Genomic DNA, 72,089 nt, shown 5'->3' with positions numbered 1-72,089 from the left:
TGCTACCGCCAACATTTACTGCCGCCTCTGACTATCACAAGACCAGAGTTGTGAGAGGCGTGATTAGTAAGGAGGATACTGCCGGTCAGGAAGCGGGAGATTTCTTTTTGGGTTTCCTGCCGTTTTGGGGACCTATGGTTAATAGTAGGAACCTGAGACAGCTGACTCGTGTGGTTGAATCCACTGTTAATGTTACGGCTGGTGCCCTTGGTAATTTGACAGCTGAGCTCCAAGCGGATCGCCTCATGACTTTGCAGAACCGCATGGTTCTAGACGTCATACTTGCAGACCGCGGTGGGGTATGTAAGAATATCCAATCCAGTTGTTGCATTTTCATACCAGACAACGCTCCAACAGTTTATCAAGCCATCTCCAAACTGCATAAAATATCTGAGTCCATACACGTGGATAAAGGAGATTGGTCACTGGTGGGGTGGTTCTGGGAACTGATATCTGCCTGGGGTTGGAAAGTTCTGATGGTCATTGGAATGGTCTTAGCCATCCTTTTCCTGTTCTGTCTGTGCATACAGTGTGCTCCTGCGATATGTGGCCTCTGTGCTACATTATGTGTAAGGAAACCTGTATCGAGGGACGAGCTAAGTAATAGGATGATGCTACAGCAACATCTCCATGACTTCGTGAATATTGACCTAGACTCGGATTGAAGTGAGTATAGTTATTGCCTATGTAAGGGCAAAAGGAGGGTCTGTCGTACTTTAGAATTTGGGACCGCGTAGGAGACAGGGCCCTACCCCTGTCTATCCCAGTATTAGTGAACCGCGAATGGTTAATGCGGTATGTACAAGTGCTTTGTGTAACGTTTTAGCTATGAAGGCACTGTGTATACGTTATTATACATCACTACGTGGGTTCCATTTTGTATCGGTGGCCATCTTATGGTTGCCCTCACATAGGATATATAGCATGAAGCGAATACGGGCCTTTTAGAGCACATGTGCCTTTCTTTGACTTTTCTGTGACCTGGGCAGCTTGGCTCCGCTGCCCCAGGTCAAACTGGTCTCACGAGTTCCCCGTCCTCTGGCCACCTGTGATTAGCATCAGGGCTTGACACACCATAAAGTCTTTTCATCCTACACGAGCCTCCAGCTAATCTCTTTCGCACCTGATTGTTCCTGCTTTATGGCTTGTTTCCCAAACAGGAGATGCTCATGTTTATTGGGGCCTATCGATATCTGATGTGGGATCTGAGCCTTGCTGTGTAAATAATTGCGGGCTGGCTTAACTGGAATGTGGGATGGTCATCATGACTCTGCCTTTTCGTTTGAAATGTATACATGTAATCGCCATATCGTAAACTAAGGAATGTATGCCTGAGGCAGGATATTCTGTATTTAAGAAGAAGCCCGTTTCTGTGATTTTCAGCAGTCTCCTGAGAACATACACGCTGTTGTACTTCTAGGACGCCTGTAATTGGTCTGCAGCCAATAAACTGATCTTTGACTTCATCCAGAAGACTCTGTGTTTCTGTAGGTCTGAAACAGGAAGAACCCCGAAGTCATAGGGTGTGTTCCCCTGCACCGCTGGGCTTAAAATACCCAGTACTTCAGCAGGTTAGTGCTGTGAATCTTTAGACACATGTGTTTCTGGATATTATCCGTCTTCAGTAGAGATAAAAATCGAAAAATCCTTCTGGGGTTGCTGGAAAGGCCGCCATAGTCTCTCAGCTCTCAGTACCTCTCTCTGGCGCACAGGTGCATCGCCAAGAGCTCGTCAGCTCAGTGGCTCAAGGGAGCCTTTTCAAACAAATGGGGGATGGGAGCACACTACCTCACCTCCCAGCACAGTTCGCCCCTTAGCATTGTGGTAAATGCAGTTCACAGTGATTTCTTACTTGAATTTTAGCTGTAGTGGTTCACCAAAGTTGGTGCAGGTTAGTGCTGTGAATCTCTAGACACATGTGTCTCTGGATATTATCCGTCTTCAGTAGAGATAAAAAACGAAAATTCCTTCTGGGGTTGCTGGAAAGGCTGCCATAGTCTCTCAGGTCTCAGTACCTCTCTCTGGCGCACAGGTGCATCGCCAAGAGTTCGTCAGCTCAGTGGCTCAAGGGAGCCTTTTCAAACAAATGGGGGATAGGAGCACACTGCCTCACCTCCCAGCACAGTTCGCCCCTTAGCATTGTGGTAAATGCAGTTCACAGTGCTTTCTTACTTGAATTTTAGCTGTAGTGGTTCACCAAAGTTGGTGCAGGTTAGTGCTGTGAATCTCTAGACACATGTGTTTCTGGATATTATCCGTCTTCAGTAGAGATAAAAAACGAAAATTCCTTCTGGGGTTGCTGGAAAGGCTGCCATAGTCTCTCAGGTCTCAGTGCCTCTCTCTGGCGCACAGGTGCATCGCCAAGAGCTCGTCAGCTCAGTGGCTCAAGGGAGCCTTTTTAAACAATTGGGGGATGGGAGCACACTGCCTCACCTCCCAGCACAGTTCGCCACTTAGCATTGTGGTAAATGCAGTTCACAGTGATTTCTTACTTAAATTTTAGCTGTAGTGGTTCACCAAAGTTGGTGCAGGTTAGTGCTGTGAATCTCTAGAATCATGTGTTTCTGGATATTATCCGTCTTCAGTAGAGATAAAAAACGAAAATTCCTTCTGGAGTTGCTGGAAAGGCTGCCATAGTCTCTCAGGATCTCAGTACCTCTCTCTGGCACACAGGTGCATCGCCAAGAGCTCGTCAGCTCAGTGGCTCAAGGGAGCCTTTTCAAACTAATGGGGGATGGGAGCACACTGCCTCACCTCCCAGCACAGTTCGCCCCTTAGCATTGTGGTAAATGCAGTTCACAGTGATTTCTTACTTGAATTTTAGCTGTAGTGGTTCACCAAAGTTGGTGCAGGTTAGTGCTGTGAATCTCTCGACACATGTGTTTCTGGATATTATCCGTCTTCAGTAGAGATAAAAAACGAAAACTCATTCTGGGGTTGCTGGAAAGGCTGCCATAGTCTCTCAGGTCTCAGTACCTCTCTCTGGCGCACAGGTGCATCGCCAAGAGCTCGTCAGCTCAGTGGCTCAAGAGAGCCTTTTCAAACAAATGGGGGATGGGAGCACACTGCCTCACCTCCCAGCACAGTTTGCCCCTTAGCATTGTGGTAAATGCAGTTCACAGTGATTTCTTACTTGAATTTTAGCTGTAGTGGTTCACCAAAGTTGGTGCAGGTTAGTGCTGTGAATCTCTAGACACATGTGTTTCTGGATATTATCCGTCTTCAGTAGAGATAAAAAACGAAAATTCCTTCTGGGGTTGCTGGAAAGGCTGCCATAGTCTCTCAGGTCTCAGTACCTCTCTCTGGCGCACAGGTGCATCGCCAAGAGCTCGTCGGCTCAGTGGCTCAAGGGAGCCTTTTCAAACAAATGGGGGATGGGAGCACACTGCCTCACCTCCCAGCACAGTTCGCCCCTTAGCATTGTGGTAAATGCAGTTCACAGTGATTTCTTACTTGAATTTTAGCTGTAGAGGTTCACCAAAGTTGGTGCAGGTTAGTGCTGTGAATCTCTAAACACATGTGTTTCTGGATATTATCCGTCTTCAGTAGAGATAAAAAACGAAAATTCCTTCTGGGGTTGCTGGAAAGGCTGCCATAGTCTCTCAGGTCTCAGTACCTCTCTCTGACGCACATGTGCATCGCCAAGAGCTCGTCAGCTCAGTGGCTCAAGGGAGCCTTTTCAAACAAATGGGGGATGGGAGCACACTGCCTCACCTCCCAGCACAGTTCACCCCTTAGCATTGTGGTATTGTGGCAGTGCGCTCCCATCCCCCATTTGTTTGAAAAGGCTCCCTTGAGCCACTGAGCTGACGAGCTCTTGGCGATGCACCTGTGCGCCAGAGAGAGGTACTGAGACCTGAGAGACTATGGCAGCCTTTCCAGCAACCCCAGAAGGAATTTTCGTTTTTTATCTCTACTGAAGACGGATAATATCCAGAAACACATGTGTCTAGAGATTCACAGCACTAACCTGCACCAACTTTGGTGAACCACTACAGCTAAAATTCAAGTAAGAAATCACTGTGAACTGCATTTACCACAATGCTAAGGGGCGAACTGTGCTGGGAGGTGAGGCAGTGTGCTCCCATCCCCCATTTGTTTGAAAAGGCTCCCTTGAGCCACTGAGCTGATGAGCTCTTGGCGATGCACCTGTGCGCCAGAGAGAGGTACTGAGACCTGAGAGACTATGGCAGCCTTTCCAGAAACCCCAGAAGGAATTTTCGTTTTTTATCTCTACTGAAGACGGATAATATCCAGAAACACATGTGTCTAGAGATTCACAGCACTAACCTGCACCAACTTTGGTGAACCACTACAGTTAAAATTCAAGTAAGACATCACTGTGAACTGCATTTACCACAATGCTAAGGGGCGAACTATGCTGGGAGGTGAGGCAGTGTGCTCCCATCCCCCATTTGTTTGAAAAGGCTCCCTTGAGCCACTGAGCTGACGAGCTCTTGGCAATGCAACTGTGCGCCAGAGAGAGGTACTGAGACCTGAGAGACTATGGCAGCCTTTCCAGCAACCCCAGAAGGAATTTTCGTTTTTTATCTCTACTGAAGATAGATAATATCCAGAAACACATGTGTCTAGAGTTTCACAGCACTAACCTGCACCAACTTTGGTGAACCACTACAGCTAAAATTCAAGTCAGAAATCACTGTGAACTGCATTTACCACAATGCTAAGGGACGAACTTTGCTGGGAGGTGAGGCAGTGTGCTCCCATCCCCCATTTGTTTGAAAAGGCTCCCTTGAGCCACTGAGCTGACGAGCTCTTGGCGATGCACCTGTGCGCCAGAGAGAGGTACTGAGAGACTATGGCAGCCTTTCCAGCAACCCCAGAAGGAATTTTCGTTTTTTATCTCTACTGAAGACGGATAATATCCAGAAACACATGTGTCTTGAGATTCACAGCACTAACCTGCACCAACTTTGGTGAACCACTACAGCTAAAATTCAAGTAAGAAATCACTGTGAACTGCATTTACCACAATGCTAAGGGGCGAACTGTGCTGGGAGGTGAGGCAGTGTGCTCCCATCCCCCATTTGTTTGAAAAGGCTCCCTTGAGCCACTGAGCTGACGAGCTCTTGGCGATGCACCTGTGCGCCAGAGAGAGGTACTGAGACCTGAGAGACTATGGCAGCCTTTCCAGCAACCCCAGAAGGAATTTTCGTTTTTTATCTCTACTGAAGACGGATAATATCCAGAAACACATGTGTCTAGAGATTCACAGCACTAACCTGTACCAACTTTGGTGAACCACTACAGCTAAAATTCAAGTAAGAAATCACTGTGAACTGCATTTACCACAATGCTAAGGGGCGAACTGTGCTGGGAGGTGAGGCAGTGTGCTCCCATCCCCCATTTGTTTGAAAAGGCTCCCTTGAGCCACTGAGCTGACGAGCTCTTGGCGATGCACCTGTGCGCCAGAGAGAGGTACTGAGACCTGAGAGACTATGGCAGCCTTTCCAGAAACCCCAGAAGGAATTTTTGTTTTTTATCTCTACTGAAGACGGATAATATCCAGAAATACATGTGTCTAGAGATTCACAGCACTAACCTGCACCAACTTTGGTGAACCACTACAGCTAAAATTCAAGTAAGAAATCACTGTGAACTGCATTTACCACAATGCTAAGGGGTGAACTGTGCTGGGAGGTGAGGCAGTGTGCTCCCATCCCCCATTTGTTTGAAAAGGCTCCCTTGAGCCACTGAGCTGACGAGCTCTTGGTGATGCACCTGTGCGCCAGAGAGAGGTACTGAGACTTGAGAGACTATGGCAGCCTTTCCAGCAACCCCAGAAGGAATTTTCGTTTTTTATCTCTCCTGAAGACGGATAATATCCAGAAACACATGTGTCTTGAGATTCACAGCACTAACCTGCACCAACTTTGGTGAACCACTACAGCTAAAATTCAAGTAAGAAATCACTGTGAACTGCATTTACCACAATGCTAAGGGGCGAACTGTGCTGGGAGGTGAGGCAGTGTGCTCCCATCCCCCATTTGTTTGAAAAGGCTCCCTTGAGCCACTGAGCTGATGAGCTCCTGGCGATGCACCTGTGCGCCAGAGAGAGGTACTGAGACCTGAGAGACTATGGAAGCTTTTTCAGCAACCCCAGAAGGAATTTTCGTTTTTTATCTCTACCGAAGACGGATAATATCCAGAAACACATGTGTCTAGAGATTCACAGCACTAACCTGCACCAACTTTGGTGAACCACTACAGCTAAAATTCAAGTAAGAAATCACTGTGAACTGCATTTACCACAATGCTAATGGGCGAACTGTGCTGGGAGGTGAGGCAGTGTGCTCCCATCCCCCATTTGTTTGAAAAGGCTCCCTTGAGCCACTGAGCTGATGAGCTCCTGGCGATGCACCTGTGCGCCATTCCAAATTGAATGTTGCAGATTTCCTATGGAAAATAGGTCCTAACTATAACTACCTAATGGCGACTGCTAGTAGGTAATACATACATGTATAAACATATATATAATCTGCATATCTATATAAATACAAATATAAATGCATGCATACATATACATATATGCATACAAATGCATGTTATGTACATGAAATTTTGAAAAACACGAATACAAGCAAAGCTAAAAAGCCACCTAATTACAAACAGAATTGCTTTAACTTAAACGAGGGCGAGACCTATTGCATTTTCAATGCTTGTTTAATTGGTTCCATCAAGAAGGCATTCAGATGTATCACACATTTGCCATACATTCTGAATGGTAGCACTCTAGTTCCTCATTAGATCACTGTAGTAAAGCTACTGCTCACCAGGGAAGTCTGCTGCTAGTATTCAAAGTGCATGTTTCAGTCTACATGTCAGAATTTTTTCATGAAATAGAAGAGGATTTGAGAAGTCAAAATGTGCCCTAATTTTTCTTTCTGCAGCATTAATCATAATTTCTATGGCAAAATAAACCCCCTCATTTTGTTCCTTTGCAAATTAAATGTTTTAAGTGTTACCACTTTATTCCGATCATGATGGCTTCAGGTGTGCCATACTTTTGTCATAAGTAAGACTGTTAGTGCTCTAGTTGTTATTTAGAACACTCTGGGACATTTTGTCACTGGGCTATACTTGGGCTACATCTGGGTGATATGTGTGCTTCATTTGGGCTCTTTTGTCTATGGTGGCCATCTTGGGAGACTTATTTGTTACGCAGTTTCCTAATTTCCTCATTTACTACAGTCTCCTCAGTAGGAAATACTTTCAGTTTTTTACTTTGATTCCATCAAGAAGGCATTCAGATGTGTCCCACATTTGCCATAAATTCGGAATGTTAGCACTCTAGTTGCTTATTAGATCACTGTAGTAAAGCTACTGCTCACGGGGAAAGTCTGCTGCTGGTATTGAAAGTGCATGTTTCATTCTGCATGTCAGAATTTTTTAATGAAATAGAAGAGTATTTGAGCAGTCACTCAAAATGTGCCCTATTTTTTCTTTTTTCAGCACTAATCATACTTTCTATGGCAAAATGAACCCCCTCATTTTGTTCCTTTTTAAATTAAATGTTTTAAGAGTTACCACTTTATTCCAATCAAGATGGCTTCAGATGTGCCATAAGTTTGTCATAAGAAGGACTGTTAGCGCTCTAGTTGTTCTTTAGAACACTCTGGGAAGCTGCAGTAGAACACAAAGGAATCAACTGACAGTCTCTGCCCTTGTTGGATGCACATGTTTTACTGAGAATGTCAGACTTCATTCTCACATGACTGAGAATGATAATGTGAATCTACAGAAAATATGCTCTCAGGTTAGCTTATAGATCACCTTCCAAACCTCTGTGGGAAAAGCATGAGAAAATATTTTTCTCTCAAACATGATTCATGATATCCCAGCAGAAGGCTTTTTCACATGGTAAAATCACCTTAGAACACACCAGAATTCCTAAAATGAGTATGATACCATCAACAAATGATTTATATTGTAACTAAAGTCTTAAAACCTTCTATTAACTGCAATGTTTTTTAATGAGTTGCTATCATGTATATTGGTCCCAAGATGGCTGCCAACACTTCTTGGATGAAGTGCTGACAGCCAATCAGATCTCACGATGAGATGTGTGGTTAGGCTCCGCCCAGATATATATGTGATTTTGATTTTGATTTTCTCAGGATTTACTGAGCAGATTGACACCATTTAAGCAAAAGGCATGAGTCGGAACTGAGGACTACCTCTTTGCCAAATTTGGTGTAATTCCGTTCCGCAGTTCGGGCTGTAGCTGCGGCTAAAGGTCCTATGAGAAATTGCATGGGGAAAACAAGTTTTGGAACCCCCCTTTATTCTCGGCCCCCGCTACATGAATCATCCCGAGACTTTCAGGATAGGAGCGGACCGGAGCTGGCCAAAAGTTTTGAAAATTTCGTGAAGATTTGTCAATCGGCGCCAAAGTTATTGGGAATAGATTGTTGCAGATTTCCTATGGAAAATAGGTCCTAACTATAACTACCTACTGGCGACCTCCAGTAGGTAATATACGCCACCTCCAGTCTTCTCTCAAACAAACAGACAACGACACCACATGTAAGGCTACTCCCCCGATTTTAATTTAGCTGTAATGCTTTTTGGCAAATCCTGCTGCCTTGATCAATTTGTAATCTCAAAATAATGTAGGATAGATGTGCATTGTGGGGGATCAGGTGATGAGGTCTGTGATTTCTTCTTTGATATTTTTCCTGGGGCTGGTAGGTCAAACTATCAAATGGACTGAGACTGTCCAGTATGCTAAGAGTGAGAAGTGGCAGATAAGTAGCTTGAATGACTTGGTTGCTGTTTGGTTGGTGAGAGAACAGGAACAGGAAGACTTGTGAAGGTTAAGTAATCCATTCATGCCTTGCACATGCAATCTAGGTGTTCAATGCTGTTGCCTCTAAAGATGCAGTTCCTGCGATTTGCAAACAGCTCCAAACACAAAAGATACAAACCTGGCTATCAACATGAACCAAGACATACACCTCACCATGCAAAGTCACTTGGATTCACCCTAGACACAAACCTCACCTTTCGAGAACACATCTTGAGGAAAACACCACACTCAAAAAATCTTTTATTCCAGATGCTGATTTCAGAACAATGCTTTCATTGTATCACTATTGGATCGAGGAAATACTTTACTCAGCTGCTTACTCGACACCATCCTGGCACCTCTCCAGATTATCTACAAGCCACTGCATGTTGCATCAAGTGCTTAAAGAAATTCGACCAAATAACCTCAACACTGATGGAACTTTATTAGTAACCCAAATAGAATCACATTATCTTAAAAATAACTGAGTCATCTGGTTGTATGTGATTCCGTAGAAAAACAATTTAATAGAATAACATTCCTAAGAAACAATTTCCCCCAAATTATTTAATGGAAATTTTCAGGATGAATGCCAGTTACTATTTCATTGAAGGCAATTCATAAAATGCCTTTTTTACGAAATTGGCTTCTGCATACCTATTTTTTAAGGTGTAAATGAAATGGATGTGGGTCTTAATTTCTGAAAAAAATGTGTCACTTCTTATGTCAGAGGACATTTGTTTGGATGCATATATTTCTTATTGTCAAAAAATTGCTTTAGACGCTTTTACTATGCTGAACCCTCACCACCCCTAAGCACAATCCATCGCTGCCATCTAAAAATGATCCCCACAAATAAACTACATTCATCCCTGACCCCTAAAATCCAAAGATCCTTAATCTCTAAAAGCCCTTTCATACTCTAAACTCCATGGATCCCTGAACCCTAAAAACCCCTCACCATATCTCTGGCCCCTAACCTCCACCCATCCATGAACCCTTAAAACCCTTTCTACTCCTAAAGTCTACCCTTCTCTTAACCTAAAGTCCCTGCACTACCCCTAAATTCCTCCCATTCCTGAACCCTAAAAAACCCTTGTGCTGCCTAAACCCTTCCAATCCCTCATCCCTTAAAATCCTGCACCACCTCTAAACTCCACTCATCCCTGAACCCAAAAAAAGCTACACCACCCCTGAAAACTGCCTATTCATGGCTCCTAAAACCTCCCACCATCCCTAAACTCCACCATTCCTGTACCCTAAAAACCCTTTCTACATATCAACTCTACCTATCCCTGAACCTTTAAAACCTGCACCACCCTAAACTCCACCCCTTCCCAAACACTATTAACCATTTACCACCTTAAACCTCTACCCATGACTGAACCTTAAAAACACTCATTGGCCCTAAACTCCACTCATCCATGAACCTGAAAAAACTCAACACCCAAACACCCCATCCATCCCTGATCCCTAAAATTCCCTCACCAACCTAAACTCAAGTCATCATCGACCCCCAAAACCCTCACCATCCCTAAACTCCACCCATCCTGAACCCTAAAAACTCCTCATTGCCCCTAAACATTACACCCAAAAACAACTCTGTACCTCTAATCCTCACCCAAGTGTGCGATTTTGGATGTTATCTTAAAATAATCTCTCCTTGAAATGGTTCCTTGATTTTAAATTTATATGTTTTTCCTTAAAATTGTCTTTTGCTGAAATTAGTTTTCCAAGATTTGGTTTCCTCTAATGTGTTCTCTCAGTTTTTGTTTTTCCATTAATTCACATACATCCGAGTCAACTATAAGGCAATAAAAGTCAGTGGCATACTTGAAAAGGACATAGGAAGGAAAAAAAAATCTACTTTCTCTTTCTTCACTCTTTCTTCACTCCTGGGATATGGAAGAGTATCCTCACCAACATCAGAACTGCTTCCCACTCTTGCAATTCAGAAAGAAGCTTAAGATTCATCTCTTCAAGGAACACATTGTAACTCCACAGTATAAACCCTCCTGTTTACTGACTTTTTATAAATGATCAGGAGTTGTATCTGAGCGTCAGCCATTGTGCTGTACTCTTGCTTCCTTAGGCAGTTAGGTTTTATTAACACATGTAACTTTACACACATATACAAAACACCCAATGTTTTGGTAATTACTTCTCACATAACAAAACATTTCATGTAATAATAGCTTCACTGATGATATAAAAGATGCTGCATGGAAATTATTCCACTTTTCAAATTCAGTCTATCTAATATATTTGCAGATTATTACCATTTTTGAGTGTGAGCAGGGGCTATGTATGACTCATGAGAGACTAAACCCCTTCGCCACAAACCCCAATGAATGATTTACAAATCCACCACACTTTAGCCTGACACTCTTACTATTGCATCTGCCCTACCCTGGCCCACCGGTCGTGAAGTTAGCAGTGAGTCTGTTTGCAAAAACACTCATTTTCAGCTTTAGATAGGTGTACGAAGAGGGGAAGTCTGTATTGTTTTATTCAGTAATTGAAAAGAACATGAACTGTTTAGCTTCAGAAACAGAAAGAGTGTTCATCGTTTCTTTTATTGAAAGGCAAGTGTTCTGTTTTATTCAGTAATGAAAAGGAAGATGCATGGCACTCTTTAGTAATGGAGGGGGACTCAAGGTGATTTACTTCAGAAATTGAATCTATGTGTCCTGCTTATTCAGCAATGGAAAATAATGTGAAATATTTGTGTCCAATAACAGAAACGAATGAGAACGGCCTTGGCCTTTAATAGAAAGCAATGTGCCCTGCTGTTTTGAGCAAAGTAAAGGAATGTGCAGTGTTGTACTCCAGAAATGGAAATGCGCTGCGCTGTTTCTTGAGTAATGTAATTGATGTGCAACGAGGTGGGGTGGCTGCTTGTCTATACCCGATAGAATGCAGTATATTACACCAATTAGTTAAACAGTTTTGGAAGGTGAGAGAGGGCCCTTACGAATACTAGTCCTTTGATATCAGACACACAATTTTAATATCTTGGACTTGATCCTTTGTCTTCCGCTCTGCAGATCTCACCCACGGGTGTGCACTGCTCCACGTCACAAGCTATACAAGTACTCGCAAGACATCATATGTGCCTTCAGGGGATTTCGGTTTTCTGATTAATTTTCCAATCTCTCCTGAAGATTTAACCGTTTTGTTTGGATCGCACCTTTTTAGCATTGTCTGTTAGAGGCTGGAATTCCTTATTATATTTCAGTTGTCAACGAAACCTTGCCCGGAACTGCCTTGACTGTCCCTTGGAGAATTAACTATCGCAATCAACAGCCTGTGTTAAACGGCAGACTTGAAAACAAGTCAAAAATAATTTTCCAAGTTAAAGTTATTTTTTAGATTTTTAGGAAAATATGCCTACTTTTTATCGAGAAGCTAGGTACTATGACATAAATTTAATATTTCGAATTACAAGTGGATTGATCTTCAATGCTGATAATAGAAAACACACTAAATCATGTACCCGTTTATTTACTCTTCGTCATGGAACCCTGCAATGCTTACTAAGGATTGTGTCTAAATAAATGTGTTTATCATAATTCAGGCCATGAATGATTTTGCTTTGTTCCTTCGGACTCTGTACCCTTTTACTAACTAAGTAAAGATCCCAAGCATGTGAAAATCAACGCACATTTTAAAATTAATAATTAATTTGCATCTTAGCTTTAAGTTCTGATTGAAATTAAACATGTTTTCTTTCCTGGTATGCCAGTAGATTTCAGGAAGAACAAAGGGGCATATTTACAAGGGCCATATCTCCGCTTTTTTGGCTTTTAAAGCCAAAAAAGCAGAGATAAAAATATCGCCCATTTACAAGAGGGTGATAACATGCATTAGCGCATGTTAGCACCCTTTTACCCGACACCTCCCTTTGCATCTCTAATGAGATGCAAAGTGGGCGTCACTGGGCAGTGCAACCTTGTAAATATCGCTGATGTACACATCGCGATATATACAAGGCTGCCCACGCATTTTAGCAGACGTTAGTTTTTGGAGAAAACAGCTGATTTCTCCAAAAACTAACGTCTGCTAAAATGCAGACTTAGCTATACTTACCATTGGGGGTGGATTATGCTGATACAACCACAGGGTCGTATCAGCAAGGTTATCGCCGTTTTCCATGGAACATCGCTGGAAAACCAGCTATGTTCCATGGAAAACATCGCTATCGCTGGGAAATTATCGCCATTGCACTATGCGTTGTTAATACAATGCTAGCATGGCGATAATTTCCTGCGATAGCCAGCGATAACATTTTTCTCGCTAAGAGCGGCCAGCGATAATTATCGCTGCCACTTGTTAATATGCCTCAAAGGTGCTTCAGTGTTCCTGAAAACGAGCTCAAATTTAAACATGAGAACTATCAACTCAAGAATTGTTATTACAGAGTCTTTCACACTGCAAAGAGTAACCATTACAAACAGCCGGTATAAGATAAAAAACACATCTCTATATAATAGGGTACAATTTCAAATAAATGAACATTTGACTTGATAGTCAGACAATAGTATATTCTGGAATGTTTGAATACAATACTACTAGTTGAGAAATTGTTCACTCGACTACTAAAGCTCCCTGTAACAAGACTGCAAACTATTTGATTTAGTCACAGTCGACTCTTTCCTTGGGGGAAATGTTAGCTGACCAATTATCACATAAGATTTACTTGATCTATTTCTGGAATATGGGTTTTTAATATTGTACTGCATATCAGCAGAAGCAATATTCCATGGGCAAATAAACATACCACGTGAAAAGAATATACCAGCATTAGATAATAAAAAACACAACTTATGTCTTTGGAAGCCACCCTCCGATACAACCACAATCCAGTTACATTTCCTCCGGAGACTATGGGCCTGATTTATATGTTGGCGGAAATGGAACTCCATCGAAAAGGCGACAGAGTTTCAACAGAGTTTCCTCTCTGTCAACATTGAGGGCCATCCACCAGATTTAGAGTCGGGCAGACCATAAGTTTGATAACGATAGAGATTACTCTGTCTCCGCATTGGTCAGACTCCTTCTGTAGTTCGACAGAGTAAGTGACATCAGTGGTTTTACTATATGTCCACTCACCTAATTTAGACAGGTAGACTTGCAGCAAACATTTATGCCTGCCACCTCCAGAAAATACCCGGCAGGAAGGGGCATTGAAAAGTGTTCAATGCCCCTCTAGCAAGGGCAGGACACTCCCATAGAGAGGGGGAGCATTGCTCTTTTATTTTCCCCAAAAATTCAGATTATTCTTCTTTTAAATTAAAAAAAAGGTTGTAAGTTTGATGTATAGCTCCATCATCTTGACAGAGCCGTCCGTCAAACTTACAATGAATTTACAGGAATCGCTGTGCCAGCGATTCCTGCAAATGAAAGAGATGTCCACAGGGTCAGTGGACATCTCCAAGTTGGTGGGCGGAGTATCCTGCATGGCAGAAGGAAAGTATTTGCCATGGCAATGGTAATTACTCAGTCCCTCAAAATATAAATCAGGTGTTAAGTTATTAGAAGTAAAACAAATATTGATACACATTCTAGGTCACTCTAGAAAACAGAGGGGCATATTTACAAAAAAGTAACGGAGCGCGGGGTTAGACTTCTTGGCTTAACGCCGTGCTCTAACACTTCTGAAACACAGGGCTGCACCATATTTACATTTCCCCCTGCGCTGGCGGTAAATTTAGCTGCCTAGCGCCAATTGTACCATAGTGCAAGGGTACCTGCATTGTGGGAAATTATTGTTTATATGCTGGAAGGTGTCCCTTTCTGCACTTAAACAATCTTAAATGGTGATTTGTAACTTCTATGTTGGCTGCTTTGTGCAGCACACATAGAAGTTGCAACTCATAATTTTTAAAATTATTGTTTATGTGCACAAAGTAACACCTTCCTGCACATAAACAATCATGCATGGTGTTTTGCTGTTCTTATGTGTGCTGCACAATGCAGCACACATAAAAAACAGCAAAAAACGAGGAGATATAAAGCATTTCTGCTTGTTGCGCCCTGTTAAGACTAGGTTTTCCCTGCTCTTATTTTTGCACTGCTTCACTCTTATAAATATAAGGCAGCATCAAAATCAATGGGTGCTGCGACGGAACGCCCACCGCAACACCCATTGCCCACTCCTTTCACGCTAAGTATAGCGTGAAAGGGTGCCTTATTTACAAGTCGGCATTAAGCCACGTTAAGTGGCTTAATGCTGTCTTGTAAATAAGGCAAAGCCCGTATCGCCACTACAATGTCAAAAAAGTGACGTTCTGGTGGTGATAGGGGCTTGTAAATATGCCCCAGAGTTCGGTTATCTAGATCCATTGGCAATAAGTCAGTCGATTTGCCAGGCTGAGACAGGAAATCTGTTGCTTTGCAATCACCCCCATCCCACTAAGCAATATTTGAGTGAGATTTTTTCAGGTAACAGTCAATCACACAAGACATTGCAGGGATAGATGGTGGAACCCCAAACCCTCTTTCATGAAGGAATAACATACATAGGAACACTAGAAAAATGTATTTTGAAATCAAAACTTTATTTTATTGCACACTACATGAATTGTAATTTGAATTGTAAGTACAATAAAGACAAAATATTGCAGCAGATAAAGCGTCCCTGGGGTCCAACTAGCCCACCAGGTATCTCCAGTAAGCACTACAGAGCTGCATTGCAGAGAGGTGTTAAAAGGGGCGTGGCCTCAGAACACCTCTCTGCAATGCATCTCTGTGGCATTTACTGGAAGTACCTGGTGGGCTATTTGGCCCCCAGGGACGCTCAGTACTTAAGGGGACTTAATCCCCCAATTTACAATGTGCCATGGAGTGCGTTTGCACACTTGCTATGTCAGGCCCCGCCCTCTCCCTGCAACGCTGTGCAAATGCGCCCCCTGGCGTGTTTTAAAGTGGGGGATTAATTCCCCTTGAGTCCTGAGGGTTCCTGGGAGCCAACTAGCCCACCAGGTACCTCCTGTAAGCACCACAGAGCTGAGTTGCAAAGATGTGTAAAAAGGGGCATGGCCTCTGAACACCTCTCTGCAATGCAGCTCTGTGGAGCATACTGGAGGTACCTGGTGGGCTAGTTGGCCCCCAGGGACCCTCAGTATTCAAGGGGACTTAATTCCCCAACTTACACCATGCCAGGGGGCGCGTTTGCTGAATGCTGCAGTGAAGGGGGCGGGGCCTCTGCTGCGATGCCGGATAAAAAAAAAAAAATAGTTTTACAAGGGGGGCTGTGTGGCTCCCCTTCTTTTACATTAAGTGGGGCCCTGGGGACCCCATCCCCCAAGGCCTGCTCTTTTATTTAATTTTTTTAACATTATTTTTAAAGGAGGGGCTGCGTGGCCCTCCTCCTTAGGCCTCTAGTGGCCCCAGGGACCACATCCCCGGGGCTGTGCCTCTTTCTTTTTTTTTTTTTTTCAATATTGAAGGCGGGCTGCGTGGCACCCCTCCTGGGCCACTTTTGGCCCCGGGGACCCAATCACCCGGGGCCGGCCCTTTCCGTTTGGGACCGTGGGGGGAGCCCCAATGGCATACTATCCCATGCCCTCTCTCTACTGGTGTAACAGTCTGCTAAAATAGCTACTAAATTGAAGTAATATATGTCTTGGTAGAAATACAAGAGCACATATACAAACACATCTACTAGATCAGACCCATGTGGGCTTACTTTCCACTTACTTAAGTCCCCAATAAGTTATTGTATATGAAATATTGCGCTTATTCACACCTGAAGCTCTTAATACCCCTCTATAACTGATATATATAGTCACTGAATGAAACAAAGGTTAAAGTAACGTTATAGGTAAGTGCGATTAAAAGATCTGTTTTGTTTTTAAAAAAGTAATAAATTCACTGAAAAAAGCAAAGGTTAAAGTGACATTATAGTTAGGTGAATATTTGAGTGACATTAATGTTTTGAACTAAAAAACACTGAATTTCAACAATTATAGTTGGCAGAGCTAACATTAACCTGCACCCTCCATGCACTGCTTATGAACTTACATTTACATTACTCATGACATGTTCTATGACATCATTTATGACATCACTGACATCTCAAATGACATCATTGATGACATCACTGATGACATCATTGAAGCTTCTTTTGTACACATTGCTCTATAAACGGGTTTTGCATTAGAGCTATGAAAGTGTCAGGTACAGATAGGTTAGACACTAACCTCAGAAGCCGGATAGAGCAGGAGCGATGCAGGTAGCTCGGTCACCCTCTCGCACTTGATGGAAGTACCCGAGAGCCGCCAAATAGTGCTCAACAGGCAACACGACCACAGGGGAAAGGGAACAGATAGGGAATAAGAGAACCAGAAGGAAGTAGCTGCGTAACCCTCAGAAAGGCTGGTCTAGAGTTGAAGCCTCACTCTAGTTGTGTGTCCCTCTTGTACCCTGGAAGAGAAGAACACAGCGCCTTGTAGTCCCGCTGGCTTATGCCAGCACATGGATAGATGTGGAGCGGTGCCTGACAAACTGTAACACTTACATAGCTACTGGCGAGGGCCTGCCGCAGTGCAGCCCTAAGAGAAGTAATCGTATTTCCCCTTGCAGGCACTTGGCGTCGTGGTTGTCCTCACGGTGAATCACCTCGACAAAGTTCAGGGGAGAACCAATCACCTCCTTTGAAGTTCGATAGCGTCGCTCTCCGAGCCTTTCAACCGGCTCCAAGCGCGCTGGTGCACAGGATGCAATTACGCTCTCCGAGCCTTTCAGCCGGCTCCAAGCGTTCAGCGGAAACAATAGTGTTGGCCCAGCAGGGGTCCTCCCGTGACTGCTCCAGGAAGCCCCTGCAGCCATGAAAACCAAATGCCCAGCAAAGGTGTTGTGTGCTTCTTAGAGGCCACACCGCGTATATCGGTGTGCCTCTGGCGGGAGCCCCTGTCCCACGGTATTCAAAGGTTAAAAAGAAACAAACAAAAAAATGCCCATAGAAGTTGTGGCTTACTTCAGGCGGGGTCCTTACCGGGAATTGCTCTGGCGTGGCTCCGTTTCCCAGCGCTGAGACCCAGGGGGCAGGGCGTCGCTCGTCCGGCATCGATGTTGTGAGGAAACTCCGAGGACTTTATAGAGCGTCTCCTGTACGCTCCCAACGGAACCTCAGCAGGAACAAGGTGTAGAATGCGCAGTGCGTCTAGCGCGGTTCGTGGGGGAACTTAGCGTAAGATGCGTCCGTCTCGAAGTCCGAGCTGATCAGGATTGACAAGCACCTGAGGACAGGAAGGCGGGGCCTTTATAGTCCGAGTTACAATTGAATACCGGGTTTCTCCCAGGGAGTTGTGGGAGACGTAGTCCTGACCGGTGTAACTGCCGTTTGTGCAGTTGCGTGGCATGGCCTGCGGGTGGCTATCTTCGGCAGCGAAACATGACAGAAAGTAAGCACAAAATAAGTCAAAATAATATGAAGCATCAGTACCGCTAACATACATACAACCCCCATGAAGGGAAGTGGGCGTTCAGCCTGCCTCCCCGTGCCCTAATAGGCACTGGGGACTCAACCCCTAGGGCCAAATGCAATATAGATACAATATACATTGTGTATAATGTACAGTTTTACATCAAAGGGGGGCACATGCCCCCTTCCTGAGTGCTAATAGGCCATGGTGGTGCCATACCTGGGGCTAAACATAATGAAAATGAGTAGAGGCGATGCGCAATCCCCCTACCAGAGGCTTATTAGGCCCCCGGGACCCCATCGCCCGGGGCAGTCCATTTTTAAATAGGGGAAGGGCCATGGTGCCCCCGTTCTGGAGCTTTATTAGGCCCCTTGGACCCCAGCCCAAGTGGCTCCATGGCATTATAAAGGAGAGGGGGCCACATAGTCCCCCTCCCCACCAGGTGGTCCCTTTCCACAAGCCTAGGGACCCTATCTCCCATGGCTCTAACATATTTAAAAAGGGAGTGGGGCCATATGGTTCCACTCATCGAGCCTATTGTGGCCCTATTGACCCTTTCCCCCAGGGCATCCATTAATAATAGGTGGATGCCCCGGTGACCATCCAGGGCACCCATCGAACACCACTTTGGGGGCCACAGGGGAAAACTAGTGCCCTGGAGATCCCAGCTGGCTCCCAACATGGTGTGGGAGCTGTCATTGCTCCCACCTGGAGGGAGCAGCTATTTATGCTGCTCCCTCCAGGTGGGAGTAATATAGGCTCTCTTTCCTTGCCCTCATCAGTGCAGGCAGGGATACAAACAAAAGTCTGCTCCCATCTAGCAGGAGATTTAAAAATGCTCCCACCAGACGGGAGGAAACACATGTTTCCCTGCATGCAATAGTAAGGGCAGAGAAACTACTGAGTTCTGGGGTGGGCTCCCAGGGACACAGTATGTGAGCTGGCTTCAGGGAATGAGGTCCCTGAGTCTATTAAAGGCACAGGGAGGAGAGGTCATGCGGCCCCCTCCCTTTTCATTTAAGTGATGGCCCTGAGAGATGGTTCCCCATGGCCTTTTTAAGGCTCCGGGAGGAGGGCTGTGCAGCTTCTTCCCCTTTTTTTATATTTTGACCCCAGAGCCTCCATAGGCTCAGGAAGGGGAGTCAAGCTGCCCCTTCTCTTTAAAAAAAATCTGCCCTGGGAATGGGGTCCCCAGACTCAAGGATGGGGGGCATGCACCTCCCTCCCCTTAAATATACCCGGCCCTGGAGTATCTGGTTTCTGGGGCCATAAATGGGCTGAGGAGGGGGGCCCTCCTGATGCCCCATCCCCATATAAACACAAAAAATGGCAGCTGCCATTGTGGTGATTTTTTGCCAATTTTGTCTACATTTCGGCCCCAGAAGGGAGTTACACTGGGTTCAGCAACATTTTTCTCATGTTGCTGGCAACCAATCAGAGCACTCACTCCCATTGGAGTCTGACTCCCATGGAAGCAAGATGGTGCGAGGGGAAAAAAGCTCCTTGGGCCAATCAGAATGCTCTATTTTAAAATTGAGCCTCCTCCAAGACTCCCACTGGAGTCCCTCAGACCCAACCCTCCATACACAAATATCTTTAAACCTTAATTCCTCAAAAACTCGTAAACATATTTACACCAAAAAGCACAATCTGTGAACCTAGATCTAGGTTCCTGCCAAATTTGGTGTAATTCCAATGAGCAATTTTTGCAGAAGCACTGCTTAAAGAATTCTTTTGAAAATACATGGGGAAATTAGCTTTTTGACCCCCCCCCCTTTTTTTTCTCCTCCCCCCACTTGATGGATCACCCTGAAAAGTTCTAGGAAGGCGCTGAGGGGAATTTGCTTTTTTTGGAAAGTTCATGATGATCGGCTATGGAAACGCAACCCTAACTATAATTACCCAGTGGCAACTGCCTATTGCTAATATATATTACTCACCAGTAGGTAGTTATAGTTAGGACCTAGTTTCTATAGTTAAAAAGCATTTTTTGTTTTGCTCATAACTTTGTCATCCTTTGACGAATCTTCACAATCGCTTCAAAACTAGTTTGCTAGTAACTTCATCTGCTGTCCGGGTGATTCGCCAAGTGGGGGCCAAGAAAAAGGGGGTTTCCCAAAATATGTTTTCCCCATGTAACTTCCCATATGGATTTTAGACACAACTACAGCCCGAAACCCTGATCGGAATTATACCAGGTATGGCAGAAAGCCAGATCTTGCTCCAGAAAGGATTCTTTTTGTAATTTGGTGTAAATCTGGTAAGCAGTTTTAGAGTTATTCAGAAAAAACATTTAAGTCTATCTGGAGAGCAGATAGATCTCAAAATGAGATTTGATTAGCTGCCACCCAACTCAACCATGAAGTGGTGGCAGCCATCTTAGGAAATTGGAATTGGAACTCGGGACTCAGTCTGAGTCCTAAAAAAAGCACCAAAAATCATTGTGGGCAAGGTAGAGATTCCCTGACTCCCTAGGCCTGGTGGTGGGGTCCCACAGGAACCCCGCCTGTGGCCAAAAGTACCAATTTGTTTTATTTTGCCATAAATTCACTGTGGATCAGTGGCAAGGTTAAAAAAACAAGAGTAGTCTCTGGTACTTGTTTTTTTAAGCCCCCCCCAGGTGGCCCAGGTCCCTGGGAGAACTTAAATATATAATTTGAGGGAGGGGGGCATCCGTTGCTACCCTTTCTAGCAGATTTGTAGAAGGGGGAGGGGGCATGTTCCAATTTTGGCCCTGGGGAACCATTCCCCTGGGGCTCTGCATTATTATAAAAAGGGAGAGAGGGTCACGTGACCCCCTCCTAGGCCAATTTTGACCCCGGGGACCCCATTCCTGGAGCCTAGGTAAATGTCCAAAGGGTAAAGGGTGAGTTGTAGCCCCCCTCCTTGGGTTGATTACAGCACCTAGGACTCCATCCCCCAGGGCCCAGCCGTGAGTGCAAAAATGAGGGGGCCACTCAGCCTCCCTTCCAGGGCCATTAATTGCCCTCGGGACCCCATCCCCCAGGGCCGGCTCATGCTATGCCCCGGGGAGCTCCCCTGTGACATAGCGGTTTCCCTGCCTACACTGGCATGGGCAGGTAAACCTGTGTTTGCTCCCACTTGATGGAGGCCATTTAAATTTCCCACAAAGTGGGAGCAGACACCAAGCCCAGTCCCATTGGGCAGAAGCAAGAAAAATGCTCCCACCCAATGGGAGCTGGCAGTTCATCAGTTTCTCTGCCTGCAGTGGGAAAAAGATGTGTATACAGTCCGAACGCATAAGGCCGTGCACATCGTGGGGTTGACTGCATGTGTGCTGTTGGCCACAGGGAAACTTTCCAAAAATGGTCATCTACCTCTGCTCCTTTGGGGTGATCGATCAAGTGGAAAAGAGGGGGGTCCTAAAGCCAAATTTACCCATGCATTTTACATAGACTTTTTTTAAAAGAGTTACAGCCAAAATTGTTAAACCGAAGTACACCAAATTGGAGAGGAAGCTAGATTTTAGTCCACAAAGCATGTTTTTTGTGATTTTAGTCATACGTGCAGTACATTAGAAGAAATAAGGGTACAGAATATTTGTAAATCTGGATAGTTGGTTTGAGCAACTCTCACAAGATCCCACAAGCTGAACTTAAAAAAATAGAGCATTCTACTTGGCTGAGGGACTTTTTTTTCCCTTGGGCCATCTTGGTCCTGTGGGAGTGAGGCTCCAGCAGGAGTGAGCACTCTGATTGGCTGGCAACAACATAAACAAAAATGTTGCAGTAGCCATTACCGGACTCGGGGACTTAGCTCCCATCCTGAAAAGGAGTTTAAAAAACAGAAAAGAGGGACAGTGTAGGGTTACACTGCCCTCCTAAAGATTGTGGGGTCCAGAGGGACACTCCTAGGTCATTGATTTTGCTGTGATCCCAGGGTACTCCAGAGGATTTTCAGGGAGATAAATATAGTTTTAAAATAAATATAACCCCTCTGAGGTGGGCCAGGGCCTGGGGGTCAGTAAATAACATTTTTTGAGGAGGGGGTGGTGGTGTATGTTAAACCTCTCTCCCCAAGCTGTTTCCAGCACTGAGGACCCACCCCACTGGGGCACTTTGCATTCATTAAAGGGGTGGGGGACATGTGACAGCCCTCCCAAGATGATTAGGGCCCTGAGGACCCCATCCCCTGGGTCCTGGCAATAATCAAAGGGGTAGGGGCAGCCCCCTCCCTAAGCTGAATACAGCCACAAAGACCAATCCTCATATTCAAAGGGAGGGCTTCATGCAACCCCCCTCCCCGAGCGTCTTAAGGCACGGGAGACCCGATCGCTTGGGCCAAACATTTCTTAAAAAGGGGAGGGGATGCGCCTTTTAAACTGTACATAGAGCCCCCATCATGCACAGCGCTGTCATCAATTTTGTCATTTCAGATGTTGCAGTGATGTTTTCAATGCTTTTATCAAGCATGTCATGAGTGATTTAAGATGGGAGATAATTAGCAGTGCACAGCGAGGGTGTGAGTATAGTTACTTTAGGACACAAATTATAGTTACCTGAGATAACTTTATCTGCTGCATTTCAGTGGTTTTATTAGTTTAAAACGGTATGTGCTTGATCCCGTTTTCACCTAACTATTAGAACTGAAAGATCTCCACCTATTAGTGTAGGTTTGGCTAGACTATCTCTTTTAATTTACTGTCCAATTCACACGAAACAGACAAATCTATAACCCTACTATGGCAGGCATGATCCGTACCTAGAAGGAAATATATTACTCTTCCGGTTTAGCCCCTGAGGGCACTGTTTGGAGAGAAAATTAAACAATATAAATAGGACAAACAAAATAGTGGCTACAAGTTGTATGGTCCTAAACCTTAAGGTTTGCCTATGGGGAATGCATCTCTTTTGATATTAGTTGTAACCTAATGGTACTGGTTTACTGGGAGTGAGTAACGAAAGAAAGTGACAAGATTGAGATGGTTTCTATTTTAAATGAGATTACTACCACTAATGTTCACTTAAGATATTGATTAATTGATATTTCAAAATAGCAGGCTTTCCTCAGCATTACAAAGAAAATCGAGATAAATAAAAACTTGCCACTTGTTATTTTTAACTTTGACATTATTCTATTTAAATTGTGATCATTATAGGTAAACTAGAAGACTCTTGATATTGTTATAGAGGAGATAGAAATAGATTCAAACATCTGGGGTCTGTTCTTCTCAATTTTGATTAGTATAATTAATAACTTTCCTTTTTAACATATTACTCTTAATTCAGGGTGATATTCTAATCAAGTGTGGGCAAAAGAGAATTTTTTTTTTACTTTACACTGTCTGCTAAATTTATCTAAAATTGGCAATTTTGGAACAAATTGAACATATACAATTGGTGAAACACCATCTATAATCTGTCATTGTTTCTTGAAACGTAATGTGATCCATACCTATGTGAAGTTTCAGAAATTCAATTATCAGTTTGAGTGGCTATAGTAACAAAATAATAGACATAGACTTGTGAATCTTAAATGGTTTCTTGGTGAGTTCCCTTGCCTTAAAGTTTATACTAGCCGCTAAAATATATTACCCTAGGGAATATTGATGAATGTCCATGCTCTCTGATATCAAATTGCAGCTTAGAAATCTTAAAAAGATTACTGCTCTCTATTGATAATAAGTCTAGTATTTAAATCAAGTGTTGAAATAATATGGGGTTACATTGATTTATGTTGTTAGGTAAAAGTCCATCCTGTCTAAAAGGTTATTATAACTTAGAAGCCTTAAAAAGATACAAGTTTCAGTTCCACATTGACAAAAATTCTTGTACGTAGATTAGTTTTTTAAATCGTATGAATTACATTGATTTTTAATGTAAGAGAGATGGTTTTAAATATCTTCTTACATAGAACATTGGGACAATGTAGTTGTGCTGTTATTTTTTATAGTGAGAATCTATGACTAATGTGCAAAACTGATTATATAACTAGTGTAATTTCATGTATTATATATGTCTACTATATATACACTGTGCAGGTCTTTAGTAGGCGTAATATCTGTCTATGAATTATGTGAAAGATTGAGCTAAATCATTTTAACATTGCTCTTGCGCAAACAATACATGTTATTTAGATATCTAGTGATTCTATGTTTTTTCTCTGTTTGTTAACATCCTTGAGAAAGCAGTTTATCTGTGAAACATGTCTTGGCTGCAACAACTGCAACAACTGAAATGTGAAAAGCCCATTGGTTTCTACTGACCACAAATGTAAATTTATATGATATATACGATATACAGACTTCTTTGAGAATAAAAGGGGTTTGTTACTGAAGAGTTTTACACAACTAAGAATGTATACTTTACCCTGCCCGGTCAACAGCCTGGATTTTTTGTCTGTTTTACTGAATAGAAGTGCACCAAACTGTAACTGGTGTGGATGGGAGGTGAAGTATCGCAAAGTCAACTTGATCTACCCACATGTACACTGAGCTATAGAATATGTTTGTGAGAAAAGCGGACTGGGCATTAGAGACCATTTTGATCTTGGAAGTGACATGTAGATGGACAGGAAGACAGGGGATATCCAGAGTAGGTTAGTGTAAGGTAAACATTGTGGGAAGCTAATTCCCCATAAAGTAGAGAACAAATGTATTCACAGATAGACAACACACATAAAGAATAAACTAACACAATTACATTCAAACTGTCAAATCCAGGGCTTAATTTGTAAACAATATAAGTGCAGGGGGCCTTCATTTCTCTTAGGAGCACACCCTTGGTGCTACCCAAGCCAGAGTTGCCAAATGCCAAGGCCTTCTAGTCTTGATTCCACCTAATGCTTTTTCCATCAACCACCATGCATTGGTCTTGCTACAGACAGCATTTTATACAGTACTCCAGTGTCATCCACTGGTCATGGTTAGATGGTTTTTGTGACATCATGACAAAGTATCCGACAATGCACCTTTAAAGTAATACAAGCAATGTTTTCATTGCTTTCTATACTTTGAACATGACCGATGATGCATTGGCAAAGGTGATCATGTTGTTACTCAGAACTGGTAAAGAAGACCAATTGGCCTTGCCTGTATTTGTCTTACTACAGACAGAATTATATGCAGTACTCCGGAGTCAACAACTGGTCCTGAATAAGTGGCTTTCTCAGTTCCTTGCTGTTTAATGGTTGCTTTCCTCCCTATTTTGTTTGTCACCTTCAGTGGGGCATAACTATTTTAACATTGCTTTAAATTGGCTATGGTGTAACCTTCCGCTGTGTGGGATGCCATGGAACTACATTATGTATTTTGTTTAGGTCATTACATGTTTAGAACTTCCTGAAAATTCACATCTTGGTTTTCAGAGCTTTCATCCCCTGACTCCCCGAATCTCGACCCCTTCCACCCTCCCAGTCCTCCTGATGCTCTTCATCAGAATGACAGGCACGAGATGATGGCCTTGGTGATGCCTGAATTTTGCCCTTCAGATGGTGGTGGTAGCTGCTATTAGCTTTGCCAAGGATAGAGCTTCTTAAACTTTGCAGGAATTAGCAAAGCCAATTGCAGCATCAGCCATGTTGCATGATGTTTTGCAATGTCATCTCATGACAACACATCTGACAATGCAACTTAGGTTGCATCATGTAACATATCAGTCATCTTAAAGTATTACAAGTAATATTTACATTGCTTTCCATACATTTATCTTAGTAAGTCCATCAACACAATATAATTTGCATAATGCAAGGCGGCAGCCATCTTGTACATATAGAAAGCAATGTTTTCATCTCTTCCATGACATGGTCATTCGGCATCAAAGCTGATCACGTTCCTCACTCAACATTGGCAAACAAGAGTGAATTACTTTGCCTAGGCTTGTTTAGCCTTGTTTAGCCTTGTTTTCTACATTTCCCAGTGTTTTTTTACTGTCTTTCTGTGCCTCTTTCTCCATTTTCTGTCTTGCTCTGTGTTAAGGCCTGTTAAAAAAATGAATGCTTTAGTCCACCACTTGCAATCATCAGCCTAAACAAGAAAATGTTAAAACTACCGTAAAAATGCATTCTTGGGTTGTTTGTGGGTATGCTCACTTTGAGTCAGGTATGAAAGTATCTGTGCTGGGTTTTACATGGGATCAGCAACATGCAAGGTATAGACATGTGTTCTCTTATCCTTGGAAGTGTTTGTCTGAGTACCCATTCCTCACCAGAGAACCACAGGGCAGGTTGAAACAAAGGAAGTGATTAGTATGAGTTGAGAACTGCTGTCTCTGTAAGAGTTGATTCAAATAAGATTCATATTTTAAATCACCCTTTATATTCTAAGGATTTGCACTTGTTTCTTTGTTGATCAGCTACTTGGAGACTCACAGATATAAAAATGTCATTACTATGATGGGCAAGGGGAGAGCGTAGGATGCACCCATGGCTGCCTTTCATAAGCTCTTGGGTTTTGCTTTAATTCAGTTGGAGCCATTTATATCTCTAAACAAATTATAGATTTTGGTAAAGGGGCTAAGCCACTGTCCTTGGAGAGTAGGACACATGTATTTCATAATTACACAGACAAGAATGGGGTTGTGAATTACTTTAATAAAAGGGTGAATATGTATTTTAATACTCCAGGGGCCCAATTCAGAGACTAAGGGCCTAATTATGAGTTTGGGGGTATTACCGCCATACGGCGGCGTTCCCAAGAAAACCGCAGTGGCAGCAGTCTCCCGCCTACTGTATTACGATGTTCCCCGCTGAGCCAGAGATGGTGTTTTGGACGGCGGTGTCTATTTTTTCATATGTGTCGATGCGGGTGTGCATATTTTGACTAAACAAGTGTTGAATGTACACATATGCATGACACGTAAAAAAATACCAACTACCAGTACTTTCCCATTGCTGGAGTCTGGACCATATGTGCCCAGTCCAGTCAATGGGTAAAAAGTGCAAAACAGACTTACCTGGATTTTGCCACCAACAGGTTCTTTTTCTTCAGGATCAAGATGCTGCTGTGAAGGGGGCCCTGGAGGAAGGGATCCACGTGGGAGGATTAAGAGAAGAAAAGGAAATGGGTGAGGATGCACCCCAATTGCTTTGATTCCGCCAAATCAAAGCAGGTGGTCTTCCCGCCATGGTATGCTCGTCAGAAAGCCAACTTCTAATTCGGATGGCAGTGAACTTCTCTGTACCGCTCTATGACAACTGCTTTCCCCTAACCGCTATCGAGGTGGTCTACAAATTTATGGCGGTGTCGGCGGTGCTAAAGCAGTCTTTAGTTTTGCAAACCGCCAACATCATAATACGACAGGCAAACCATCTAGTTGGTGGCGAGAATTCCAACGCTGATGCAACGGCATTCCCAAGAAGGCAGAGTTGTAACCAGGCCCTAGGTGAGACATCTATAACTGTTAGCTTCAAACTTTCACAACCATTAGCTGAGGAGTTCTGCCTGCTGTTCATACTTTAGTGTTCTCTACTGAACAATACAATCCAGCCTTTCAGACCCATATTAAGGAAATGTGTGCATGTTTAATTCCTTTTTCTACTTAGAAATTAATTCTGGCAAATGATGGTCAGCACTTTTTTTATTAATGGAGAAAAAATTGAACAGGTAGGATGAAAATAGCTATTGTCTCCTGAACATTACAGTCCAAATTGAGAAACAGCTTTTGTTATTCCCACATTGAAATGTACTCATTTACACCTTTATATGTCCGTACCACAAATTATAAACGTGTTTTGTGAAAATGAGCCCTCCTTTATGACTGATGCCTCCATTGCGCCTACAGAGCAGAATTTCACCCATCACTTTCACAAACTCTGCTTAGCTTTGGGGGGATTGTTTTTAGCTGAAAGCGCTCCTGTCAATGAAGCTGGAGTGGTTAGGGCAAAAATATAATGTTGTCCTGCCATCAGAGCTATGAGTCCAGCCTGCACTTTTTTTTAGCATTTCAAAAACTTCCTCTGCCCCCAAATTGGGGATCGTTTCTGAAATACAAAGTATGAATGACCCTGTTACAGAAAGTTTTCGCTCTACCTGTGTTGACGCTTGCTATGTGTGCTGCATTTTGCAGCACACATAGAAAGAGGAAAACACATCTAAGGATTGTTTTTGTGCAGGAAGATTCCCCTTCCTGCACCACAAAAACAATCCTTAATGCAACGCAGGCACCCTTGCACCATGTTGCTAGGATGCCTGCGTTGGCAGCCCATTGTGCACCAGCGCAGGGAAAAGGACAGGAATAAGCCATATTCTCTGAAATACTATGCATTCCTGCCCTTTTTCTGTCATGCAGCACATCGCAGCAATGTGACTTGCCCCAAAAATCACAATGCATCAAACAGTACACTGCGAATGAGAAATGTTTTTGTGTCTCATAATGTTATGAATCTCAAGGAAAAGAGTGCAGCAAAAGGGAGTTTAACCTACCTCAATATTCACAAGGAACTGTGACAACGTTTTGCCAGCACTTTGCGAATCACAAGACTTAGGAAGTTTACTGACTGTCCTTGACAGTTGGTAAGAATTATCAAAGTAGATGCTGTTCATGCGCAACAGTTTACGCTGTGAAAGTGACAGCTGTGAGCTTGGAGGGAGCACAATGATTGGATACTGCATTCTACCTCATGCTCCTTTTGATGTCCTTCTTGCATTGAGTCACATGTTTTGGTGAAGTGAGTCACCTCTCCCTCCAAGACTCTGGAAATTGAGGTTTCCTGTCTCTTGCAGACCTCCTTGTATCTGTTGGCAGACATTCACCATCATTTGCATAAAGCATCCTGCCTCATTGAAAGGAACGAGGCAGGATTTCAGCTAGTTCCTGTGAAATCTACCTCAGGCTGTGCTGGACTGATACATCTAGTATAGCGCAAAATATTGACCAGGCCACATCTCTGACACTTTGGAAGCACAGAGGTGTGTGTGCATGAGGGCAATGACACATGTTGCCCCCTACTTTCAACTGGACCCCATGAGGCAATTCATGTTCTCTGTGAAGCATTTAACCTTTGACATGTTTCTGCTGACATAAAATGGTCTTCATAAGTTGCTCCTGTGCTCCATTCTGTGCGAAAATAAACATAACTATAAGTTTCCACATAGATACAGTTACACACACACACACACGCACACGCCCACACACACACACACACACACACACACATGCCTGCAAGTGAATACCAACAAATGTGCAGCAGGTGCACTAACACACCAAGTTATCTTACAGGCTTTGATCACTGCGGGAGACACCCAGCCTTAAAAAGGTATCTGTGGAATTTCAACTTATAACCAACCATCAGTTTATAAATTTTCTGTAACAAGTGATCACTCAACTGTCTAATTTACTCTTCTCAAACTCTTTTTTATGCAACACACAGATGCATCAATAATTGAATAGGTTTCAAAGGCTTCAATAATTGAGATTACTTTTAAGAATAACAATCATGCCCCACTGGCACCTCTAAAGCTCCCTTATCACCTAACCTACCAAACAGTTGGGGTAAAATTGTGTCCGGCTAGCACGCAGGCTAGGAGCTCTCCCAAACTTAGGTGATCCCTTGAGGTAAATCGTGGATGGTATGCATTCACCTTTGTAACCTGTAATAGTGAAACCCCAAAGTTACCTTAGTCAGGGACAGATGAGGGTGACAGCAGAGATGGTGAAATATACCCTGCCAGAATGGGTATATGTGGCACAACAGTTAAAATGCAACCATGAGGCAACCGAGAGTTTGCACTGAAGAGGACTCATAGAGGGCATGTTTTTTAAAGTCAGCACCCATGACTCCTGTGTGCATGGTTTAGTTACAGCATTTTTGAAGGACCCAATCACTCCTCCTTAATGTCTTGGGAGAGCACGGTTACAGAGTTGAGTTTTAAAAGAAGAGCATCAACAACAACTTTCCCTGGAGAAGAAGAAGGTCATGTAACTAAGCCATTGGCTGATACAAAACATCAGAATAGGAAGTAGGAGAAGAAGTGCAGAGAGAAGAGACTGGGGAAGAAATGACTGGCTGTGAGATGAGCAGACCACATTGTTGCCCCCAGCAAACAATGCTACAAAGACAACAAGCTATAAATACCTTTATATATATATATCTACTCATCTGGAGACTGTTGCATAAGGGCCAACTCCACCCGTAGGTCTAGCTCACATGCAGTCAAAGCCGAAGCCCCCTTCCTAATTACATCTGCACCTAGTATGCCAGTCACTTACCCCAGAGGTTTTTATTAGCAATTTTGCAAAGCAGTTAAGCTTAAGACAGCTGGGAACCAGGGACCAGGTAGAAGGTCAGTCCTGGCCCAGTAACTTAGACCATGTTTTGTGTGATTGAGAGGGAGATACTGGAAGAAGAGGGGGAGAGTGCATTTCTAAGCAAAAGGATAGAAAGCATGAGTGGTATGGAAACAACTCCCTGATATTGAACTCCTGGAAGAAAGACATGAACAATCAGGCAGAAGTCCCACTTAAACCCATATAGGATGCTATGGATAGGTGGCTGGATAACATCTCAGATAGCAGCCAAATGTAGCAGGGTGCAGGACAAAGTACCAAGTGGACGCAAAGATTTGTTTAAGTAATAAACATAAGATATTTCTGAGACAGATTTAACTGTCACATGTATTGTGGCAAAAATGCTAGGGGTATCTTCTGATCTGGAACACTAAAGCCCTGATTACGAGATTTTGGCAGAGCGGTGGCTTGGCGGTGCAAACTGCTGTTCTACTGCTCCGCCAAAGCTCACGCCACCTCCCTGCCAGATTACGACTTAAAAAGTAGTTTGGCAGGTGGGCAGCGTGGTGGTCCCATGGTGGTGCCTCTTTTAAAGGAGGCTATACCATTAAAAAACGCAAAAACTGGGGTGGCGTGGTGAGCAAAATAACGATGAATTAAACCCAGATCTGTGACTAGGGGTGAATGTTTTGCCAATGTACAACATTCCGTCCATCATCTTGTGTGTTTTGCTGTACCATTAAAAAAGGCACCTCAATGGGACCACACTATACGGTTCCTGCACGGCATGGACCCGAAAGTCCATGTAGGTGCATGCACAAAGGGGGGCACATTTTATGTTCCCCTGTGTGCATCTGCATATGTTTGAGGCACAGGGGGACCCGGTAGAGCCCCCCTTTTTTTTTCCTCCCCACCAGTGTTTTCATGGTGATGGAACGCCATGAAAAGCCTGGCTGAGGGGAAACTCATAATATGCTTAACGGGACCCTGGTGGTCCTACCAAGCATATAGCGGCCTCTGACTGCCACTCCAATGCCAGGGAACAGCAATTCCGTGGCAGAGCAGGCAGTCCCAGGGTGGTCCAGCTGCCCGAGTCATAATCGGGTGGACGGAATGCTGGTGGACCCGTGGCTGGATCCTCCACTGCTGCTCCACCATGAGGACCGTCAGACTTATAATAGGGCCTTTACTGTTAGACCTGTTAGCATTAGAATGGCTTTCCCTCAAACTTTTTGCCTTCTCCTGATCTGTTTTGCTGAATTCGGTTTTATTGGGCTTAGGACTTATTACCATTGCTAACCAGTGCTAACATGCTTGTGATCACTCCCCAAAACATGGTAAATTTGGCTTACACCTGATTGGCACATTTAATTTACTAATACATACCTAGTATAGTTGTATACCATATACCCAGGGCTGATAAATTAAATGCTACTAGTGTACCTGTAGCACTTATTGTGCCACCCACTTGAGTAGCCCCTAAAACATGTCTCCGGCACGCCATTGCAACCTGAATGCAGTTTTAAAATGCCAATTCAACCTGACAAAATAACCCTCTTGGCAGGCCTGAAGCTTCCCTTTTATTGCATATAAGTCACCACTAAGGTGGGCCCTAGGTAGCCCATAGGGCAGGGTGCATTATAATTAAAGGCTTGGACATCTTTTAGGATGTACATGTCCTGAAAGTGAAAAATTCCTACATTTGTTTTTCACTACAGTGAGGCCTATCTATCCTATTGGATAACATTGGATTCCTTTATTACATTTAATAAATGCTTATTTTTGATTGGGAATAAGTATGATTTCTTGTTTGGTGTCTGATAAACTGTAATTAGAAATCTTCTTTAATGGTAAAGTCGGTTTGTAAGTTACAATTTTGAAAAATGCCACTTTTAGAAAGTTAGCATTTTCCTTCCCTGCCATTATTTTCTCCTATGTGACTTTACTGGATGTAGTTGGCAGTTGGACTTTGTTTATTCCTTCCAGACAGCCACGCAATAGAGGGATGGGGAGTGACCAGCTGAGCCATCAAATGGCAGGATGTGGGGGTGGAGCTTGGCACTTAAAGAGTCAGGCAAAACCCAGCGGTAAGGAACAGTAAAACCATTCTAATGCTACCCTCGCCATGGAAGAAGCCTCCAATAGGGATGGTAGCATTATTTTTTTTTCTTTTCATAAAGAAAATCCTGTCTCAGCATTTTCTTTTTGAAAAGAAAGAAAGAATACTGTTTGCTGCAGGGCTCAGGGCTGTATACTTCCAATGCAGCTCTGCAGCAAACAGTAACATTCATTGACAGGAACCACCGTGGCAGCGGTTCCTGCCAACGCCTTTATCAATGAACGGCTGCATGGTGGCCATATATAAATTAGGTGGACACCTCTCCACCATGGGAATGGAGTAATTTACTCTGCTCTCATTGCAGAATGGAGTGCCACCCACCTAAATATAAATCAAGCCCTAAGTCTGAATGTAGAAATCCTCACACTAACTTCATCCAGGGTCTCCCTGATGACGACGTAACCTCCTCGGACACTGCCTGGAGCTCCACCCCACTGAACTTTGCTGTTTCAGAGTAAAGTTTTCTGAATTTCATCTAAGACCAAAGGTAAGCGACTATGACATAGTCTCGCATGACTAGATGTCTGCGGTTGGCAATTTGATCTTTTAGGTGCTAGTCTTTACCTTTACAAATTCATAACTTCGGTTCTACTGATTGGATTTTTGTCATTGTTGTGTCAAATAATTTATTAATATGTAGCCTATTGTTCTAAATTGGTGTCGAATTCCTGGTATTTAACCTGTAGATACAGATATTTACAGAATTGTGACTATATTTTGACAAAGAACGTGAAGAGATTGATCTGTGTTTCTCTAAAGCCTTGAGAAAGCCCCAGGCATATCAGCCAAGGGGGTGAAACATGTGTTGGCTGTTCTTTAATCCTATTGGACATCGTACAATCGATTTGGAAATAAAATTGCAGCCACATACAAACGGATATGATTATGAGTCATTATTACATGGGAAGACACTCCTATGCTTTCTTGATAAAATTAGATTAATGTAGGTGGTGCTGGCTGGAAGAACATAGTCGTGATTTGGTACCAGAAGTACTGTATCTTCTAAGATAACTCAGTCTACGGCTCACTGACGGTGATATGAGGACTAATGAATATACAAAACAATAAAAAATGTAACCTACCAATAAACCTTTTCCCCACTCTCAGTGCCATCTCTGTGTCATGGCACTAATTGTGAGCAACTCTTAGTCACCCTTACTTCTATTCTTACAGGCATGGTTTGCCCACTACCTGGATTAGTTATGTAACTAGGATTATATTGATTTATATATATATATTTTACTTCCGATTCTGTACACTAAATGGAAATTATAAAAGCAACAGGCTGCACTGAAGTGTTTTTAGTAAGGTTTGTCAAAAAGAGGAATAATCAAGCATTATTTTTATTCTGAATGGGCATTTTTAAAGAGTATTTTTTATTTTAAAAGAAAGTAAAATCTCAGTTTTATTCACAATTTTTTGTTTGAAATTGGCGCATCTCTTCAAGCAGTGCGCAATGTCAAAGGATGAAGTTTTCCAAGGTTGTTGAATCCTTTTGAAATGCTGTGTTCAGGTAATCTATGTACCAAATATCGTGAAATCACTGGATGTTGCCATAGTTTAAGCGTCTCTCGCATTTGAAAAAAAGTGCCTGTTGACAGCTGCATCAGCAAATTATTTCTCTTGGCTCAAAACGCTTTTAACATATTCAAATGTGATTCTACAAGCCTTCCTCTGACACATTAATGTATGACAATTGTAAACAAACAGAACAATCTCTTCCAAAACAGCAGCAATGAGAGTCATATATCTTCCTTTTGCACTCCTGACTAATATTTTGATCGTTAAATATTCTTTGACGATTATAGCTTACTATAACATATATTTATACAGATGTGCACGAGAAACTGTGCTAGCGAAACTCCTGCAATAAAAATGTCATTTATTTTAGCTATATTTCATTAATATCCACTGCAAAGAATTATTATTTTGTTACACCACGGTCTTAGGAATGTATCTTGACTTTTGAAGAGAGTGTTTTAATTTTATACACAAAGAATTCTGAAAAGGGATTTTTGGGGGAAATTGGCTATTTACCATGACCAAAACTGTCTAAAGGTAAAACAATTTCAGAAAGGACAGTCCTCCTAAAGGTTTTTTTGAAGCATTAGTCCAAAACTGAATACGACTTCAAAATACACTTACAGGGGAAATTGAGGATTATCCTCCGGAAGGAGTTTTCCAAAACACTTGTGGCAAACAGTGCATTCAAAAGCACTTTGGGCCGGTAAAACTGGTCAAAAATGAGTAGCATTTTAAGTAACTTTAGTAAAGCACTTTCATTTCAAGGATGCTTTTGGAAAATTGTTGAATGGGAAATCAGTCTGTGGAAGTTATATTGGACAAAGCGTGAAACATAAAAAAATAACTCTACAAGGAGTGTGGTGAATCACCCAACACGAGCCTGCAATTTCCTAAGTGACACTAATGTATGACCAATAAACGACCTAAACTAATGGAAAGGCTTCGTGGATTTGATTGATAACTTTTTAGAAGTATGCAGATGGGGCATTCAGAGTTGCTAGCAAAGCTCATTTCTACTGCTGTGCTGGGAACATATTGGGCAGCCGCGGCCCGTGGAGGGAGTTCCGTGGGGCGGAGAGGCGGGGCGGGGGAGGGGCAGGGTGGGGGGTACTAAAACCGGAATATGGATAATTGGAGGTAAGTAAACAATTAAATAAATAAAACGAATTTTGTAGCGAGCGCTGCATCGCAAAATGCAATGCAGCGCACGCTACGAAATTCGTTTTATTTATTTAATTGTTTACTTACCTCCAATTATCCATATTCCAGTTTTTAGTACCCCTCCCCCGCCCGCCTCTCTGCCCCACGGAACTCCCTCCATGGGCTGCGGCTGATATTGCGGCATATTCACAAGCCCCTATCGCCACTGGAACGTCACTTTGTTTGATGTTCCCATGGTGATAGGGCCAGAGCCCTATTCTCAAGGCAGCGTTAACGTACTTAACGTGGTTTAAAGCCAAGTTAAGTGGCTTAACGCTGCCTTGACAATAGGGCCCCTTTTACACTAAACTTAGTGTGAAAGGGGGCGTGCAGTGGGTGTTGCGGTGTGCGTACCACCGCAACACCCATTGAATTTGAGGCTACCGCCTATTATCAAGGAAGGCGAAAATAGGTGGCAGCGCCAAACTTAACACCTAGAAAAATCAGGTCTTAAGGTGGCTGAACGAGAAGAAAAGCTTTATTTCTTTTTGTTTTTTCCATGTATGCTGCATGTAGCAGCACACATGGAAAAAGCAACCTGGCATTTTGGGTTTGTTAATGTACAGGAAGGCACACCTTCCTGTGCATTAACAAACCTCCCTGCCCATAGACACCCTTGCGCTCTGGTGCAAGGGTGCCTGTTTTGGTGTTAAGTCGTGAGACTTAGTGCCGTCGATGGGGGAAACTCCAGGCTGCACCACATTCTTGTGAATAGGGTGCAGCCTGGCGTTTCCGCAGTGGCGGTGAGAGGCTTTAAGCCAAGGAGGCTAACCCTCTCACCGCCACTTTTTTGTGAATATCTCCCATAATTAAATGCTGCTCTATCATGTGGGACCTTTAATTTAAAAAAAACTTGTTGCACCTTTTCCCCAAATATATATAATTGCTGAATGTTTCTTAAAAGTAAAACCTGTGCAGAAGGGTTAAGTGTGAGCAAATCACACTGCACAAATCAGCTTGTAAACATGCAAAATAGTTGTACGACACTACGCTGCATATCCCAACATGGAGAATCCTTACTACGCATTTTTTGTCACTGCAGCCCATATGTACCATTTAAATGGAATTTAGCGTTATCTTGCAAGTGGAATGCATGGATACTGTTCATTCCAACTTACTTTCTAAAGGTTTTATGTATTTTCTTTTGCAAGTGCGATGTGATTTTATGTAATGGCTGTCACTCAGAAATTATTAAACAATAGTACAAATGAATACAGATTTATGTCAAAATGAATAATTTCTTTGAAACCTATAGAAACATCTACTTTTCACAAAAAATGATGATAACAGAGCAACGCATGTAAGAACGCTTGCTGAACGTTTGCACATTCACCTGAGAAGACCAAACACCTGCACACCTGAACACACAGCTGCAGTCAGAGGTCATCTTAGTACTCTACTTCATAGCACAAGCAATAATTCGTAGAAACATCACTACATTTAGAAACATGCTTGAATTACATTTACTTAATGTTCATGTTTTTCATATTTTCCAATTTTTCACGCTGTAGACCCAAAAACTGTCTTTCACTGAGAACCTGAAATAAATGAGTTTTACCCAAAGATATCTGCTTTCAACTTTTGAGAAAATGCAAAAACAACAGGCACACAGTAAATTTATTGGAAAAGAAAATATTCTTAATAAGCTGGGGAAAAAAACGTTTACACCAACTAGGTGAATAACAAATATTTTTTTATTTAAAACATGCATATATATATTTACATTTATTTTCATCACCAGGAAATATTTTGAATGACTACAAACATATTTCAGAAATAAAAAAACAAATTCAACAAAAACAAACAGCAGTGAATTAAGTCGGTATACAAGAGAAAACGGCATTATAATTCAGATGAACACAATACAGAGTACAAAGTACAGATAAAAATAATAACACTTCTTTTATATTGTTTCCAAACATGTTATACAACACCATGGCACAATGGCATAACTCTTTTGTGTAACACACCCAACACCATTTAATTCCTTGAAAAAGCTGAATAAGGGCAGAGTTCTCAGAAAATGAGACAGATATAAACTCTTACAAATAATCTGCATCCAAATCATATCAAAATATAAACTAAATGAACTCAGCAAAACATCTGACTAAATGCATGTTCTCTGACCCCTAAAACATGTTGAAATTGGCTATACTCCTAATCGGCATATTTAACCTATCATAAGTCCCTACAATATGGTATAAAAGTGTAACCCCTTTTTTCTAAGTCAAATATCACTACTGAACTGCAGAAACAATTGTGCCCTCGACTACACTGATGATTTTATCAAGGCTACAGGCCAACAACTGTAGCCTGATTGTGGCAGTTTAAAATGTGTCAAAATAAACCTTTTTGACTAGCCTAAACCTTCCTTTCAAATATTAATAAATCAACTCTAAGTAGGCCTTACTTCTTATAAGGCAGAGTGCATGGTAATTAAAAGTAGGACATGTAGAAGTTTAATGTTACACATGTCCTTAACATGAAAAAGCTGCAAAAGATGTTGCCAGTGTAGCGAGGCTGGCTGTTCCATAGGAAAACACTGGGGTGGAATGTTACATTTAATAATGCTATCTATAGAGAGGAAAATCCTAGAAATGTCATGCTTGGACTCTATGTAATATTTATTAAAACACAGTTTACTATTGAAGTCAGGTTTCTCCCACTCTCAGATTTTCCACAGCAGCTAATCTGTTTCAGTATAACCATTTTGAGAAGTTATCAGGCTTTGTGGAACACTCTTAGGCTACAACTTGCAGCCTTACCTCACTGGAGGAATCCGAGCTACAAAAAAATGACTATGTCTGAAAGTAGAAAAGCTAACTGGGTGAAGGAGCAAGAAGTATCCTGCTGGCAAAAGGATGTCCCTGGGTGCAAATTTTGAATTTCCCCACTCACCGATTTTCCCACTAAACCAACACCTTCACCAGGACTTCAGCCACCAACCTTCTGATGTAATGGAGCCTTTCTCAGATACAGCCTGCTGCTTTGCCCCTCTGAAAGACTTTGGGGTATATTCACAGGAACGTGTGCTAAACATCACCAAAAAATGCTAACGCAACTTCACACATTGCAGCCTATCGCGGGAAAATAACCGTGTGTCAACATGGAATTCACAACACGGCGGTACCATGCGATAGTCTGCCGAAAACACGGCCAATATCCGCGATACAACCACCTCAACGGAGATTAAAACACAAACCTCAACGCAAAAAAACATGCGATGGGCCAAAGCGCCATGAGGAAATCAGCGATAAGCAGCGCCAGACCTGCAATACACACATGGCAGGCAGGAAAAATCACTATAAAAGTAGAAACAACACTCAAGCACAAACTGATCAACACCCAAGCACCATGGAGGCAGCCGGAGCAGGTGCAGAGGACGAGCGCGACCCCACAATCACCACCTGGGACCTCGGAGACTGGGAAGGGCAAGGACAAGAAGAAGAGGAAGATGAAGTTCAGTCCCCAGGAAAACAGGATCCTAGTCACGGAGGTGATGGAACACCATCAACAACTGTTCGTCGCCTCCAACGTGTCATTGGGCACCAAAAATGGAATATGGCGGGACATCGTGGACAAGGTAAATGCTGTAGGAGAGTACAAGAGGTCAACGGATGAGGTCAAGAGGCAATGGACTGACATCAAGCGCAATACCAAGGATAAACTCGCAGCCAACCAGAAGGCAGCACTGCAGACTGGAGGTGGGAGTCCAGTGCCACAGCTCGTGCTGGATGACATGGAGGAGCTGGTGTCAACAGTCATCAGTGTGGAGACTGTGGCCAGAGTCGGGGGACCGGACACTGCTCGACAGGAAACAACACAACCACAACAGGGTGAGTGACCACCAGGTACAGGGGAGACGGGTGGAGATGGCCACAATGGCACATATGCACAATCAAGCAGAGCACAGTGCACACCCACAATGACTCTGGGTCATGGCCCTGATCTACAGACTGTCACAATGTACAATGCCATGCTGTCTGAATGTCAACTTGTCCAATGGGGCTACATACACGTGGACACATTGTAATACACCATCTTCCCTTCACATTGCAGGGGCACCATCAACACCTCCTGCAGAGCAGTTCCAGCCACTCTTCACTGATGACGAGGAGGACACCCCCAGCATCGACACCCAAGCCCTCCAAGACATCATTGACATCATACGCAACTCGCCTCCAGGATCAGGGCAGCCCAGCTGCATCGAGGAGACCCCACCCACTACCCAACCCACCCAGCAGGAGGCACCCACAGCCCCGGCAGTCTCCCAAGACTCCCAGGAGCCACACATGGCCTTCCAACGCCGTGTGCTGGAGGGCCATAGGGACACGGCTGAGCAGGTGCGGGTGGGGTTCGACATCATGGCTACCAAACTGGACGCTATCCATGGGTGTATAGGCCCGCTCCATGGTCTCCAAAGAGCCCTGACTGACATCACTGGAGTCATGACGCGGAGAGAAGAACACCTTTCCGCTCAGAGTGACTCCAGCAATGCCAGCCGTGAGCTGGCACACATGCGGACGCTTATGGAGTACATGGTGCGGATGGAGGCGGAAAGGATGGCAGCCACCACTGCACATCAGCGAAATTTAGCTGGGATCTACCATGTCCTGCAGATCCTCATCATGGCATTGCTGCCACACGGCGTGGCGCTAATGAATGCTGCTGCCACCACACCATCCACATCTCCGTCCCCTGGTGTGTCAGTGCCTCACAGTGCGGCAGGTGTATCCACTCCGGCACCTGATGTGTCACTGCCACACAGTGCAGCCAACAATCCTCCTCCAGCCCCTGATGTGTCAGTGGCACACAGTGCTGCAGCCGGTACTGCAACACCCACAGGTGGGGCAGAGCACACATCCGAGGACGAGGACGTGGATGGGTTTGAGTTCAGAAGGAGGCACTAGCATTCATTTCTGCCTCCTGGCCTGTTTCTGCTTGGTTCAGCACATGGCCCTATGACCTTCCACTGACCCCCGATACACTCCGCTGCACTCACCCTGGATCGCGACATGGACTGCCATTTCCTGTTTGATGACCAATGACACGGCAACCAGACTGCGGACTGTACCCTTTCTCTTCCGCAGTACTTGTCATCCCCAGATGGACTCTGGCTGGCCCTCCACTGGCCCATATTGTGTGGTGTGCTTGACATGGCCCTGTCCCGCTCCAGCTGCAAAACTCCACTGGATGTGCAATAAACATCCAGTAACGCACTGCTGTATCATGTCTTTCATCATTCACGTATGAATGCGTGGATGGGTGTAAGGACAGTGATTTTCCTTACGTCAATGTTTCTCATCTTGTGGGATGCCAGTCACAGTGTGCTACATTGCCTATTGTGTTCCAGGTGCCGTGGACACTACAACAGGTATACACGCATTAGTCACTTCCTTGTCCGGACATGGACTGAACCATGCCCAGAGCCCCCGAGTCGTTGTTGCAATCCCTGCGCTGGTCCGGCGTGCGCCAGGCCAGCCCACTCCGCTTAATCTCTGAGGGGGGCCCACATAGCTACCTGTCGCAGGTGTACTCGCTGGTGGTGTGCAGGTCACTGGTCTAGTTGTCCGCATGTCATGGTCACTCCCTGAGGGCACGTTTGCACATACACCACACCCATTCGGCACAGGGGTCACAGGCCATGTGACCCTGCAAATATAAGGGGCAGACAACGTCACATTCCCCTCTGCCGGTGGTGACTGGATGACAGACGCTCCACGGTTCTCAATCAAATGGGCCCATGAGTTGTTGCGCACAGGGTTAGTGGCACCCAAAGCCTTGCGGCCGTCTCAGGCCTACCACAACGTGGCGCTGACTGGCGTGGCACAGGGTTAGTGGCACCCGAAGCCTTGCGGCCATCACGGGCCTACCACCATGTGGCGCTGACTGGCGTTGCACAGGGTTAGTGGCACCAAAATAGCTGAACGGGTGTGCAGCCTGCGATGATGACGTGTGCACTGATGTGGTTCACGCCATTCATGACTCAGAACTCAGCGTCATATGTGGGACCTTCTGGGCCACGGGCAGGTCCCCATGATGTACACCATACCATGGTGGCGGGACCGGGGCCTGGAGCTTGCACGGGCATGTGGTGTGCCCACTGATGGACAGAACGGTGACAGCAGGTGAGCAGTGGGGCCTAGATGAGGCGGTGTCTCTCTCTCTGTCTCCCTTACTTTCCTTCCCTCTCTTTCTCTCTCTAGCTTTCTTTCCTTCTCTGTTTCTCTGTGTCTCACTCCTTTGATGTGCGCATGACACATGTCCTGATTTTGTGCTTTATTTTCCAGGCTGTGACGTCGAGTTGTCCCTGACGAACCTGACAGGAGTCTTCCGCATTGGTGTTTTTTTGTTGTATTTCAATAAAGTTGTTGGTTGTTACTTCAGTGCTGTGCGACTGTTTTTCGTTCTTCTGGCCACACATTTGTGTTTAGTCTTTGCAATGTGCCTCATCATGCGCTTTCAGTGGCTCTTGTGTCATGCACGGTATGTGTATGTACGGGGGGGTGGGGGTGTTGCAGTGGGTATTGTGGCCCTCATGGGTTTCCGCGTTGCATGATCATTGTCTCCATGGCATCTGTGGATCTTCTGGTGTGGCTCTTGGCTGGGCTCCCTTTTGTGCTGCAGGTAGTCGTTCTGCTTAACACCAGCAAAAGGCAGGTGTTAATTCCCTGCTGCTACTGCGGATTATCGCCTGTTTTTGGTTCTCATCACAGATCTAGCAGGTCGTTGTGAAAGTGGTGTTCTAGTTTTTCGTGTGCTTTTGCATGGGAACGCCTACTCTGCATCTCATTAGGGTTAGTTGGTGGAGTCCACCGTGGAGATAAATTTTGGGGCAGTCATCACGGGAATAGTGGTGCCGGCTTGTGAATGGGGTGTTAAATCTATCTCCACTTTTGATGCGTTAAGGTGGAGATAAATTGGAGATAAGTCCTTGTGAATATACCCCTGAGTCCCAGGATCAAACCTCTGAATGGGTCGAATCTGGTTTGTGTAACTGACCCATGCTTCATCACCGTCAGCCTGAAATCTCACCTAGCTCGCTATCTACTGTGAACATTTGAACAGGGTTTGTGCCTACAGCATTTTGAAACTGTTTTGATTTAAAACTTTATAACGCATATCTCCAGTTCGCCTTATTGGATTTTAGTTGTGATTTTGACTTTTTAACTGTTTTGGTTCCTATAAATGCTTTACACTTTTTCTTAAGTCTGTCTGCGCCATAGTTTCAGATAGTGAATGCAATTACATTCGAAAATAACTTTTTCCTACTGCAACCTTTGTAAGTATTTTTAAAAATATTGTACAAAAAATGTAATATATTTAATTGTATTTGAAAAAAGAATGCATTTGGAAATTAAATGATTTTAAAAAATGTATACGTTTTGCAGACATATTTAATAACTTTTTTCTTTTGTAAAGTATTGATCTCAATTTTGACTTTTGCCACAGGGGAAGATTTTAGCAATCTAGTGCAGCTAGCCGTGTGAGTTCTACGATCATTTCAGCAAAGTTGCCAAGGTTGCACGAAGAAAACCTCTGGGATTTCCAAACTACATACCAGTGAGAAGATAAAACATACAAGCCTTTTGGAATGTTTATGAAAACCTAACATGCTTTTTCTTTGATTTTATTTACCTTGAATTGTCTTTGAGGTCTTAGGGTCCTGGAAACTTCCAGTATGCACTGCAGTGAACCAAAGCATGATGGCAAAGAAACACACTGCTAATTAAGGGCTGTGATATCCATTGCTAGCTGAGTTAGCTTGGCATAGAAGGCACGAACCCTGAAGGTTGCTGTGGAAACATGAAGTTGAAGTTGAAGTTAAAAGTATTTGTAGAGCGCACTGTGACCGGGCGGTTTCCTGGCGCTAAGGGATTACTGGAGGCGAAGCAAGGGGAGTTAAGTGGAGGGGAACGCCTGGGCGAACAAGTGAGTCTTGAGCGCTTTCCGGAAATGCAGGTAGGAGGGGATTAATCGAATGGTGAGAGGGAGACTATTCCAGAAGCGGGGGGCAAGGGAGGAGAACCTAGTGCCACCTGCTCGAGACTTGCGAAATCAGGGGACAGTGAGGAGAGCCTGACTGGAGGAGCGAAGGTGACGGCTAGGAAGGTAGTGAGAGACCATGGAATTAATAAAGAGGGGGGCTGTACGAGCACGAGCCATGAAAACTATGCATCCAATTTTGAAGAGGGTACGATACAGAATAGGAAGCCAGTGAAGGGTTTTTAGAAGAAGAGAGGAATGGTGGAATTTGGGAAGCCGATGGATTAGGCGAGCCGCCTGATTTTGAATGGTCTGAAGGCGCCGCAACTCATAGGCAGGAATGCCAACATATAGGCAATTCCCATAGTCCAGCCGGGAAAGGACCATGGCTAAAATAATGATTTTAAGGGCATCAAAAGTAAAAAAACGGCAAATCTTACGGATGATCCTTAGGGATAAGAAACAGGAAGAAACAATTTGTAGAGGAGGTTGGCCTCCCTACAGTTGCCAGGACTGCATAAAGTGCTAGTATTATAATCACTGTGGGGATGACCTGTCACTTATTCACTATGCTGCCTAGTGCTGGGCATAAATGAGTTCAAAAAGGAATTCAGCACCAAATATAGCCTTACCTACAAAAGTCAAAATGTATGCAAGTCTTTGAATTGGATACACAGTTGAATACTTATATTTTCTACCAGAGATAGATCACTGAACAGAATAAGAACCGAGGAAATGAATTACGTGCCCTTAAAAGGGGAGATGATCTAAAATAAAATTGTTCCACATGTAGTATTATGAGAAAATAAAGATCACATGCAACCCACAAAACACAACAATTATACAATCACCCAAAACCACCACTACATGAAACATTATAAAAAACAATCTATTTCACATTCAATCTTAGCAGGTAGCTCTCCAAAATGGAAAAGAATTGTGTAAATCTAGAATTGGGTGTAGGTCCTACAATAGAAATAGATGGCCAGAACAACAGAGATGTCTGACTCCAGGAGTAAATGGGAGACACAATATGAAATGAACACTGCAGTCAGGCTTAGTGATGGGATTCCATCAGAGGCAGAAACTACCCTAGATAACAACATAAACAGCTTAACTGACAATCTTTCCAGTGAATAATCTACTCATAGACAAGTTACTATACAAAAGGATTCTAAACTCATGATGGCCTTGATTGATCGTAGAGTGTCCTAAAGAGCAGCAAAACATATGAATAGGACAAACATATCTAAAAAAAAATATTTGTGGGCCAAAAATGAATACAGAACATTGTGCATCAAGCATCACAGATGGGGGATGAAGCATTGCTTAAGGCTTAAAAGTGGCTAGCTAAAAACAATATTCAACTCTGTCAATCCAATGACCAATGTCAGATTAAAATGCAAGATATTGGTAGAATTTGAGAGATTAACAGCAAAACAGACATCATAGTAGGTGAAGTCCAAGAAATAAGTGTAAGACCAATCCAAAATGTTTGAAGATATGAAGTAAAATGTGAGGTGCTAGAACTAGATCTAGAATGATTAGATACTTTTGGCACCATAACAACATAAGAATTATTCTGATTTCCTCCTGAAATCAACACATTTTTTAACCATTTGTGAGTGACTTTCTAAAAAATAATGTTCTCAATATCGATCCTACAGTAGACCTCAATATTGAGATACACATTTTGATTCTAAAAAGGCCCTACGAATGGTACAATTCTTTCTGAACATATTGACTTAGTCTGTTGTGGAAACCATTTTTACTAATGCAAGGAAACCAAATTACTACAACACTGAAGGCATTTTCATAAAATCAGACATCTCAAAACGAATGGAGGACGAGCAATGGGAATTTTGCCAATTTATTCCAAAATTTAAGGCAATACAAATTACATAATGTTCAATAATGGCCAATTATACAATCATGTTAATTCATGGTTAATTTGCACAGGACAAATGCTTTGTATGTTAAATGTGGGTAGCTTTTTCTCAACAACAATCCTGGGACTGGCATCAGGGAAACTAAGAGGTGCGAACAGCACATAGTGTGTAAGGTAGCTCCCCAGGGTCCAATGGCGGGCAGATGCAAGGGGGACACAGAAACGAGAGGGACAAGAGGGCACAAGTGATAAGTAGAGGAAATAGTTTACCGATTTGAAATGGTAACAATTTTCTAAAAACGTGAAAGAATGTGAATTTGACTTTTAGGAATATATATCTACAACTGATGTCATGCTTTGCAAGGTTACCCATATTCCATATCACAACATCCTCCTATTCAAAGACAAGTTGGCAATAGTGGTGTCAGTGTCATGGCAGAGTTCAACTAAATGGAGCTCAACTGTTTGGTAAGGCAAATATTTTAATAACTAAATCATATCGAAATGAGAACTGGTCTGCTGTCTCCATACATATTGGGGGGACACTTTTACAGATGTTAGCCTATACGACCCCAAAGTACATTATGGCTCTTCCTTTAAGGAAATGGAAGTAAAAATAGCTTGCATGGCCTCCTCCTTTTTATTTTAGAGGCTAGTGGATTTTGCAGAGTCCATGCCATGCAGGGACTGCCTTTGGAGCTCCCATTGCGGTGGCCATTTTCAGAGGCACCTCAGTGGGATCGCCAAAGAAACGCCCGCTAGACCTGAGAAAACTCGCAATCTGGTGGGCGGTGCTCACATGTCTTTGGCGGTGTGGGAGCGGGACGCCGGTGTTAGGGCCATCTCCCACACCACAAAAGTCAGAATCAGGCCCATACATGGCAAGATGGCAAGACACAGATGAAGACATTGTTTACATTTTCTTTTCTTGTCTTACCATAAATAATTTCTGTTCATTAATTGTGAAATACTTCTAAACAATATTGGGATATGAGGTGATAATAGATGTACACCTAGCACTTTTCACAGCAAGTTATAGATTTGCCATATTTCTTGAAAAGTGTTGTCTCTAAAATTCTTCTTTATTGGAAACCTTTTAACAGCACAAAAATAAAATGCTTAAAATATACTGACAGAGCAGGGTTTTCTATACCTTAATCTTTGGGTGTAATCATTAAATAACCTCAATCACTGGTCGTATGGAACTTTTTTTGTCGACAAGGAGAAGTTAAAAGGAGCCAACATCAACATCTATCCAAAAATATGGCAAATCATTAGTGACATTTAGTACATTCAATAAAGAGAATTTGTGTGAGTTAAAATGTTTTGTTTTCAATTCTTTTACTATGTAATCATTTATTCAGGAAGATTTAGGGCCTGATTTAGATCTTGGCCGACGGGTTACTCCGTCACAACAGTGATGGATATCCTTCCTGCTGAAATATAAATCCCATTATATTCTATAGGATTTATATTTCGGCAGACGGGATATCCGTCACTGTTGTGACAGAGTGACCAGTCCTCTAAGATATAAATCGGACCCTTAGTCTTTTAAGCATCAGCATCATAAATGAACATAAATGAACATAATGCAATAATTGATATTTCAATATAAGGTAAAATAGAATATTAGTCAAAATACCGGTGAATATTGCAATAATACAGCAATCGTGTTCCATTAAGGAATTTCCACAATCTAAATAAATTGGAGTAAGTTGTCAGTTCAGATTTCCATTAAAGAGTGCTGATCAGAGAATCAATGCACAAGCATAATGCCATTGCATGCCAAGGTGGAAAGTATTCTTAGCTATAAATTAGCAGACATTAAAGAAAAAGGCAAAGGAACCTCCCATGTAGGAAGATATAAGAAACTCAGAGAGGAGTCCTCAGCCAGTGTGAATGAGAGAACTCTAAATAAAAAGCCCTTTTGGGAAAAGTCCTAGGAAAAGAGTACTGCCTTGTTCTAGGATTATACACTAATATAAACACACAATATTCTAAATAGCAACAAGTGTCTTTTTGTCTCCTATGTTCTCCAATAGGGTTTCCATAAGCTCCTGGAAATAGGCAAACTCCCCATCTTCTCACACTCATACAATAATCTTTGGACATTAGAACTTGAAAAGTGACATTGTCCACATTCTCTGGGCCAGACAATTCTTCTCATAAATCATCATTCCTGTTGCCTTTTCTTCTCACAGTGAGAACCTCAATATCAATCGTCAAATACAAAACAAATGCCTATTCACTAGCTAATAGAAAGCTTCTGTAAAGTTACAACTGCAGCAAAGAAAAAAAATTCTCAGTCAAACAACAGTTAAATATAAAAACAGGCCTTTGAATGATAATACATTATTCTCAGTTATTATGGTATCGACAGTTAGGCTAACTTAAGCCAGCACCTATTTTCTTCACTTGCAGGCTAATTTCATCAAGTATGATTGCTTTGTACAAAATGTTGTGTTTAATATATGTGTCATTTATATGTAGACTTTTGCTAATTTTTAATAAAAAAGATTTTTTGTTTGCAAAGGAAATTTGCTCCAGTGATACTAATCATATATAGGTATCACTCTCAACCGGTGGTATTACATTATAATAAATACGTATACCTTCAATCTTTTTTATCATTCGTAATATTCTTTTTGGCTTCTCTAGTATGTATTATTTTGGTTTATAATTATTGCATGAACTGCTAGTACTTTGTTCCTGCCACTACTGCTGCTAAATCACCGATTTTACTGAATGGTTTCTGAAGTGAATCTGAGGATTATCTACACGCTACATACATCTTCAAAATAAGTAGATGTGGATTTAGGGATAGGAAATCTGAACTTCCCTTTACAGTAATACAGTTGTTCTGTTTGTTTATATTTCTACTGGGGGTGACCACCTCCTCACCACCTAGTCTTGATAATATACGTTTTAATTTTATTTCCAGCGTGAGGAGGGTAAATCCCCAACCCATCTGCATATTAATTTCATTAAGAAAGAGAGTGTATGTAACAGGTAACTGTGTAAATAATCCAATATTGCCACTGATTGGTGATATTCTATAACACGAGGCAAAAGGCCAAGTGATTTGTAATTATCACCAGAACCATGAGGTACCAATCTAGGACCATAATAAATAAATTTCATGTTAATTTTGGGGTAGAATGTCTGATAAGGGTATTTGTTTCAACTAGGGAAATGTTTGTTGAAAAGAGTAAGCAAAATACTGTGCTACACTGCTTGGTTGTCTGCAGTAAAAAGGAGAGAACATTATATAGTTATTTAAAAATGTATAGAGCACAGACTGTGACCCCATGGGGTATTCTAGAGGTAAAAAAGAACATAGACTCACTGCTGCTTAACTGTATAGAAGAGACCAGCCTATTAAATATAGAGAGTCTTTTGAAAAACCAAGGCCTAGATTTACTAAAAAGTCATGCAAAGTAACACAGCAAGACAACTTGCTGCTCTGCGTGACAGGGAGAGAGCAGGAATGTGCCATATCTACTAAGATATGATGCATTCCTGTTCTCTCCCTGCACTGGCTCACCAAGGGCTGGCTAGCGCCAATGCAGGCACCCTGACGCTATGGTGCAAGGATGCCTGAGTTACAGGCAGGATTGTTTTTGTGCAGGAGCGGACGCCTACATGCACAAAAACAATGCTCAGAGTCATTTTCCCCTTTCTATGTGTGCTACAGAATGCACTACATGCAGAAAGAGGAAATAACGAGGAGAAATAAACATATTTCTCCTTGTTGTGCCTCTGTTGGGACAGCATGATCATTTGATCCATTCCCAGGTTTACTATTCTTATTAAAAGTGGTAATAGGCCAGAATCCATGGGTGGATGTGCGGAAACGCCCACACTCCACGTAGTAAGAAACATCCAAATGCAGAGTAAAGCATGGCAGTGACTTGCGCTGTGTTGTATTACTTTAGATTTTCTAAGCCACACAAAGCCATGCAAGGTGGCTTTGTTTGACTTCGTAAATCTGACTTAAGGCCTTGTGTTGCCTTGCATCACCTTGCCTGAAACAAGGACTGTTGGACTTGGCCCTTCTGGCAGGTTCACCCAGAAACTTTTTGCGTTCTCCTAGCCTTTTTCTGTAACCTGGTGTTGTTGATTTTAGGCCTCTGAGCACTTCAGCACTGTGGTCCAGTGTAAAGTGCGTGCGCTCTGTGTATGTTTTAGTGTGACTGACCTGCACTCCCATAGGAATGCATGGGGGATCTGAGTGACCGTGTTAAGTCCTGATGTGAGAGGAGTGCAGGGTCGAGTTTGGTATGTGCAAACTCGTGAGAGTGAATGCTGCGCAATGATGTGTGCGGCGTTACGGTGTCTCGTGTAGAAGTGCCACTTCTAGAAGCTGGCCTGTCTGTGTAATAAATGTGCAGTGACTGTCTGGCTTGCGATTGGCTGGTGTGTCTGTCTCCAGGAGTCAGGATGGGTCTGCCCCGCTGGTGAGTGGAGAGATCTGCATGTTGATGGCAGGGAAGAGTACACCTGGGACCTCAATAGGGCTGGGCTTTCCCTACACATTGTTGGCTCCACCCCCTGTGGTGCGTCTGATGTCCCTGGCCTGTCCTGTGAATAGGGAGAGGGGCTGAGCAAAACAAAGTGCTCAGGAACCAGTTGCATCTGGCTCGCCCCTTCCCTGCACCTTTGGAGACAAAGGATTTGGTGTATAAAAGAGGGGCTGTGACCCCATGAAAATGTTCTTGTTCTTGGACTCGAATCGACCAGGGGCGTGCTGCTGCTGGGGTCCAGGGGAAGGCTTGCCTCCCTGGGCCCTGCCCAGCCCCTGGATGCCTGATGGACTTCTGGGACCTCTGTGGATTCATTTTTCTTTGCCCCAGGACCTTTGCCTTCTTCTAGCACCTGGTAGCCCTTTATTCGAAGAAGAGCGCGGAGGCCTTGCTGCGCTGCTTCCCAGGAGAGAGAGGGAATCCCCAGCTGAGGGATTCCCCCGTGATGCCGGCCTTGCGGGTGCCCACCCCGCTTATCTTTTGCTTTTGGTCCGCAGGTGCCCACCCTGCGTCATCGTTGTGCTGGCAGGATTAAAGCGGGTGCCCACCCCACTGATGTGAGCCCTTGCGGATGCCCACCCCGCTTGTTTCGTTGTTTAATGCGGGTGCCCACCCCACGTTGTGTGCCTTAGCGGGAGCCCACCCCGCATATTGTTGCTAAGATGCACCGCCACGGCCCGAGCCGCATTCAAAAATCACCGCCGAGTCCGCGGCCTGCCTAGTTGTAGGCGGGGCCACTGGACGGAAGCGGAAGTGCGGCCGGTAACTGTACTGCGTGTTGGGGGAGGACGGGAGCCTACCCCGCCTCCCCTACTGGTTACGAGTCCTGGGTCCCAGGAGGGGGCCCGGGTGAAGAGGGGAATGCCGCTACCCCGAGATGCTCGAGGCGGAACTCCCGGAGTGAAGTGGGAGCCCTGCGGTGCCCGCAGAAGAAGAGAATTCCTCTCCCCCGTCGAGAGCCGGTGAGTTGAGATGGCTACAGGGGGGAGGCTGGGCGCATTGTTAGTGCCGATCGTGGCACTGTGCTGTACTATTTTCTGAGTGGCCCCCGCCTGATAGGCGAAGGGGGCCTGTCTTTGTTTGTAAAGCCTAGGTGGCTCCACAGTTTGGGCAACTTTGTGTAAAGGGCCCCTGTGGGGGTCCCGAGGGTCCGTGCTGCCCCATATTGGCCAGTGTTCTCCAGCTGCCCCCCCTTTGCAGGGGTCAGCTGCAACGTTTGGGGGCATGTTATTTTTAGAGCCTCGAGTGGCTCCAACACGTGGGCAAGTTTGTTCTTAGAGCCTAGATGGCTCCAACGTTTGGCGCATATTAATTTCAGGAGCCCCGTGTGGCTCCACAGTACTGGGGGACATGTTGTTTTTAGAGCCTAGGTGGCTCCAACGTTTTGACATTATTTCAAGGCCCATTGAGAGCCCATGCCTCATTTGACTTCCCCAGCTGCGCAGCACTTAGTGCCAGCTGCAGCGTTTTGGCCTTGTTCTTGTCCCCAGCTGCCCAGCAAGTAGTGGGCAGCTGCTACGTTTAGGTTCTGGCGCAACCTGGACCCTAATGTGATTTAGGTGTTATTGTGATTTATATACTAATGCGTTGGGTGTTAGGAAATGTACTGGGTGTAGTATGTTTTGCCCACCCTGTGTTTTATACCTCTATAGGAGGTTGTTTCACCTATTTAGGTTTTTGTTAGGGAGATTATACTTCCCTGTGTGATGTACGCCCCCAGTGTAATTATACTTAGGAGGTAGGGTCTAATGCGTTAGACATGTGAGAGATTGCATAATGTGTTACTGCCCCTGTGATGTATACAGGATAGGTTCTATACCTGATGCTATTGTGATAATTCTGAGGTCATTATTGTACCAGTAGTTACTGGTTGTGCTCTACAGTTATAATTTGTGTTACAGTTGGTATATGTTCTACATTTACCATTGGTGATTTGAGCTAATTCTGACAGTGGCCCAGGTGGCCCTGCCTTGTGTAAATAATCCCTTGTAAATATTGCCCGGTGCCAGTTGGCACAGTGTATATTGTGTGATTACTATTCTAATGTGTTATGAGAATACAAAGGCTATTTTTGATATAACCTTGTGTGGAGTTCCTTTTGTGGTGTGCATGGGATGTTGTTGCTTCGTGCGTGCGCAAATGCTTTACACATGGCCTCCGGGATAAGCCTGACTGCTCGTGCCAAGCTACCAAAGGGGTGAGCAGGGGTTATCCTTGGCGTGTAACTCCCTTGCCCTGACTAGAGTGGTGGTTTCTGCCTGGCTTTGGCGCAAGCCATAGCCAACCAGAAATCCCATTTCTAACAAGGACAATGCAAGGCGTTAGTAAATCTGGGCCCAAGTATTAACAAGTTACCTTAATTTAAGATGATTAAGATCTACCGAAGCAGAAGTGGAGGCTGCTCCTTCTTTCACATCACAGCAAAGACCTGAGGAGATCTGCTTAGCGAAAGAGCCAGGTCTTGAGGGTTTCTCTGAAGGTGTTCAGGGAGGGGGCGCGTCTGATGACTGTCGGTAGCTTGTTACATGTTTTGGCTGCAATGTGGGAGAAGGATCTTCCGCCTGCTCTGGCTCTCTGAATGCCCGGGGTTTCGGCCAGCGAGAGGTTAGCAGATCGGAAGTTTCTTTTGGGTATGTGGAAGTTAATTCTGTCGTTGAGGTAGTTTGGGCCATTGTTTTTGTAGGCATTTGTAGTCATGGGTAAGGATCTTGAAGGTGACTCTTTTCTCCACGGGGAGCCAGTGGAGTCTACGTAGGCGTTGGCTGGTGTGTTCGTGCCTGGGGAGGCCTAGGACCAGTCTGGCAGCGGCGTTCTGTATTGTCTGTAGTCTGTGGAGTAGGGATTTGGTGATGCCGGCGTAGAGTCCAGTCTGCTGGTCACAAGTGCGTGGGTAACGCCTTTCTTGATGCAGGGGGGATCCATTTGAAGGGCTAGCGGAGGATGTGGAGTGTGTTGAAGCAGCTAGAGGTGACGACATTGACTTGTCGGTTCATGGTGAGCGATGCATCGAGTACGATGCTGAGGTTGTTGGCGTGGTCTGTTGGGGTAGGTGGGCTTCCAAGGGCGGTTGGCCACCAGGTGTTGTCCCACGCTGAGGGGGCGGTTCCTAGAATGAGGACTTCTGTTTTCTTGGTGTTGAGTTTCAGGCAGCTGTTTGGTCATCCAGACTGCAACGTCTTGCATTCCTTTCTGGAAGTTGAGTTTGGTGTTGGCGGGGTCTTTGGTGAGAGAGAGGATGAGCTGGGTGTCGTCGGCGTAGGATACGATGTTGAGGCAGTGCTGTTGGATGATGGCTGCAAGGGAGTCAATGTAGATGTTGAAGAGGGTCGGGCTCAGAGATGAGCCCTGTGGGACTCTGCAGGTGATTTTTGTGAGATCGGAGAGGAAGGGTGGCAGGCTGACCCTTTGGCTTCTTCTGGTGAGGAATGATCGGATCCAGTCCAGGGCTGCTACTTGTATGCCGGCGTCGTGTAGTCTTGCGACTAGTGTGCGGTGGGAGATGGTGTCGAAGGCCGCCGATAGGTCGAGTAGGATGATGGCCGTGGAGTGGCCTTGGTCCAGGAGAGTGTGGATGTCGTCTGTGGTGGCGAGTAGAGCGATCTCGGTGCTGTGGTTGCTTTGGAATCTGGATTGGGACAGGTCGAGGATGGCTTTCTCTTCGATGAACAGTGTTAGTTCCCTGCAACTTTGGCTGCGAAGGGGAGGAGTGAGATGGGCCGGTAGTTTTTGATGTCGATGGGGTCCGCTGTGGGCTTCTTCAGCCGGGACCTGACTTCGGCACGTTTCCAGTCATCTGGGAAGGTGCCTGTTTTGAAAGTGGTGTTGATGTCTCGTTGTAGTTCGGGTGCGATGGCGGCCGCGGCTCTATGGTAGATATGAGGAGGGCAGGGGTCTGTGGAGGCCCCTGAGTGGATGGCTTTCATGGTCGAGCTGGTGTCTTCAGTTGTGATGGGTGTCCAGTTGTCGATGGTGGGATGGGTGGTGTCTCTGGGGGGGCGGGAGTCCGGCTGGGGTATCTGGTGGGTGGTCGATGAAGTTGTCAGAGAGGTTCTTGATTTTGAGGTGGAAGTAGGCTCCAAGTTTGTCGCAGAGGTCCTGTGATGGTGCCAAGTCTTGGCTTTGCTGCATGGGTTGGTGAATTCGTGAATTACACCGAAGAGTTCTTTGGAGTTGGTTGAGTTGGCGAGGATTTTGTTGTGGATGAAATTCCTCTTGGTGGCTCTGATTTGGTAGAGTAGTTTTCGGTTGTCTTGGTGTTTCTCCAGTTCTTCTCCAGGCGTCTGCAGGTGCACCTGTCTTCCTGGAGATCAGTGGTGTACCAGGCAGCTTCCTGGGGCACTGTTTGCCGGGGTTGCGTAGCGGGCGAGCTCGTCTGCACAGTCGGAGATCCAGGTGTGGTGTCCTTTAGCTGCTCTGTTAGCGTCTGGTGCCTAGGTGTGGTTGCCTCGGGCGAGGGTGCTGTTAAGTTGATTCTCGGTCACCTTGCTCCAGTTCCTCCGCGGTGGGTGCGGGGCAGGTTTGGGTGCTTTGGGTTTGTCGGCGGTGAAGTGTACGCAGTGGTGGTCGGTCCATGGCGGTTGTGTTGTGTGGCTGAAGTGCACATTGTTTCCTGCGGCGCAGATAGGGTCGAGGGTGTGTCCTGCGCTGTGGGTTGGTGAGGTGACGAATTGTTTGAGTTTGATGTCAGTGAGGTTGTCTAGGAGGGTGATGGAGTGGTGGTCGTTTGGGTTGTAGAGGTGTAAGTTAAGGTCTCCGATTAGTATGTATTTCAGTGAGGTGATGGCGTGGGGTGCGATGAAGTCAGTGATGGTGGTGGCAAAGAGTGTCCGGGGTCCGGGTGGCCTGTAGACGAGGGTCCCTCAGAGTGTGGAGGTGGGGGTGGTCTGGATCTTGAAGTGCAGGTGTTCAGCCGCGAAGAAGGTTTCGCTGGTGGTTTTGAGGTGGAGGTTTCGCTGGTGGTGGTGAGTTGCCCCATGCAACTCTGGACCAAAAGCTCACTTCCAGAATTCAGAAGAGCCCTCAAGACCTGCCTGTCTGAATGAGCCTTTGGGACCTGCTATCCCCTGGATACCTTATTGGGTGATTATCCTTGCCTCATAAATCCTGATTGATTGATTAATTGGCCTTCCTCATTGACAAGATCCATAAATAATTGGATGAGGTCACCAGATAGCAGCTTGCCCTCACTAGTTTCACCTGGGCAACTGAGGCTGCATCTAGTCTAGGCTGAGGCAAAGGTTTTGTGTATAATGCCAGTTCTTAAGTAATTGTGGCACAGCCATTATTTGGGTATGTGATTTTGTATTTTAGCAATTGAGATTATGTGTAGCAAACAGGACTGTATTTTTGTATATGATGCTAGCACCTCAGCATATGAGACACATTCTCACATGCCTTTGTACTGCCATTCCTAGGTATTCTTTCTGGTCCATAAAGCTCTTCTCAATAATTTACTACTGTGATAAATATGCCCTACACTGTAAGAGTCATGTTACCTCGACTCAAGCAAGGTACTCTTTCGTCAGCACTTTGTGAGTCTCTGTTGGGAGTGGTATGTTCCCCTAATGGAAAATCGATGTACACCTCTCCCTTAATTATCCAACAGCAAGTGAATCTGGAATGCTGGCATTAGTTTGGTCCATCACCTTGAATCCTGATGTACCTTGAGGCCTAGAATCAAAATGTACCCTCCATCTGAGATCTAGTTTCTAATACTATGTGGGGAGTGCCAAAAGCAAACCCCTTGAGCTACAGGAGAACTGGTCGCAGTTTACCATTTTTTAGGCCTTTTATCTATTCCTAAACTGAGCATGATGCCCATCAACCTGCTTATGTAAATGTCCACTTGTGTCATTCCCAAACCATGCACTGACACCTCACTTGTATATCATGTGTGTGTTTGTGTTTCAATGCCGGCTAGCAGGACTCCATTTTAGTTGCGTGTGTGTATGTATGTATTAGTCAGTGGTATTGATTTTGGATTGCCCCTGGTACTGACATGGCATATGATGAAGGTGTTTTTGCAGTCTCCCGAGACAGTGGATGTCTATTGACTGCATTCCTAGACAGGAGGGCATAGCCCAGACATAGAAGTGTGGAGGGGAAGAGAAATTGTATGTGACATATTGATCAAGGGACTGATGATTTGTTCATCCTTTACACTGCCATTTAGGTGATGGTAAAGGGTAGGGGAATGGAGTGAGTCATCAGTTTGAATTGTAAAGAGAGAGAGGTTTTGAAACAGGGCCTGAGGCTTTTGTCTTCTTGGAGTAGCCCATCCAAGAAGCCTAATGACATCCAAGTGCAGATCTTCACACTGATTGTGCTCTTGTTATGGGTTCTCCTGCTTTGCGTCAACATCAAAGCTACCTGCTGTGAGAACGGGCACCATAATCCCAGAATTGTTGGCATTGCAGAAAGGAGAATATCCACACTAAACCATTTTCTGATATGTAGACATTGGGACAACAGCCACTTTATGGAAACTGCATAAATTAGGACTGTCACTTTGAATTCGGAAATTGATTGCACTGAATTGCATCTGCATTTTGAAATTTACCCGCATTTTGGTACAATCTAGTGCAAACCGGAAGTTACCGGAAATAGCGCTGGAGGAGGGGAAACAGGCTAGTTGCTCAACATAGGAGACTACAAAAACGGGGCCGTGGAACCCATAAGGATTGCTTATTCCTTTGCGCTAAACAAGCTGATTACTTTTAATCTGTGCCCTGTATGTTTGGAACTCTAGGCTCATATTAGGCTTTCCCCCGCTTTGTGCAATTTTACTTTTAACATTTTGTAATTTTAAAAACTGCCATTTGTACTGTCACTTTGAATTTGGAAATTGTTTGCACTAAATAGCATCTGCATTTTGAAATTTACCCGGATTTTGGTAGGATCGGGAGGGCGGGAGGGTACGAAATTGCAGTAAAGCTCTAGCGCAAACCGGAAGTTACCGGAAATAGCGCTGGAGGAGGGGCAACAGTCTAGTTGCTCAACATAGTAGACTACAAAAGCGGGGCCGCGGCGCATTCGCACAGCGGCCGCACGCAGAGGACACGCAAAAGGCAAGCCTGTCTGCGCCCGTCCACGCCTGAGCGGGACCAGGGCCAGGAACTCTGCTCCGATAGTGTTAAATCCTAACAAACATCACAAATACTCCAGAGAAATGCTTTTGAAACTGGCTAAACCACAGCAACAGCAACGTGAACCCTGCGTTAAAGCATCTCCTGGGGATCTGGAGGGTCCATTCTCATGCCTCCACTGTAAATGGGGCTGCCAATCAACACACGTACAACACCTTAGGACAGCTAGCAATTTAGTTGGTTTCCAAATGATTTGCATTTATTTTAATTCCAGATCTATGCCTAAACATTGTATCGAGATCTGGGACATCTTAGCATACTTAAAACCTGACCTAGCATTCATCACGGAAACCTGGAAAGATGATAATAGCTCCCCCGATATTGTTATTGCCCTACCTACGGGATATAAGTTAAAAAACGGGACAGAAAGGGACGGAAAGGCCGGGGCATAGCTGTCCTGTTCAAAGGCAGCTTTACCTGCGTTCCCGAGTTAGTGGCCCAACTGGGTGAACATGAGATCTTAGCTTTTTCAGTGTCCAATGGTAAACACAAACTACTCAGGGGAGTGGTAAAATACAATCCCCCTGTCTACCAGCCAGACTTCAGCACCAAATTGCTGTCCCAACTATTCCTTCTCTACCTAAAACACAAACACTTCCCAGCCATTGGCGATTTCAGTGCTCACTTTGAAAATTCTATGAACCCAAGGGCGAAATGATATGCAGATACTGCAGTTAGATCAATGGATCAAAAGGCCAACCCATACAGCCGGACCCAACTAGACTTGCTGTTCTCCAACATAGAGACTACTAATGTTTCTCAAATTATACCTCTGTCGTGGACCGACCACTCTTTAATTTCCTTCTCTTTTGACCTGCCAATCAAAGCAACTCACGCTACCACACTGCCAACAACGGTTAAAAGACCATGGAATCATATCACCCCTGACTCGTTTGCTTCCCACTTCTCCTCATACGACCCTAGCATCGTCAAAACACTTTCGGCCCAGGCAGAGGCAGAACGCTTGCACAAAGAGACTGCTAATGCTCTGGATCAGTGCACACCTAAACTAGAAACCACATCTATCAGGCAAACACAATGGTACTTGCATTTTCAATAAATCCCTGGATTCATCCTCATTCCCCATATCAGGATAACGCCCTCCTAGCGCCATGATGTCCCTTGGGATAAATGTTGTGCTTTATAAATACAAATACCCAAACATTTCCTCTTGGTTCCAGTTTCAAGCTGCTTCACTCACCAAGGACTTGTGTATTCGAAAGACTACTCGAAGAACTGCAGTGATCCACGGCGGGTTTCAATGATAGCCAGTCTTCCAGAGGCAAGAGGAAATATATCAAATACTACTTGTCTTACTCCAGAAGATGTGGGTCTTCTTGAGAGGGAAGCAGATGAGTACCTTATCCTGCAGGAGCTATCTTCTTGACAAGAGCAAGCCTAACCGCTGCGTTTGAGAGAGGAGCGCCTCAGAAGAAGCAGTTTTGCCAATGGACTGTGTCTACAGCCAACCTGTGTAAACTTGAGGGTTTCCTAATCTCTCACCTGAACAACCTCTGATTTGGCTACCACAGTGGAAAATGGAGAACCTGTGCTGATTATGGCTTCGCTGTACACAAGTACCTCACCCCCATGACCTGGACCTGAAGAAGAAGATTCCCCACCATGAGTGCTGAAGCCATGTGTCCAATGTGATTTCACTGAGCTGCTGCAATCACCAGCTGACATGGAGAAATGGTGGTAGAACCACTGAGTCAACCCCAAGTGACCTCAAAGGCATCTGCTTGCTCCATGCTGATGACAGTTATACACCTGTGCTTGGAGATCTGAGCACATACAATAGTAGGTCACCCCACAGCCAGAGAAACACTGAGTGTGAGATTGTCTAGACAGATCTTTTGGGTGGGACTTTGAGTGATGTCTGCGAGCCATATCTGAACTGCTTCATCAAATGCAATGGACTGACCAGTAGGCAACAGATTACAGTAAAGTCGGCCCACTGTTGCCATAGTGAGCCTGTACCACTAGAACAGAAGAACAGAAAGTATTTAAACAGAAGTTTAAAAACATTCTAAGCTTTTTTTCAAATAAGCATTGTAGACCCGGTACTGTCTATCCTAATAGTGCTACTTCTTTACGTACAATATTACTTTTTTGTATGTTTAAAACACGTCTGTTTTTTAAAAAGAAAAGCACATGGCAGCACATTAGTTTATTGTGTCTACTGTGTGATTGTTGAGTTGTGAGTCTCTACCCCCACACTACCACCCTGAGATGGCTCGGACTCCTCACCCTCGCAGACTTGAGAGTCAAGAACGGTAGGTGTGAACTTGGCCCAGTATGCAGTGCCATAGAGGTCCAAGCTCCAGGACATCAATGGTAAATGGCCCCAACCACCACTGTTGAGGCCCGGTCACCCCTACTTGCCCTGTACCCCCCCCCCCATGGGTTCTAACAGCCCCCCTTGACATTTGCATGAACACGGCTGCTGTACTGACATATTTATTGACAGTGCCCCTTTCCTATATATTTAAATGTAGTAAGCAGGACATCTGAAAAACTTGTCAGCCCCCACCTTTGTGTTCTTCACCATACCGTGTGTTTTAGTTTGGGGATTCTAGTTAAGTTAACCAAAGAATCCGTAAAATAATCAGCATTCAGAGGTATGGCATTGTGCCTCCATTGGCATGTGGAGCAGTGTCACAGTACACTGGCACATGATCCAGATCTGCATTAGGTGCACTTTTATTTACAGATTATAGGTGTATTATTTCCAAAGATCTACAATGCCTAGAGCAGACCCGCACCGTGCAATGAATCCCCCCCAAAAACTCCCCTATCGAGGACTGGCACATACTTCTAGGTTTTCGCTTGAGCCAGAGAGAGAACAGCAGTGTGAGCTGTTGTCTGATAAACAAATGATGGAGCAGGCTGCCTTTTGGTAGCAGGCACCGACAATCCCCCTACATTGAGTGCAAAAGGGATAGTGTTTGTGGTGTCCATGAAATCCTCATGACCATTCTAAAACAGCATACTCTGAGGCACACTAAGTGTGCACTACTTCTTTGGTAGAGCAAAGAGAGCTCTCATTTGCCTGGGGCCACACACTCATGCAAATGAGAAACCTTACCCTTCAGGTCGAGTGAATACTATGGGGCATATTATCAAGACAGGCGATAAAATTATCGCCGTTTTAGCGGCAGAAAACTGCGGCTAAAACGGCGATAATGGGTTTGATAATATGCTCTATGGAATTCCAATTGAAGCCCAGGTTAGATGTTAAGGACATCTAACATGGGCTTCAATTGGAATTCCATAGAGCATATTATCAAGCTCATTATCGCCGTTTTATCGGCAGTTTTCTGCCGCTAAAACGGTGATAATTTTATCGCCTGTCTTGATAATATGCCCCTATGTTAGTAGTTTTTTTGGCCTTAATCTCAGTGCTTGTAGGTTTGTCTCAAACCTGACAATTAAATCCAGATGAGCACAACGACCACTCTAGTGGGCACACGCACTGAAAACCTCTGCAACATACAGTTTAAATGGACTTAGTACCCATTGGTGCAGCAGGTGCGTGGCACTACTGTCCAGAGGCTGGAGAGGCCCACTGAACCCTGCTTATAGCTATATTTCACAGTTCCAGAAGTGGCCAAGGGGGCATTTCCTTCCCTGCACTCGTGCCCATGACACACTGGCTATGCAACTGCTCCATAGCAAAATCAAATTTTCCCAGAATGCATCATATGTCAGTGATATGTTTCTATTACTTTTGCTGACATGAAATAGTCCCTTCCTTGCAAAATCAAGTATTTTTTGTTGCTGTCAGAGTGTGAGACAATACACATGTCTTGTGGATGTATGTCCTCCGGGGCCAAAAGAGTTATGAGACTGGCAAAATGCGTTCTCTGGAAACACGGACCCAGGAGAAGTCCCAGCACTGAGAATTATCTCGGCCTGGCTTTTGAATGATTGTGTGATGTGTAGATCACAGTAGCATGTCATTTTCATGCTGATGCATGACTTTACCCATTGTTTTCTAAGACTTTGCAGAAAGTATACTGCAAACAACATCTTCACACAAAAATAGTGAAACGTCTATATCTCATTATCATCAACTCTGTACTAGTGTGAAAGCATGAAATAAAAAATTGAGTACGACTGAATCCCTAAATTATAGGATTTGTGGGGAGTAGGTGGATTTTGTTGGGAAGGGTACCTTTGAACTGCAGCAAAAATGAATGTTTCTGGTATATAAGAGTTATATGCAGGTTAAATAATGTTGTATAACCCCTCAGTCAATCACCCAATCTCTCACAGCTTCAGAAAGTGTTTCCCTTTTGCAAACTTTCCATTCCCCTTGCTAAACAAAAAGACTGGGCAATACGAAATCAGTCAGCGTGTACAGTTTCACGTACAGTTTCTATGGGCATTTGCTAAATTCATTCTTAGCTACTTCTTTAACAGATAAACATAATGACTAAGACAAATTGCTAGCTTATTCTTCATGCCTGTTACATACCTCATAATTATAATCTAACAATATGATAGACATACATTCTATGCATTTTGATGCTTCATGCAAACCATTGGTAGCAAGGATTTTTGTGAGAGGTTTATGATCAGCCTGTAATACCACTGATGAACCCCATTTGTACTGGTGGAAGTATTCCAATTCTCACATACAGGCTAGGTTTTTACCCTCTATTACAGAATACTTCTTATCAGTTAGTAAGTGGGAAGCAAATGCAACAGTGAACTCACAACTGCTCTTCTCATTCTGTGATAACACAACTCACAATCCTCTACCACTTGGGTCAGTGGTGATAATGCTCCTACACATCGTATCAAAACCATGCAGTGGTGGGGCTTGGCAATGTGATTTTCATTGTGCAAAAAGCTCTCTTTGGCATTCAAGTAACTACTCAAATGTCTTTCTTTTCTTTTCTCTGATCAAAACGAGCAGTAAGGGCTAATACTCTGGAGGAGTAAAAACATGTCATAGGTTGGCAAACAGGGTGAGACCTTTGATGAATGTGTGACTACAATGCTCCCCTAGTTGACTCCTCTATAATGTTTGAAAATCCCATAGTAAAGGACCTCATTAATGCTAAATGATAAGCAAGTCTTCCCTCCCAGCAGAAAATTCACAATGGAATTGTATGTATGTGTGCTGGAGGTGTATGAATATAGGTGGGGATTCAGCCTAGGGAAAGTAGGATTCTGGACCCAAAGAAGGGGCCTGACCCTTTTTAGGCCACCGAGAGGGCTGAAGCAGGTCAACCTAATTGGATGTAAGAACCATAATAGCTTCTTACACATCCAACATCCCTTTGTAATCGTCTATTCACCACCGGCCTAATAAAGAGGAATATCCTTAAGGGAGGTAAGCTGGATTTTTTACTCTCTTCTTCCCTGCAAGCACTCTCGATGCATCCGAGGACCCGCCTGCCATTGAGATTTCTTTGGCGAGCGCGGGATGACAGATGATGGAGCATGACACCCAGGTGGTTTTGTGAGGTCATGCTCCATATTTTTAATAATTTCCCAGGGTTCCTTAACCTGACAGTAGGGATGCAAGAGTATCCTCAAGAAAGAAGTATAATCCCATTCCGAGGATCAGAGGTTTTTCATTCAACCTAATGTGGAATACGTTTGCTTGATGTCGTAGTGTAATGGGAAAGGCCTTCATGGCAAAATTACTTAGAAATAGAGCAAAGTTCGGTGAGGTTTAAAAGTACTCGCATATCATCCTTACTCTTGGGTGCAGTTGCATTCCTTATTGCATCGATTAGTTCTGTCATTGGTTTTATGTCCTTACAACTGACTTCTTAACCTAGATAAGTAATGCTCTTCTCAGAGAACTTGCATTTACTTTGCTCTGCAGTGAAGCCTTTGTTCTCTAGAACATATTTCAAGGTTGTGTCATGTTCTTGCATCATTCTACCCATTACAAGGATGTAATCTTGAAGGAATATGACATTTTTCAACCCTTTAAACAACTCATACATTAACACCTGGACCAAGGCCGGAGCAGATGGTAGACCAATAGGTACTCTTGTGAATTAGAAACATCCAAATGATGTACGGAAAGCATCAGTCTTTTGCTGTCAGGATGTAAAAACACTTGATGACAATAATTTGTTGATCCTGTTGATAATGGAAATTGACCAACAAAAATGTTTTTGTTTGAGTCCCTAAGGTCGACACCTAACCTCAGTTTGTCATGTGCGTGTGTCACACAACTACCAGGGGGGTGAACCAATCTAATGATTAAGTGTGTTCTATTATACCCACTTCTTTTAGTTTTTCCAATAAAAGTGTTAAGGCCACTTCATCCCTCAGTGTGACTGGTATATTTCTAACTTTGTGCAAACATGACGTAGCATCATCTTTTGGTACTGTTTTGTATTGCAACCCTTCCAGTACTCCAATTGTGCCAGAGAACAACCCTAGATATGACTTTCTTGTCTCCAGATATGTCTCATCATTTAGCTGGATCAACAACACTGGTTCTGGGCTGTTAGGGTCTAAGATCATCCCTAGGTCACATTAACTCTTCTAACCCAAAGGTGATGGCCTCTTTTCTGATACCTATAGTTTACATTCTGCCTTCCCGTCCTTGAACCTAAAAATTAATCTTCTAAACCCCACCAATTCTATGGGTTCACCTGTGAAGCTTACTGGTTTGATGTCTGGAGCTTTGTGTTCTTCACCCAGTTTTACATTTAATGTCTTACTCAACACATCCCTATTTACGATTGTATAAGATGATTCTGAATCTGCCACAATTCTTATTCCCATCCCACCCATAGTCATCTCACATATGATTTTTTCCTGATAGATCTGTGAGCTCCTTCAGAATCTGCCTCTAATACTTCACTTGTTGTACTTTAAGCACATACTTGTTCACCTTTCCCTTCTTCAGTATCACAATTGTCTGTCTATTCTCTTATGTCACACTTTATAAAAATGACCAATAACACCTCATCCTGTGCACTTCTGGTTGTGTGAAGGACACTTTTTATCATGTGCGTGTTGATCCAAATTACCCCATAGGTAGCCTCTCCTATCTAAGTCATTTGGTTCATTCCTTTACAAATGTATGTTTCAAAAGGCAAGTTCCTTTTTAATGGTTAGTCCCAAATATTGATAATTTTATGCTAGCTGCTACTTATCGTTCCCTTTCTTCTCCTAGGATAACTTTGGTGCATCTTCCTGTAAGTTCTGCTCTTTTTACAGAGGTTATGACGTCTTGTAAGGTAGATCCACCTTTTACCCTCAAGTTATCCTGGATATTAGTGAAGTCTAATCTTTTGAGAGCTAAAACATAGTCCTCTGTATTTTTCATATATCACTTGTTTTCTGTGGATACATTCAAATTGATCTATGACAGGGCAAACAGTGGGGGGAAATAGGGGACAGAATTATCAAGCGCTTGACTTGCCCTTGAGTCACGCAAGGTGTTGGAAGGGCAACAAAAGCCCTTAAGGGAGATTTACTATGCCACATAGAGTGAATGAATGAATGACAGGGTTTAAGAGAGCCCAACAACTGCTCCAACCGAAGCATCCTGGCGCTATTTGCCGAAGAAGACAAGAGACTTGCAGAGCTCCCTCAGGAACCCAGAGATTCCATGAGGGGAAAGGAGAAGGACAAAATGATATCTCTTTGAAGAGTTTGGTCTTCAAGCAAGCCTTTAAAATGGTCTCAGAAGTAATGGTTTGAAAATGATCAGGAAGAAAATTCCACAGCTTTGGAGCCAGGAAAAAGAAGTCTCAGCATCCAGCTCTTGGTTTGTGCATCTTATGGATGCACAACAAGTTTTGGTGAGTCGAACACAGGTTCCTGAGGGGTTGGTGCTTTTTGATTTTGCTTTGAATACACAACGGGCCCTTCTGTTGTGATGCCCTAAACGTGAATAGAAGGCCTTTGAATCTTATTCTTTGGCTAATAGATGGCCAATATAGGGTCTTTAGGCCCTTCATGATTGAGTGAGTTCAAGGAATGCTCAGCACTAACCATGCTGCACATTCTGTACCTGCTGCAGTCTGTTTATCAGCTCTTGGGGGAAGCAAGGAGCAGGGCATTTGCATATTCCAACCTTGATGTGATTAAGGTATGAATGATGTCTTTCCATGTGTTTTCAGGCAGAAACTTGAGGGTCTTTCTCAGAGCTTTCAATAAGGCAAAAAAGACTCCAGCAGTAGTCTTACCTTGGGGCTTAAAAGAAAGAGTGGTGTCAATCTTAACCCCCAGATTTTAGGCAAAAAAATATTTCTCAAAACTGATGGCCAAATTCTAGTTATGTCAAGTGTGGACGGTGTACCAGAGACCAAGGTCTCAGATTTATCAGAGTTCAGGCATAGACAACTCTGATGCATCCACTCAGCTACTGCCAAAAGGCAGCCCTGGAAATTGGCTGTGACTGAAGCGTTCATGTGATTAAAAACATACATCAAGTGAGTGTCGTCTGCATAAGAGAAAGTGTTGTACGATGGAGGCAAGGGGAGCCATGTAGATGTTAAATAAAATTGGGCTTAAGGCTGACTTCTGCAGGACACCGCACTTGACCTCTTGAAATTCCAATGTAAAGGGGGAAGAAAGAGCCACCTCGCATGGCATAGTAAATCTGGAGTAATGCAAGGTACAGCAAGTTCCTGTCTTGCATTACTCTGCCCTGGGAAGGCGTTCCGTAGGTGGAGCTTGGGTGTTTCCACGTATCCACCCATGGTTTTTGGCCCATTCACAGATTTACTAACACCAGTAAACCTGGGAATGTGTCAAAATGCTATGCCTTCCCAAGGGAGGTGCAACAGGGAAAAATATGTGTATTTCTCCTAATCCTTTCCTCTTTCTACATGTGTGGCATTCCACAGCATGCATAGAAAGAGGAAAAAGCCTCAGATGATGGTTTTTTGCAGAGAAGTGTGCCTTCTTGCACAAAAACAATCCTACCTGCAAAGCAGGCATCCTTGCACCAGGGTGCAAGTGTGCCTGCATTGGCGCTTGGCAGCCAGTAGTGCACCAGTGCAGAGGGAGAGCAGGAATTCCCCATATCTGAGTAAATATGGCTCCCTTCTGCCCTCTCCATTTGACACAGAGCAGTGCAGCATGTGGTCTTGCTGCCTTGTGCAACATCAAATATTGATAAATCTGGCCCTAAGGGTCTAAGGGCCCCATGCATCAAAGTAACAACCGGTCGCAAATGGGTAGATTCGCTAAATCTGCCCCTTTGCGACCGGTAATTTTGCATTTGGGATGCATCATCCCAATCTTTAATTGCGATTCCTTAAAAATCGCAATTAAGGATTCGCTATTGGCTATTTTGATGCATGTGGGGGTTAGTCTCTGAGGGCATTGGTGAAAGCATTACATTGTTTAGGCCATCTTGATTGTTTTTCTCTATGATTATACACCTTGAAACCACCAGAACCTCAGCAAAGTAAGACATTTTATTTTTCCTTTCGGAAGATAGTACATCTGCTTCAAAGGTAGATACTTAGTTTAAAAAAAATATATTTCCATTCTCTTCGTTTTGTAGAGGAATTGCCGGAGCTGGGTAGGAATGTTTGTGTAAGCGACAAGCTTAAAGCATTTTCTGCTGCCATAGTTTTGAGGGGAATAGCAAGTGTTAAAAATGTGTAGTTATCCTTAATAGTTAACTTATTAGTTAGCTTTAGCCTTACAGCACCGGTGCCAAAAGGAGCTTGTAAATAAACCCCTCTATGTCTGAACTAGATTGCTCTTTAAGCTGTCCCTGCCTTAAGCCCTCACATCTTTGAAGGGGTGAATCACATCACTCAAAATGAAATTAAAGAAATTATTTTGCGAGACACTTTTTCTGCCTCTGTGGCATCCCTCCCATTAGATAGAGGTGTTCCATAGCATATGTCAAAGTATTTGTCCATTCACAATTCTCAAGCCTCAGGTGGACTTTTACAGTCATGGCATTCATATGGTTCTAATAACCATCACCATTGCTTACACTATCCATCTATGTCATGGCGACCTTATTTTGCTCTGTGCCTTTACAAAGACTATCGGCAGTGTTGGCACATTGCCCTGTCAGTTAGCTCACTTATATAAATTAACCTTGTCAACCACCATCAATGCATTATTTGTGTGGCATAAATTTCAAGTGTCAAATGGTCCACATGGGCTCTTTTCATATTGAGCAGAGTTTGCCAAACACAGCATATTAATCAATGGCCATCGGTGGTGTGATTGTGCACAATACATCATTGGAAGACTTCAACAATTATCCTTGACCCTCAGAAAGGATAATGCACCCCCTCCAGCCTTTCCACCATCACAATATCATTCTAGTGTGTCGCGAATCAAAATGGCATGCCACCCAGGAGTCAAGCATTCTAAGCCATCAATTGTCTGTAGTCCAAAGTGTCTTTCAACACACTGGAAAGTAAACATACTCAATCCATTTAGGAATGCTTGAAATGCACCTGGCAGGTTGTGGAGTTAGAGTGGCAAAGACTAATACATATGCTTTGGGTGTGCTCAAACAAGAACAGGTTTAGGGAGACTATCTAGAGGCCAAGAGAAGGCTAAAATTTCAGATGTTATCGATTAGAATTTGTAGAACACTTTAAATGGCAAGGGTTCATAGGCCCCTCCTCTGGAGCATAGCCCCATTACCTCCCTTCTGATTAGCTGACAGCCACTGCTCACTTTGAGGGAACTTCTTTTTACTTTTTGGTTAAGCACTCTATGAGAGTGCATGTGTTACCCAGCTCTCTTAATCATGTGTTTTCCCTCTGACCTCCCACTCTCCATGCGGTTCTCTCTCACTCCTGTGCTTCTCCCTGCGCTCTGTGCTGCACTCTCCTCTCGTTTCCATGTTCCTGTCTCCCTCATGTCCATCTCCCACCTCCATGGTAATCTCGCTCATTTGTGTGCTGCTCTTCCCCTCCTCCCTCCACTCTTTATTTTTAATTTATGCACTAAGACCCCAGAACCTCTCCCGACCCGGTTCTCCACAGTTCCCCACAGTTATATTTTTTTATAATTCTTTTATGGAGTGCCAGGTAACAAATCTCTCCTACATTTCTGCTTTTTAAAAAAAAAAAAAAAAACACTTTCACGCTACTTCTTTTTAATTATTTTTCTATTATTTACCTATCTATCTCAGATCAGTAAATTAGATAGGTTAATTAAAAAAATGGCACCTGCGTCATTTCAAAGGCACCCACATGCGTGGTAATGCATGCATGCTTGCTTCCTAATGCATGCATGTGCATACGTCATAATGCTTGCACCTGTCTAAAAAATGAAGACGCAGCCTGTAGTGGCATTGTGCCCTTTTTCCATTTTACCATGTTGTCCAGCAAAGGCAAAAATTACTTAAGGGCGTATTTACAAGCCCTTTGCATCGCCTTGCACCACCACTGGATCACTTTTTTTGACGCAACGGAAGTGCTGCATCCGCTCCATATTTACATAGATGCATATGCGTCACTTTTTTACAGGCTGCATCAGTTTTCACCTGCGCGAAAATCGCCTGCGCCACCTAGGATTTTAATTTATGCAAGGTAGGCGTTCCGTGGGAAACGCCTACCTTGAAACTGATGCAGCAGTATTTACCACTTATTTATTCGCACAGCCAGCTGCAGCGCTACCAATGCATCACAATCCTTATGCCTGCCAAACCCTGGTGTAGGAAGGATGCATTGACTGTTGCAGTGGAAGTTGACCAGCTGAAGTGAGTTCCTACGATGGAAATGACGTCCCCCCAACAGGTAAGTGTGTACATAAGGTAGATAAGACAGTAACTGTCACATTTTGTGACATTACTGTCTCATGTCAAGCATACAAGTGGGCATAGTGGTACACATAAGTACACTCTGCCAACTTGTATGCATGACATACAGGACACATGTAATAGAGCGCAAGGTGAGATTTCTACCTTTTTACACTGTTATAGTGGTCTCCATACAGTAGATGATGCGTCACTGAAAACTGACACATCACCTCTGTATTTTGACGCATTGTTCGAGTAGCATCGGTTTTCACGCCAACTCCAGCAGTGTGCCAAAAAACCCTGCGCAATGGTGCACCGTATTGTAAATACAGCGCAACTATGGTGGCAGAAGGGTTTCTCCTGGAGTGGCAAGAAAACTGATGCATTGATGCTTTAGCGCAGCGATGCATCCAATATCTTGTAAATGAGGCCCTTAGGGGCTTATTTACAAACCCATTGTGCCATTGGTGCAACACTTTTATTGACGCACCAGCAGCGGACTTGGCTTCCTCATATTTACAAGGACATGTAATGTCACCCTGCATGACTTTTCATACCTTGTAAATATGTTGCCCTTTCATGCATAACTCTGCTCGCTCGCAACATCTATGAAAATTGGCACATTCCCAGATTTACAACATTCTGTAAACCTGGGAATGCGTCGGATTCCTACGCCTTCCCTGGGGATGCACAAGGAGGCACAACGAGAAGAAATACTTTTATTTCTCCTCGTTTCTTTCCTCTTTCTATGCGTGCCGCAGAAGAAAGAGGCAAATGCCTTTAATTATTGATTTTTTGCAGGGAGGTGTCCCTTCCTGCACAAAAACAATCATCTCCTCAGCACAGGCACCCTTGCAAAATGACCCAATGATGTCTGCGCTGGCACATGGCTGCTGTTTGTGCGCTGGCAAAGGGGAGGACAGGAATGCGCAGTAACTTGTAGATATGGTGCATTCCTGCCCTTTTATTTTGATGCACGGCAGCACAGCAGAAAGGCTGGCTGCACTGCTGTGCGTCAAAATATTGTAAGTGAGACCCATATTGTCTATGCTGTACAAAACAGTCAAAGCCAATAAGTCTGAAAGGCGAGACCTATTGACTTTGCCAGTGCTTGTTATCTCCTTGATAATCTCTTTGCCTTCTCACCATTACCTTGGGCAATGGTCATCTTAGACTTTCCGAGGGCTCTTAAGGCTTCAGAGTGAGAGGCAAGAATGCTATAAAATCCTGTAGCAATACCTAAAAATGACAACCTCGCCATTTTCCACATTCCAAAAAGGGAGAGGAGAACGATTTATCTTTCCTTGGCCTAGCACAGTGCTCCACATTGCTTAATAGTTTCTACTCATTTTGACCCAGAAACCATGCGGCGCACAAAAGGCTCTCGGCTCTGCAGGCACAAGCAGGATGTGTACTGCAGACTGTGCTGCTCTCTCAGTCTCTTTCCCCTTGGGGTGTCAGGGGAAGTGATTAACTAGTAAACTGTTGTCACTTATTTTGAGCTGTATTTTTATAGAAGAAAAGCAAAAGAGCATAAGAGAAATTCCATAGCTCTTGAGTGTTTGTACAGAAAGTGAAGGGTGGACTGGGGAATGAGAAGTCAGATTAATGATTTATTCCCTGCAGCTGTTGGTATAGCACTACTTGCTCTCTTTTGAAAAAAATACAGGTTATCAGGACGAGTATCAATGCAAACCCTGAGGGAAGCACTTGCACGCTTTCTAGTCTCACAGAAGCTACAGTTACCTCAAAGCACGATTGATGTGTGGAAGTTGTCCCTGAAGGGGGCAGCACCGCCTTGAAAGCTGCGACTGCGCCTGGTCTTCCCGACATCTTGAAGTTTCACCTGGCCCTGTCCTAACCTGTCCCCTCCGAGAGGCTGCATCGGCCGCTTTCAAGGGAACAAAACTGAAATGCAGATCCGTTGCAAACTGTGCATGCTCTCTTTTTATTTTCTCTCTCAGAATGGAAACTGTAAAGTTGTCACATAAAGCACTCGAGACACGTGTGATTCTTTCCGCTGTGTTTATTGGGATATCACACAAGCAGTTATTCCGAGGAGCGCCGGCCAACCCTCTGTGCCCTTGCTGCAGCGCGCTCGCTCTCCCCGCCTACGCGCTCGCTCTCCGCGCGCATCCGGCGCCAACGCGCCGTGCCGGCGTCACGTCTGCGTGACGCGGTAACAACTAGACCACTACATATCTCCCCTTTTTCCCAACACAAAGTTCAATCACTTACAATTCGCAGTCCAGTTCAAAGTCGTGGAACCTGGAGGGCCTTACAACTTGTCTGCCGCTCCTGGTCACCTTACCACTGCACTCTCGAGTCACTTGGCTCTGTGTTTCTTCACGTTCTGCTCCTACATTCATCTCTCCTCCACTGTTCATGTTACCTCTCGGTCTGTCCATATCTGCCTCTGGTGTCTCACCCCTTTGATCTCCTACTTGCTCCTCTCCAGCTTCCGCTTCTTCCCTTTCTTCACTTCCACTCGCCTTGTTCCTTTCGTTCACGTCTTTCGTGCTTTCACCTTCCGGTTCCCACTGCTCCCATCTCAATATCTTGTTGCACCGGGCCATGCGGTCCTGCGACCACACATTCCCATCGCTGAGCAGGGCCGCTCTATCGTACACTTCCTTGACCTGCATGGGCTTGCTGTACTTGCTGTCTCCTTTCCTTTGTAGGGTAGCCAATTTTACTCTCACCCATTCTCCTCTCTCTAACCGAGTGTCCTTCACACTCCTCCTCTTGTTGTAATTATTGGTGTAGATGGCTTGTGCTCTCTCCAGATTTGCTCTTACGACCGCCGGAGACCATTCACTGGTCACTACCTTCTCCTTCCAGATTCTGTTGTCGTGCGTGAAGGGTTCCCGCCCTCTCAAAATTTGAAACGGGCTGAACCCCGTACTCGTGGGCGTTATTCGGTAGGCCCATACCATATTCTCCACCGCCTTCTTCCAGTCTTTGTTGCAGGTGATGGCCGCTTGTATGGCTCCCATCACCACCCTGTTAAATCGTTCCACTAGACCGTTCCCTGCTGGATGGTAAATGGCCGTGTGCTTTACCAAGATGCCATTCCTCTCCATGAACTGGTTCCATTTCTCTGATTTGAACTGGGGCCCATTATCACTTAAGATGGACTTGGGAATTCCCTCGCGGGTGAATGTCTCCGATAAGAACTCCAGGATGTTCTCCGTGTCCATGGATTCACTTACTTTTATCTCTGGCCATTTGGAATAACGGTCGATGAGAACACACACATATTTCTGTACGCTCTGGTCATCCAGCACCGGCCCTAAAATGTCTATCGACAACTCTTCCCAGGGGTTTGAGGGAGTGTCGAATTTCCCCAGCGCTGGGCGTAAGGGCCTCAACGTTTTGTCGGCCCCTTGGCATTGGGGACACTCTCTGACGTGTCTCTCTGCTCTCATGTCCATGCCTGGCCACCAGTAGTTCTGTTTCGATCTGGCCTTGAGTTTCCCAATCCCCAGATGGCCGACATGCAATAAGTCCAGCAACCTGTTGATGAGGTTCGTCGGGGGGATTACTCTCTCTCCCCGGTAAATGAA

This window comes from Triturus cristatus, chromosome 8, assembly GCF_964204655.1.
Source record: "Triturus cristatus chromosome 8, aTriCri1.1, whole genome shotgun sequence".
NCBI lineage: Eukaryota > Metazoa > Chordata > Amphibia > Caudata > Salamandridae > Triturus > Triturus cristatus.
Note: the sequence above shows the minus strand (reverse complement) of the source record.